Source organism: Dendrobium catenatum, unplaced genomic scaffold, assembly GCF_001605985.2.
Source record: "Dendrobium catenatum unplaced genomic scaffold, ASM160598v2 original_scaffold_144855, whole genome shotgun sequence".
Classification (NCBI taxonomy): domain Eukaryota; kingdom Viridiplantae; phylum Streptophyta; class Magnoliopsida; order Asparagales; family Orchidaceae; genus Dendrobium; species Dendrobium catenatum.
This window is the reverse complement of record NW_021463285.1, coordinates 1177392-1237207: the sequence shown is the minus strand read 5'-3', so window position 1 is coordinate 1237207 and position 59816 is coordinate 1177392. Positions and strand designations below refer to the sequence as shown.

Sequence of the window (59816 nt, the reverse complement as noted above, 5' to 3'; positions counted from 1 at the left end):
ATTGTTTAGGTGGGCCATTAAATAAATAATATAAAAAATTCATTTTTTAAGCCAAGCTAAATATATAATGAGCTATATATATATAATATATTAAATTTAAATTAATTATTAAGCTTAAATTAAGTTCAGATATGGAACATAACTCGTGATTGATGGACCCCATCAACAAACAGATTTAATTACGTAACTGGATAACTTTAGCATGCAGAGGCATATCAGGAACTAACAAAATACAACATTTTGGATTTTTTAAAAATGCATTTGCATGCTCTTAATTCATATTGTATGATCTCTTGTGAGAAAGACTGATGGCTAAACTTAACCTGCTAGCTCATTTTTTTCTCTATCATGTAGAAATTAAAAATAAAAAGTATATTTTTGCCAAAATAATCTAAAAATTTTGATTAAATAATTATGATCACTTCTCAAGAACAATTATTAATTTTCTTTTAAAGCAACTACAACATTGAAAATGCAAAAATTTCTTTTCATTAATTATGTAAGGTATGGGTCCTAAATCCAAAAGTGATTAAAATGAGTATAAGGTTTGGGTTTGCGATGATTTCTAATTGCTTTTTTAAAAATAATTTTTAGAAATAGAAAATTAAAACTTTTGTACTAAAAAAACTGCTTTAAGAAACAGTAAGAAAACTCTGTCCTTACAACGAAACCTAAAAATCCTGAACATGCATTAAGATGAGGCAACTATAGCCTATGTATATATATCTTAAATATAATTAAAACACAATTAGTTTCCCAAACTTTTTTAAAAAATATAAAATAGCCTTAATTATTAAAGTATCAATTTTTTTATGGAATTTTTAAATGCAGACTAAAATAATCTTCCTCTGATGATCATTTAATTTCTATTTAAAATATATAAAGCACTAAAATAGGGATTTTAAATAGTATTGGACCATTTTGTTCTTTTGTAAAAAAATCTGGGAACCATTTAAAGGACTAAATATTTTTCTACCAAAATAATCCAATAATTTTAGCTGCACATTCTAAAATAAATAATAATAATAATAATAATAATAAATAAGATTATTCTCATTTCTTCTCCCAAATAAAAAATACCTCTTCTGCCCCTCACCTCCCTGGTGTGGTCACCTCCCACCTTCAAATAAATACACTCACCTCCATGTCCCCCTCCACTCTCTCCCTCGCCCATCAAGCCAAACCAGAGCATCAAAAACAGGGCAAGACCCAGATGGGTAAAGACGTCGAAGTAATCGAATCCGCACCCAAAACGTCACTGAGTACACCGCGAAAGACTATACCGACCCCCTCCCTCCGCCCTCTTCGCTTCGAAGAACTCGCAAAATGGTCTCTTTTACCGCGCAACCATCGCCGAGTTCGTCGCCACCCTCCTCTTCCTCTACGTCACGATCCTACCGTCATCGGCTACAGCCACCAATCCGATCCCCTCCTGTCACCCAACGCTGACTGCGAAGGCGCCGGAATCCTCGGCATCGCCTGGGCTTTCGGCGGCATGATCTTCATCCTCGTCTACAGCACCGCCGGGATCTCCGGCGGCCATATAAACCCGGCCGGTACCTTCGGCCTTTTCATCGCTCGCAAAGTCTCGCTTTTTAGAGCCCTGCTTTATATGGTGGCGCAGTGTTCTCGGAGCTATATGCGGAGCCGGTTTAGCTAAAGCGTTTCAGAAGGCGTATTATACACAGATATGGCGCGGAGCGAAGAGGTGGCGGATGGGTATTCGAAAGGACGGCTTTGGGGGCGGAGATCATCGGAACTTTTTGTTTTTGTTTATACTGTCTTCTCTCGCCACCGATCCGAAGAGGAGCGCACGAGATTCGCACGTGCCGGTCAGTATTCTACTCTCTCCTCTCTCTCTCCTATTTTTTTAATATTATTATTTATTGTTAAATGCATTTAAAATTTTATATTCATATAAATGAGCAAAAAATTCCAAATATTTGAAATTATAAATAATTAATTGATGATATTTTTGTTTATTAAATAGTTTTAATTGGTGAAAGATATGCATAAAATTAAATTTTAAATATTTTTATATACTATCAAAATTTACTATATATTTTTATATGTTTTGATAAATGATTATCTATATAAAAATTATGAAATTTAAATTCAAAATATTTCATATCATAGATTGTAAAAAACTTTATATTTTTTAGTTTAAAGGTTATATAATATGATAAGTTCAAATTTAAAAATTAAAAGAAATTATTATTCCTTTTCTTTAAAAGTTTATTTAATAATATTAATGCAAAATAATTAATTTAAAATAGATTTTTTTTACTTATAGAGAGAAAACACTTATTGATTAATTTTAACAGACTAGTTAGTACAATTATAACTTGTTTATTAATAAATTATTATTTTGATACAAATATTAATTAGAATAATACAAATAATGCAAAAATATTGACCTTTTGTTTTTTAAAATAATGAAAAAATACTAAAATGACTTTGGCATTTCCGACCTATGCACTATTGAATATATAACAATTTTTTTGTACTTTTCTTCTTTTCTCTCAATTATTCTTTACCTTCTCTTTCCTCAACTTATTTTTTAATATGTAGAAGAAAATTATTTATTTATTAGGAGAGCTTTTAACAAATAAATTATTTAATTAAAATATGTTTAGTCTATTGCAATCACATAATATCTTTATTTATAATTATGATCAACATCTCTTCTATAACAAGTCATGGGAAATTATTATGTGCGGCCACCAGACTGTGATGTAAATTAGGATGCTCTATATCACTCGGTACACAGTGATACACAACACCAATACACAGCAAAAAAGTGACATAACGCATCCTGATTTACCTCCGAATGATGTCCAATGACCGCACAGATTAATTTCTCTAACGTTTCTACATAAAAATATAATTTTGACATTTATTTGATATAATTTGAATCATTCATAACATGTAAATCGGGGCAAATATTTCTTCATAATTCAATTTTTTTATTCAATTATATCTCTTAGCATTCATGCTAGTATGGTTAGAATCATTAAATGTTATTTAGTTTTAATTTATATATATTATTATATATAATATTTATATATTTTGATTAACACATTGAGATTGTGATTAATATGACTTTAAAATTTAATATGCTATATCTGATTTGGGTGATTATATTACAAATAGAGAAAGTTGGAATTAATTTGTGCATAAAAGAATTTCAAATGTTTTAGTCCTAGAAAAAAAAAAAAAAAAGCTAGCATGTTGGGAGGGTATTTTTATAATTAAAAGTGCTATTTCCTAAATTACAATATATATATATATATACATATAGAATCATTTGCACCTTGTGTTAGAAATGTAAATTCAAGATTAATCTTGACGTTTTTGCATTAATTTTCTTTCTTCTTTTGTTTTTTAGGTTTTGGCCCCTTTGCCCATTGGTTTTGCAGTTTTCATGGTTCACTTGGCCACCATTCACGTCACTGGTACAGGTATCAACCCAGCCAGAAGCTTCGGAGCTGCTGTGATCTACAACAAGAGCAAAGCTTGGGATGATCAGGTATCATATTGTGATAGCTCAAATTCTTAACTATCGAGATATTGCCCGCTTTGATCTAAGAACTTCACGGTTTTGTCCTGTTGATATAATGACTGAAATTTCTGTAAGAAACTCTTATATATAATATTTATAATAATATAAACTAATTAGCTCTTAACAAATAAGTGCAGAATCAAAATTAAAAAAAAAAAATCTGATTCTATGTTTTGTTGCAGTGGATTTTCTGGGTGGGGCCATTTGTAGGAGCAGCAGCTGCTGCAATTTACCACCAGTATGTACTGAGAGCTGCAGCAGTTAAGGCTCTTGGATCATTCAGGAGCAATGCATGATCATTAAAGTATCGTTTGTAGGACGGCTTTTTTATTGCTTTTGAAAGCAGCTTTTTAGTATAAAATTTTTTAATTTTCATACTAAAAAGCTGCTTTAAAAAACAGTAAGAAAGCCGTTCCAAACGAAACCTAACACTCTCCTCAGCAGCTTATCTTCTCATTAAATCCAGTTGTGAGGGAAATAAAGAGAAGAAGAATGGTGGAAACTGGGAAATGAACTAAAAAGCCAAAAGCAATGGAAAACCTTAGAACTGTAGATATAAGTAGTGAAAGGGAAGAATCTATGGGGTCTTGCTTTGGTTTATTTCCTATGTGCTTGAGTGTACTTAGATGGTTTGATTGTGTCTATATCTATGTGTTTCTCCTTTACTGTCATCTTTTAAGACATTTTCAGCTTCTATTTTTAAGTGCAATTTGAATTCTGCTGTTTTAATGCAGTTTTTTTTTTTTTTTTTTTTTCTTCATTTTTTTTTTTTTTTTTGTTTCTTCAGTCATTGAAGTGGTGTGTCTCTCTTTAGAATTTATGATGAAACCTGCAATGTTTGTTTGGGATAATTTGCATAACTATATTTGCCACACTTCTATTTTGTTCTAATTTTATTGTTAAGTTTCAAAAAGATTTATAGCTGGATTTTTAACTGCTAGAACTGCTAAGGTGAAAGCTATTTGCAAGCTACAGTTTATTTTTTATTAAGGAAAAAAATATAATACTTACAATAACTTATATAAATAGTTTTATAAATAGCTACACTCATCCCAAATAGTCCTTAAACATATTTTAGTACTAGTCAAGGCCACATGTGTTTCCATGAGAAGGCTTTTTATAGCTTCATTTAGGTTTAGTTTGAGACATTTTTCTTCTTGCTTTATAAAAGAGCTTTCTAATATATTTTGTACTAAAAATTTGCTTTAGAAAGCAGTAAAAAAGTTCTCCCAAATGAAGCCTAAATGTTTTTTTGGAGGAAAATCTCAGTGTATGTCCAATTATAAATTTTACTCAAAGTTTGATCCTCAATAAATTCCAAGGATTTTTATCAACTATGGCTTCGTTTGGGACGACTTTCTTACTGTTTCTTGAAACAACGTTAAAATTTTTATACTAAAAAGCTGCTTTAAGAAGCAATAATAACGCCGTCCCAAATGAAGCCTAAGTTAGTTGGCATCCACATCTAAAAGTTTGAGTGTTGAAGCACTAATATGTAAAATGATTCAATCTCCAGTTCTTGACAATAACTTCAAAACTCTTTTACCAACTCTATTACCTAATACCAACATAAGAGAGCCACTGTATTTTTTTCTTAATGAAACATCTAAACATCAAAGCATAACTTTAATCAAAGGAATTAAATCCTAACATTATAGGAGCAACTCATTAACTTTTTATCAACTAAAGAAAATAACACCTACAAAAAAATTTAAAATTTCATCCACATATGATAATATCACTAACCATCAAAGAATGGAGGAAAGCTGGCAACCACTACGCAGTCATAATTTGTGTTAGAAGCACCAAAAAGCAGTCATTATCTTTACTAAATACTAAAAACGTCAGCAGAAGACAGATGTGGCTATGAGCAGAATAAGATTTATGAATGCTGACAAAGTGATTACAGTGTTAGGTTAAGGATCATGTTGACAATATTAATTTAAAAGAAAGTGCTCAATAATTATAGCCTATGCATCTATTTTAAATACAGGCAGATGAACTCACCCATCCTTATCTTCTCATTTTCTTAAAGCAGCTATTGATTTTGACTATTTAGTGGTTGGCTTTTCCTCACCATGTGCTTACAGTCTAAGCCAAATATGAATTAGGTGTGGAGAACAATCTAGAGAAATAAAGTTGCATGAAATTTATCTATTTTTATTAAGGTTTTGTTTGGGACAGCTTTCTTACTGCTTCTTAAAGCAATTTTTTAGTACTAGAAAGTTATTTTAAAAAACAATAAGAAAGCTGTCCCAAACGAAACCTAAGTCCTGAAGGATCAAATTTTAATGAAAAGAAAAACTAGAAAGATAATATGAAGAATAGCTTAAGATTTTCTTAAGGTTTGATTCATTAACTATTATCCTGACCAAAAATGAGATTAAGTTTATTAATGAGTTAAAAAATCTTATTTATCTATGGTTTGCTCATTATTAAGTTAAATAAGATTTACTTAGCAAGTCTAATTGTAAGAAAATATAAGTGTCATTTTCAAGATAAAATGTTTAATGAGTATTATAGAACTTGAAAGTTGAAACATGCATGTATGCCAAAAAAAACAATTCCTATGAATAGGGAGTGTATAGGAGATCTACATACTTCTTTAATTATTGTTGCTTGACCTTTCCTTAGCTTCTTTAATGCAAGCACATGTGATTGTCTTAACTGGATTGAAATGTCTTATTTGTAAACTCATACATGTCTATGTAGATAATTCATAAGTAACATATAGGTTCTATCAAGGAATTTGATCAGAAGAATCATCCAATTAACCAAGACGGAACTCTGATGTTCTTCTTGATCCATATCAAGAAGGGGAAGACTCCTTTGAAGTAGGTGTAGACTCCTTAGAGAAAAAGAAGGGGAAGAAGATAGACTAGAAAGGGAGGAAATCAGAAATTATCCATTCTGTATCCTTTTGTTACAATAGGAGAGATATTTATAATACTTGGGTAGAGCAAGTTTACAATATAGAACTGGTCTACTTAACACAAACTTAAAATAGAAAACAAGGAAAGTAGTGCTTATTACATATGTATAAACTATTTACTTCGTACTTTGTTTGCAACGAGATATATTGCTAATGTATAACACACTCGTCCATAAGGATCATAAACTCAGAGCCATCATCAGTCCCAAGCTGTGGTCTAACAACCTCTCTCCTCTATATGAAATTGTAGTGTGTAGACTCGCCCTAAGAGAATGGATCTTGGATACAATCACTCTACTCATCTGCAGCAACCATTACTTGAATTTCAACATTTTCCACCCTTCCTGCACCAATCAATACATATGATAAAGATTTTAGTATAACATCCCTACCCACCTAAACAAGAGCTACTGCCTCTAAGTGCTGGAACTATAGTTACACCTTATTGCACTTACATGTGAGACTTAAATCAAAGTTGTTAATAGAACATTAGGAAATTTTTTAAGATATTTTTCATACAAGAATATTAGAATTTACACCAACCCACACTAGAATTTGCCCACAATAATATTATTTCATAACAACAAAGACAATATTTTCTGAGATTTTTATGAGTACAAAGAGGCTTATTTATCAAGCTGACATTTCATATCATATATTTTTTATGTTGCATTTACATTTATACATGATTTTCATAATGTTTATGCACATTTATGACAACAAATTGAAATTAGTAATGATAATTATTAAAAAATTGTTAATAGAAAGAGTTAGGGTTCATTTGTGATAGCTTTCTTATTATTTTTTAAATCAAATTTTTAGTAAAAAAAATTTTTGATCTAAAAATACTTGTAGTAAAAAACTGCTTTAAAAAGAAGTATGAAAGTTGTTCCAAACTAAACCTTAATCAAGAGAATATAATGAGATGATTATGTACTAATTCAAATTCAAAAAGCAACTTGCAAGAGCTTGTGGCTCATGTGAAATTTTTAAGAAATCTGAACCTAAAACTTATTTTCATAACTTGTCTTTTGGCATGTTCATTAGTCATATTTTTCACGTAAAAGATATTTTGCAATATAGATAAATTATAAAACCTCATGACTTGCCGATTAAACCACTTGTAGGAGACCAACATGATCACTTATAGGTGCGCCTCTTTATCAAAATTTTCTATAAGTTGAAGACCTCATTTTAGATGAAGTTACTATAGCTACAGACACTCCACATGGGTTTCTAGTAAGTTGTAATAATCAACAATAGTTTGAAGACACATGGATGACAAAGGAAGACCTAGTGAAGCTTGTGTTTAAGCTCTTGTATAACTACGTTGATTTTAACTCTATAGAACAAAATTCTTTATGGTAAATGTGGTTTGGTAGAGTGGGCGGCACTATCAGACCAAATTAAAGACTAAAGCATTGCATTAAGATTGAAAGTTATCATCATCAGCAACATTAACAAATTTATAGCATTGGGATTTTGATCAAGTTTGGTTGGCCTCTCTTAGAATCGCTCTCCATCCACTTTTGGCTTTGTCAACCCCGTCTAGAATGATTGCCGTGTGATCTTTTCTTCTTGATATATATATATAAATAGACACATACATACATAGGTTGTTAGATATTAGTCCAAGATTTAGGTAGTTTCTTTTTTGAACTTTTCTTTAGTTTTTTGTATGACTTAGATTGCTATTGATGTAGTCATTTATGTCTATATATAGACACTATAGACTGTATTAGGAGTCATGGTTAAGGAATAAAGAATCAGGCTCAGTGATAGGAAATACTTGTAGATTTCAAGTTTTTTCTATCAATAGAGCCAAAATCAGCGAACAAACTCACAAAATCTGAGGGAAAATCTCACCAAATAGTGTTTTATTGCAAGAATCAAACTAATGGAAAGAAGAAATCAAAGCAAGATACAATTGATCCTTAATTCGAGAGGAGAACCAATCTCTAGATGATGAATCTAGAGCCCAAGACACCAAGAAGAAAAATCCAGGAGAACTCAATAATCAAAACATAACCCTAACCCTAATTCTCTCATCCTACTTAAAGCATACAATTAATTAATCAAGTCAAATGACTAAGGAGCTGGAGCCCTTGCCACCCCCTCCTTTCCCTCCCAAGAATTTGAATTTGAAGTTTTGGTGGACCCCACTCCTCTCTCTCTCTCTCTCTCTCTCGTCGCCCCTCCTAGAATAAAACAGGACCGGTCCCCTAGGGGACCGGTTGGACTGGTCCACTAGGGACCAGTATAATACTCAGCCCTCTCCCTCTCTTTCCCCTTCCGTCTCTCTATCCTCCTCTCTCAAGAAGCTCAAGAGGAAGAACTCCTTCCTCTCATTCAAGATCCTTACATAGGTCATGTACTTTTTGGCACATATAATGAATGAACAAATTTTTCATTGCTTGATTACAACTTTAGTGATAGCTGAATTGCTTGATCTAGGAGATAGGAGAGATTTTGGAGAGCTCTAGCTACCTTGCTTGTATTTTATTTCCAACACTCTTCTACCTTTTGTTTATACTCCCTCTAACTAATCCTAGTCAACTCCCACTCTCTCTACAACCCCACAACAACCATAATGTCACTCATAAAGCAAAACTAAAGAGGATCTCTTGGGTTTTACTCTGCTTATAAACCGTAAGCAACCCCAACACCTCAACAAGACCTCTCACCGCTCCCACATAATATTAAAAAACTGAAATTTAAAGAGCACTCAAAGCCAAGTCCTAAACTTTTCTCATATACCAACCACAAGTATCTTTGCCTTCTTCCTCCAATATCCTATCTACCACTACCACATCAGGCAGCCATTTTGTTCTTCCTTGGTATTCCAAAAAGGTAATCAGCCACATTTTTCATAAAACCTGAACTTATTTCATGCTTCAATTATTCCTACAATGAATACATTACAGAGACATGAGAGCTGTATTACTATCTAAGTAAATATGAAGCCTTGGAAACTGAAAAGAACATAATGAATTTCAAAGAAAAATTATTTACAAATAAGTTCAGTTTCACTAATCAACTTGGAAGAACGAAATTTGATCATTGCCTTCACAAACCTTTCACAGGCAACAACTATTTATTCACTTTTCAGCATGGCAGAATTATATGATCGGCACTTCACTTTTGTTCCTCGTCTGGGCAAGCTGTAGTCACACACAAAACTTCATAAGAAAGCCATGAGAAGGTATTCATTTCAAGAAAAAAGATCAAAATAAATTCTTGACTATCCATATGTAGTCAATTTGACCTCTGAATATCACATTTTTTTTTTAATTTAGTTCCTTAACTGCATAAAATTTATCTCAAATAATCCCTAAAGTAGAAATTGAGAAAAATCAGAATGCAAAATTGATTTCAATTTAGTCTTTCAACAATACAATGTTTATCCTAGTTTAATATGTGAAGGAATATTTGGAATTAATTTTGTATAGTTGATGGGTTAAATTAAAGAAATGTGATGCTTTGTAAGACTGCAACTAAATTGGTAAAATACTAATAATTAGTAGACTATTTTGAACTTTGTTCCTATTTTTCTAAACCACTTTGCTCGAAATGATATGCAAAATGAAAATTTTTCAAAAATTCCAACTTAGAAGCAAATGAACAAGCTAATAGTTCCAGTCCATTTGCGACAGCTAATACTAATCTAATAAGTACTATCAATAGCATATTTTCCCCAGAGCTAAAGACGGTTGAAATATGTAAACATGAATAAACAAGCCAAGGACACTCCAAAACTATTATATCATCTATCTTTCCAGTGATTGCAGCAAATTGTAGAGCTACTAAAGGTTTGATGTTTAAGAATCATCATTTGACTGCTTGTATCTCTAGCAGGTAGAGTATTAAAAATATATTTGAATGCCTCAAGTTTATAAAGCAAAGAAAGAATATCATGAAGATTTAAATATAAATTTTATAAATTTACAACAAAACTAGCTGTCCTGTATCAATTTAATTATGATAGAGATATGGAGTAGCACCTATTGAAGATAAGATGGTAAAAAACAAACTTAAGTAGGTTGCAGTGCGGGGGGGGCGGGGGGTGGGGGGAGTGTTTGCAAAATAAAAGTTTGCATTCTTTTGATAAAACTAATATGCAGTCCTCTCCTATTAAGGATAACAAATCAATCTCAGCAACATGGCTTGCCTGCTCCACTACCGCTCTCCCTCTGCTACAGATTCAGAATTGTAAATCTCAACATTTGCTTTATAACTTCCCAACTGATGTGAACTATTAGATGAGTGTGCTGTAGCTATATACAAGTATGAGATGTATCAGGTTGAGTTTGTGGATAAAGGGGCTACTTTATAGTCTCATCCCTTTATCTTTTTGCTCATGCTTTTCATATCTTTGTTACATCTTACGAATTTTGTTTTAGTTTTTTACTGTTTCTAATTTCTTCATGGTATTAGAGCATCTTCTCTACAACACTTGATGGAATCTTCCAACTCTTCCTCAAATCTAGAGATGACTGAAATGGCTTCAAAGGAAGCTGCAGAGATAGATATTCTACCTCAACTAAAATTTCTCACGAAGAACTTGAAAAGTATTTTTCACACCCGACAGAAAATTACTCTACCAAGCATTCTCAAGTGCTTGAAGTATTCAAAGCTAACGGGCTTGAAGGTTACATTGATGGTTTTGTCTCCTGTCCTAGCAAGCATCTCCTCGATTCAGATGGCTGGCCTATAACAAATCCAAGCTACACACAGAGGATGCTTATTGATCAAAATCTCTCTACAGCTCTATATTATGTCATTTCTTCTTCTTTATTACCTTATATCCTTAATCTAGACACTTGTAATAAATATGAGCCACTATTGATAGAAGACTTCAAGCAACAAACAGATCGCAAGTCTACTTCAGGGTATTGCATTTTTATTGGGCCAAACCTCATCTCATGAGCCACAAAGAAGCAACCAATTGTTGCTCATTCCTCCACGGAAGCCGAATATCGTGCATTGTTACTCCTTATCACTGAACTTATTTGATTAAGACGATTGCTTACAGAATTTCATATAGATACTTCAGTTCCATCTCCCATTTATTGTGATAACATTTCAGCAATATTTTTAGCAAACAATCTAATATTTCATGCAAGAACTAAACATAGTGAAATTGATCATCACTTTATTAAGGATTATATGAAGTCCAAAGCAGTTATAGTTCACCATGTGGCTTCTCATGATCAAATTGCTAATATATGCACTAAAGCCCTTTCCAATATCATATTTCATTACCTTAGAGACAAATTAACCATGCAACCTTGGATGATCAATTTGAAGGGAGCTGATAAAGCTAATATGTAGTCCACTCCTATTAATGATAACAAATCACCCTCAGCATAACGGCTTGCCTGCTCCACTACCGCTCTCCCTCTGCTACAGATTCAGAACTGTACATCTCAACCTTTGCATTATAACTTCCCAGTTGCTATGAACCGTTGGATGAGTGTAGTGTAGCTATATAAGTGTGAGATGTATTTGGTTGGGTTTGTGGATGAAGAGGCTACTTTATAGTCTCATCCTTTTATCTTACTGCTCCTGCTTTTCTAATTTGTGTTACAGCTTATGAATTCTATTTTAGCTCTTTACTATTTTTAATTTCTTCACTTTTTAATTTTTATATTATTATTATTAATTGTTTATTAAAATTGCCTCCACTAGAATAAATTTATGGCTCCACCACTAGAGGGTTGGAGATGTATAACTAAGGTAGAAAATGCAACAATAAGATGGGTACATAGCATTAGTGTTGAAGAATTAAAAATAAAAAGAGATAGATTGAATGTGATTAGATGTAGATTGTGCAAAAATATTTGTGGCGAATAGGCTCTGCGCATTATGTAGTACCCAATAAAAATGAATGGAAAATTTAAATTCGTGAAATCACTTGTTACGATAAGGATAATGATGATGATTGTAAGATGTAAATCAGAATATCTCATTGAAAAAGAATACTATACTTGTTAAAAGGAAAATTTTGATTTCTTTATCCGGGTCATTTTTTAATCTAACCAAGCATAATTTGTACTTAATCAAGTCCATTTTTTCACCGACCCCCGTGGGGTGCGGATTTATTGATATAAACAAGATTTGAATAAAAAATCTTGACAACAGCTTTTAAAGATCTTCACCAACTTGCATCCCCAAGTTGGTGCATCCTTACTCAAAAGCATGAATGAAAATTGGTCATTTATAAGAAGAACAATTTCAAAAAACATACCTATTGTAAAAAGGAAAATAATTTTAAGCTATTGTTGAACAATAAAATGAATTTTATTCTCATCAGGCTACAATTTCACTTTCATTTGCACTTTTTCAGTAAGTAGGATTGCAAGATCAAAAACTAAAACACCTTCTTTGTGCATGATAATTAGATGAAGCATATGACCCTTTTTTATAATCACTGTCATGGATGATTCTTGAAAATCACAGGTCAATGGAAAAATAAATTGATCATCTTCCTCGTCTATGTATCTTTTGAAAGTTTTAATAAGTCATGTGTGATGACATCTCACACTGCATCAATTACATCGAACTACAAAAAACTCTACTCTGAATAGTCAAAATATTATCGGGGGAAGAATTTAAGCTCCTCAGTTGTACAATAAAATTAATTTAATATGGACTAAGGAAGAAAGAAAAATGAGAAATGTATATCAAAAAGCGGTAACAAATTAAAAATCCATCTTGAGGAGGAAGAGATAGATGGGAAGAAACCACCATCAACAACAACATCAATAGAAGGGTCTTATGGTAGATCCTCAAGAACATTATCATATCTCTGAAAAGATATTTTTGCAAGCTTGAAGGTCTTCTGATAGGAAATACTTGAGTTCGCAAGTAACCCTAAGGGAAATACTTGAGTTCACAAGCAAACCTAACAGAAATTGGAAAAAAAATGGAAAATCTTGAAATCAGCAGGACGAAGCAGAAATTTCAGAAAAATTGAAAAGAAACACAAGGAAACTTCTTCTATTCAATCCACGAACAAGAAAAACAATACAAGGAAAATTGGGCCCATTAGGGTATCCGCCCCCCTCCCCTTGGTTCTGCCCCCCACTTGGCCTGGGCCGCCTACTGTAGCAGAGAACCGGTCCAAGTTGGCAAACTGTCTAAAATCTTTTTTTTTTCTTTTTGTTATCATTAGGTCTTATGATTGGCTTTTGGCTAGTTGGCTAGGTTGGGTTGATTAATTGAGTTGCACTAAATTTTGACGCAATTTTATTTTCATAATAAGGTTTCTTTTATGAAAATGTAATTTAAGAAACCAAGAACCTAAAGTTGGCACCTGTTTGATAAGTAAACAAAGATAATTTTAGTAGATAATTTACAAGGAGATATATAATTCTTTTATTCCTTCCCCCAAAGCCAAACCAGTGTCAAGAGTTAACCAAAAGCTTCTTAATTCTTATAAATGAGTAACTTTTAGAACCCAAATGAGTAAATGATGCAACACATCAGAGACGACCAATTACAAGCCCCCTAGCAGGACCCTTGCACGCATAATTGATTAACTTGCAAGTCATTGTTGTCATTTTCTACATCTATTGTATTGATTTTCATTTGTTTTATCTATTGTAATTTTCTTTATTGATTTCAAAATCTTTGAATAATTGTAAAATTGAAAAGTGTTATGCATGCAAGGAGGCCTTCCAACTCATCATTGGGACAGCCACATCACCAGAAAATGCCATATATTCTTCATAATCTATGCCAAGTCAAGGGGACAGCCACAAGGGAAGACTTGGTCAAACTTCAAGCCACTTTTTAAGAGATCATGTCAAATGGTCAAGGAACAGACCAATTTTTCAAGAAAGCATGGTTAAATGGTTAAGGGATATGTTCCTAGAGAGCAATAGTCTTCATCACATTCAAGGAACTAACTCTATAATCTCCTCAATGAAGTGGCCCATAGACTCCACTTCCTCAAAGATCAAAACCACCAAGAACCAAGTCCAATGGAAAAACAACTGCCCCTCATTTAGATTTTTTTTGTTTAAAATTGAATTGTATTTATAATGTTGTATTTTCTTTATAGCATTTTAGTTCAGGTTGTGAACATCTCCAGCTTATATAAATAGTCAAGTAAGCAATGAAAGAATTAAGACTTGTTTGTGGTTGTGTTCCACTATGGAATTCACTCCCTTTATTCAAGGTCAGATGCACGGAGGTTTGGTGACCTTCATGCCATAATCATCTATGCATATCTAATTTTATGTATGTTCTTAAAACTTCTCTTTCACCATGAGGTGGTGAAGGGTGACATCTTCCATCTCGAAGTTTGAAGGTCACTCATGGAAGATTTGATGTTTCCATGATTGCGACTCACCCACCATCCACCTTCATGCCCAGAAGAAAATATGGAAAATTAAAAAAAATCTCTAAGACTTTGGTGCTATCTCCTCATAGAGACCTTAGCCTCCTCCCTACACCTCCAAATTCTTCAACACCCCAAGATAAACCCTAGGCATCATTCGCCCATTCTAAATTATCCATAGAAAAGCCCTCATCAACATCTGTCCCTTCCAAATAAATCCCATAACCTTCCACGCCTCTCATCATCTTCACTGCACCTCTTCATAAATCACTCCATCCACTTAACTCTCGCCTCCTTAAAAACCACCTTCCCATAGCCTGCAAAAAGTCAAACCATCTCTGCATTCCTTATCCCATCATCCATACACCGAATAAGATTAGGTGAGCTCATTTCCTTCATCCAAAGTTCACCCATCCTTACCACCATGTAAGGGATGGAAATCCACTAAAACTCCCACCGTACAACTCTCTCTACCAGTAAACATTAGGTAGGTGCATCAAAAAGTAAATTTTATGTGTAAAAACGGAGAATATAGGGGGTGGCGGGGGGTTTGCAAAATAAAATTTTACATTCTTTTGATAAAGCTAATATGCAGTCCTCTCCTATTAATGATAACAAATCAATCTCAGCAACATGGCTTGCCAGCTCCACTACCGCTCTCCTTCTGCTACAGATTCAGAATTGTAAATCTCAGCATTTGCTTTATAACTTCCCAATTGATGTGAACTATTAGATGAGTGTGCTGTAGCTATATACAAGTATGAGATGTATCAGGTTGGGTTTGTGGACAAAGGGGCTACTTTATAGTCTCATCCCTTTATCTTTTTGCTCCTGCTTTTCTTATCTCTGTTACATCTTACGAATTTTGTTTTAGTATTTTAAAGTTTCTAATTTCTTCATGGTATTAGAGCATCTTCTCTACAACACTTGATGGAATCTTCCAACTCTTCCTCCTCAAATCTAGAGATGACTGAAATGGCTTCAAAGGAAGCTGCAGAGATAGATATTCTACCTCAACTAAAATTTCTCACGAAGAACTTGAGAAGTATTTTTCACACCCCGCTAACGACAGAAAGTTACTCTACCGAGCATTCTCAAGTGCTTAAAGTATTCAAAGCTAACGGGCTTGAAGGTTACATTGATGGTTCTATCTCCTGTCCTAGCAAGCATCTCCTCGATTCATATGGCTGGCCTATACCAAATCCAAGCTACACACAATCTTTATATTATGTCATTTCTTCTTCTTTATTACCTTATATCCTTAACCTAGACACTTGTAATAAATATGGGCCACTCACTACAGGAAAATCACTTATTACCGACGGAATTTTCCGGCGGCTTTCCGGCGGTCAAATTTCCGGCGGCTTAACAGATCGCAAGTCTACTTCAGGGTATTGCATTTTTATTGGGCCAAACCTCATCTCATGGGCCACAAAGAAGCAACCAACTATTGTTCGTTCCTCCACAGAAGCCGAATATCGTGCTTTGTTACTCCTTATCACTGAACTTATTTGATTAAGACGATTGCTTATAGAATTTCATATAGAGACTTTAGCTCCATCTCTCATTTATTGTGATAACATTTCAGCAATATTTTTAGCAAACAATATAATATTTCATACAAGAGCTAAACATATTGAAATTGATCATCACTTTATTAAGAAGTATATTAAGTCCAAAGCAGTTATAGTTCACCATGTGGCTTCTCATGATCAAATTGCTAATATATGCACTAAATCCCTTTCCAATATCATATTTCATTACCTTAGAGACAAATTGACCATACAACCTTGGATGATCAATTTGAAGGGGGCTGATAAAGCTAAATATGTAATCCACTCCTATTAATAATAACAAATTACTCTCAGCATAACGGCTTGCCTGCTCCACTACTGCTCTCCCTTTGCTACAGATTCAGAACTGTACATCTCAACCTTTGCTTTATAACTTCCTAGTTGCTATGAACCGTTGGATGAGTGTATTGTAGCTATATATAAGTAGTGTGAGATGTATTTGGTTGGGTTTGTGGATGAAGAGGCTACTTTATAGTCTCATCCTTTTATCTTACTGCTCCTGCTTTTCTAATATGTGTTATAGCTTATGAATTCTGTTTTAGCTTTTTACTATTTTTAATTTCTTCACTTTTTAATTTTTATATTATTATTATTAATTGTTTATTAAAATTGAAACATAGTTAATGACTTTTATTCTTTCATTTATATATAAATAGATTGAGTTTAAAAAATTATAATCAAAATTTATTAAAATAAATTAAAAATTTTTAATTTATTTTAAAATCAATACACTATAAGTTGATTTTTTTTCCCAGTTAAAACTATAGTAAAAATTGTATACAAAATAGAATTGGAAATTAATAAATCAATGCTAATTTAGTCACTTATATTAAGAAAAAAAAAAGAATTGTATTGATATTTGATAATAAAGTAATCATTCAATTCTTTTAGAATATGAAAAAAAAAAACATTATAAATTATAAGTTTTTTATCATCTTATGTTTTATCTTTTTTGAAATAATAAGTTTAATGAAAAATTTAAAAATTCTTCAATCTCAAGTCCAAATAAAAAAAATTAAGATAATATTTAAAAAAACTTAATTTGTGCCTCCACTAGAATAAATTTATGGCTCCACCACTAGAGGGTTGGAGATGTATAACAAAGGTAGAAAATGCACCAATAAGATGGGAACATAGCAGTAGTGTTGAAGAATTAAAAAAAAAAGAGAGATAGATTGAATGTGATTAAATGTAGATTGTGCAAAAATATTTGTGGGGAATAGGCTCTGCACATTATGCAGTAACCAATAAAAATGAATGGAAATTTTAAATTCATGAAATCACTTGTTACGATAAGGATAATGATGATGATTGTAAGATGTAAATCAGAATATCTCATTGAAAAGAAATACTATACTTGTTAAAAGGAAAATTTTGATTTCTTTATCCCGGTCATTTTTTAATCTAACCAAGCATAATTTGTACTTAATCAAGTCCATTTTTTCACCGACATGTGGGGTGCGGATTTATCGATATAAACAAGATTTGAATAAAAAATCTTGACAACAGCTTTTAAAAATCTTCACCAACTTGCATCCCCAAGGTGGTGCATCCTTACTCAAAAGCATGAATGAAAATTGGTCACTTATAAGAAGAACAATTTCAACAAACATACCTATTGTAAAAAGGAAAATAATTTTAAGTTATTTTTGAACAGTAAAATGAATTTTATTCTCATCAGGCTACATTTTCAATTTCATTTGCACTTTTTCAGTAAGTAGGATTGCAGTATCAACATCTAAAACACCTTCTTTGTACATGATAATTAGATGAAGCATATGACCCTTTTTTATAATCACTGTCCTGGATGATTCTTGACAATCACAGGTCAATGGCAAATAAATTGATCATCTTCCTCTTCTATGTATCTTTTGAATGTTTTAATAAGTGTTGTGTGATGACATCGCACACTGCATCAATTACACTGAACTACAAAAAACTCTACTCTGAATAGTCAAAATATTACTGGGGGGAGAATTTAAGCTCCTCAGTTGTACGAGAAAATTAGTTTAATATGGAATAAGGAAGAAAGAAAAATGAGGAATCTATATCAAAAAGCGGTAACAAATGAAAAATACATCTTGAAGAGGAAGAGATAGATGGGAAGAAACCACCATCAACAACAAGATCAATAGAAGGGTCTTACGGTAGATCCTCAAGAACATTATCATATCTCTGAAAAGATATTTTTGCAAGCTTGAAGGTCTTCATATACAATGCTAGACTGATCTATTTTAACTAAAGTATAGGATAGCAAACTATCTATCAAAAACTTTTTTTTTTTCCTTTTGTTTATCATTGGGTCTTATGATTGGATTTTGGCTAGTTGGCTAGGTTGGGTTGATTGATTGAGTTGCACTAAATTTTGATGCAATTTTATTTTCATAATAAGGTTTCTTTTATGGAAGTGTAATTTAAGAAACCAAGAACCTAAACTTGGCACCTCTTTGATAAGTAAACAAAGATAATTTACAAGGAGATATATAAATTCTTTCATTCCTTCCCCCAAAGCCAAATCAGTGTCAAGAGTTAACCAAAAGCTTCTTATAGATGAGTAACTTTTAGAACCCAAATGAGTAAATGATGCAACACATCAGAGACCAATTACAAGCCCCCTAGCAGGACCCTTGCACGTATAATTGATTAACTTGCAAGTCATTGTTGTCGTTTTCTACATCTTTTGTATTGATTTTCATTTGTTTTATCTATTGTAATTTTCTTTATTGATTTCAAAATCTTTGCATAATTGTATAATTGAAAAGTGTTATGCATGCAAGGAGGCCTTCCAACTCATCATTGGGACAGCCACATCACCAGAAAATGCCATATATTCTCCATAATCTATGCCAAGTCAAGGGGACAGCCACAAGGGAAGACTTGGTCAAACTTCAATCCACTTTTTAAGAGATCATGTCAAATGGTCAAGGAACAGACCAATTTTTCAAGAAAGCATGGTTAAATGGTTAAGGGATATGTTCCTAGAGAGCAATAGTCTTCCTCACATTCAAGGAACTAACTCTATAATCTCCTCAATGAAGTGGCCCATAGACTCCACTTCCTCAAAGATCAAAACCACCAAGAACCAAGTCCAATGGAAAAACAACTGCCCCTCATTTAGATTTTTTTTGTTTAAAATTTAATTGTATTTATAATGTTGTATTTTCTTTATAGCATTTTAGTTCAGGTTGTGAACATCTCCAGCTTATATAAATAGTCAAGTAAGCAATGAAAGAATTAAGACTTGTTTGTGGTTGTGTTCCACTATGGAATTCACTCCCTTTATTCAAGGTCAGATGCACGGAGGTTTGGTGACCTTCATGCCATAATCATCTATGCATATCTAATTTTATGTATGTTCTTAAAACTTCTCTTTCACCATGAGGTGGTGAAGGGTGACATCTTCCATCTCGAAGTTTGAAGGTCACTCATGGAAGATTTGATGTTTCCATGATTGCAACTCACCCACCATCCACCTTCATGCCCAGAAGAAAATATGGAAAATTAAAAAAAATCTCTAAGACTTTGGTGCTATCTCCTCATAGAGACCTTAGCCTCCTCCCTACACCTCCAAATTCTTCAACACCCCAAGATAAACCCTAGGCATCATTCGCCCATTCTAAATTATCCATAGAAAAGCCCTCATCAACATCTGTCCCTTCCAAATAAATCCCATAACCTTCCACGCCTCTCATCATCTTCACTGCACCTCTTCATAAATCACTCCATCCACTTAACTCTCGCCTCCTTAAAAAACCACCTTCCCATAGCCTGCACAAAGTCAAACCATCTCTGCATTCCTTATCCCATCATCCATACACCGAATAAGATTAGGTGAGCTCATTTCCTTCATCCAAAGTTCACCCATCCTACCACCATGTAAGGGATGGAAATCCACTAAAACTCCCACCGTACAACTCTCTCTACCAGTAAACATTAGGTAGGTGCATCAAAAAGTAAATTTTATGTGTAAAAACGGAGAATATAGAGAGAAAGAAAAAGAAGAGAGAGCATTTGGTAGAGAAATTCACTCATTCTCCATCACATTCTCTCACATCCATACTCTCCCTCTCTTCATAGTACTCATTAAGTAACAATCCCAACTTTTTATCCCCGAACAATCAACATCAAACTTCATCCTTTCTAATTTTTCACATCGGGTTCTAGCACGAAGGATCATTTGAAGATCAAAACAATTCCAATGTTCAAATTTTGATTTAAAAGCACACACCGAAATCTAGAACTTAGAGTACACTCAGAAAAAATGTTCGGGAAGAAACCAGAGTGAGCAATTGAAGGGACAGTTAGCTATACCTGTGCAAAAAAAGCAGCAACAGCAGCAGCAGGAGAGGAGGACCAGTCTGATGATCTTCGAAAAAGGATCAACGGCATCCTTTCTCTGTTCCAATGATGAAGGCATCGGAGAAGAGGAGGAGATCAGAGCTTCTCGGATCACGCAGCGGTCGTCGGAGGCGCATACTGAAGTAGCAGCTTTGCTTTGCCTTAATTGTTTCAGATTCCATTCGAACTTCGAGACGTAAGCGCAGCTGTAATAGTTCCTGATCTTTTGAGACGGCCATAGATGCATCTCTCCCTTCCACGGTTCTACTCTAATTTAGCCCCTTTGAGATTTCGAACAGGCGACGAGGGTTTTATTCCGTCAGTTTTGTAGCTATACGACAGGTGTCCGGAGTTTGCATATTGTTCTGTATTGTTAGGTATTAGTGGATTTTGTTAGATAAAAATGAAAAATAATATTTTGTGAAGGGCAATACCGAGTAATACCGAACAATACCGAGCAGTATCAAGCAATACCGAGTTCTTTTAGGCATTACTCAGTATTGTTCGATATTGATCTTCACATAGTGTATTTCTAGTTATTGCCAAGCAATACCGAGTAATACCTAGCAATACCGAGCAATACGCGAAAATAGTAATCCCGGATTCGGTCCGAGTCGGGTCGTCGGGCCGCGCAGACAAGAGTAAGAGCACGTGGCGACATATTATTGACTACATGACATAGAGTTATATCAGGTAACTTGACAGAATAAAAATTCCTTTTTCTTCACAAAGGAAAATAGATGGGGTTGGGAGCTTATCCTATTATATTATTATAAATTTGCTTTAAAAGAAATTACACCTTGGGGCTAATAGGATTTAGTAAATATGAAATTTTAATTTGGGTTAAATTTGAAAATTATTTGTTATGATATGTATTAAATTAAGGTATATTATTTGCCTACCATTTCAAAATTTAATTAACCATTTCAATACTTAAAAATAATCCCCCGACTATTCATATATGATCAATATTGTCTTCAATTTAGTGTATGTTTTGGACGATTGCATTATTTTATAAATGTGATTGTGAAGCTTATGTGAAGAAAATTGTTCGGGATGAGGAGCAAACCACCACAATGAAAGAAATAAGAAAATAGAAAATCAACGGAAAGTAAAGGACACCACGATTTAACATGGAGAAGCTCAAAATCGGGAAAAAAACTGAGCCACACTATACCAAAAAATTCACTAAAAAATTGGGAGAAATGAGTACAGATCTCTCTTCTCTCTCACTCTCTCCGTGCTTCTCTTCTCTCGTACACCGTTCTCACAGTTTTCACACACTAAACCATAGTTTAAAATTCCGCAATTTGGTATTAATATGTTTTCCGTTTGTGAAGCGATAAGTAAGGCTCGAGGCGTTTTGAGGCGTAAGCCTCAAAATGCAATGATCCTGTGAAGTGAAAATAAATGTTAAAAGTAAATTTTATATAATACCAAAATAATATGTTAAAGAATGACATGTCAGTTTTTTATTAAACTATGAAGTAACAAATTGACATGCATATAAAAAAAAATTACATATGATGTATTTTGAAAAATGATAAATTGTGCCGTCTTCTTCTTCATGGACCTCTTCATAACGGCTTGTACCAACTTCGACGATCCACCGAAGTCACTCCAACGGCATTCTACGCCAGCAGGAATCAAGAAAAGCTTTGGCATAGCCGTTTAGGACACCCACATCATAGGCTACTTAAAGATTTAGTCCATTTAATTCCGACATTACAAAAATTTCAAATGATTTTTCCTGCACTGCTTGTACCGTGGCTAAATGTCACAAAATTTCCTTTAATAAAAGTGTTTCGGTTTCTTCTGCCGCATTTGATTTAATACACTCTGATGTTTGGGGTCCCGCACCCGTTTACTCCTCTGAAGGCTTTCGTTATTATGTGATTTTTATCGACGATTTTACACGGTTTTCTTGGATGTATCTTATGAAAAACAAACAGGAAACCTTCTCAAAATTTAAACTATTCCAGCAATATGTACAAACTCAGTTCCATACCACACCAAAAGCCTTTAGATCCGACGGCGGAGGCGAGTTTACAAGCCATGAGTTCTCGGCATTCCTCCTACAACATGGCATACAAAGGCAACTCAGCTGTCCTCACACGCCTGAACAGAACGGGATCGCCGAGCGAAAACATCGTCATCTACTGGATCTCGCTCGCACATTACTACATGCGGCACATCTACCTGCTACTCTGTGGGCCGAGGCGATCGCCACGGCCAATTATCTGGTAAACCGCTTACCCTCGTCGTCCATCGAAAATCAAATCCCATTTCATCGTCTACACGGTCATCCCCCGAATTACACACATCTTCGAACCTTCGGTTGTCACTTCGTCCCTATGCAGCTACCAAACTTTCGCCGCGATCCCACGAATGCATATTCATCGGGTATTCCCCCTTTCACAAGGGATATAAGTGCCTGGATATCTCCTCGAACAGAACTTATATCTCCCGCCACGTCACATTCAATGAAACCATCTTCCCCTACCAAAATCTCAAACCTGTGCACAATCCAAATCTCTTACCATCACTGCACCGCACTCCACCCTCTCTGCTTATTCCGCCGTCTCTCATAGCTCCACCAACGTCAATGCCAACGTCTAGCACCACTAAACTACCTCAATCCACCAACTCTTCCGTTCAATCTCCTTCACATAACACTGGGGCCAATTCGACCATTCCCGCGATCTCAATCCTTCCCACTCAAACCAACGCCAATTTACCTTCACATCCCATGCAAACAAGACTCAAATCTGGAATTACTAAACCAAAACAAATCCTATCACTTATAGCCACCACACCTCCTACTTCAACCCCAAACACCTATGCTCAAGCAGTCAAGCACTCACACTGGCGTCAAGCTATGTCCGATGAATTTCACGCTCTCCAGAAACAATCAACATGGACACTCGTTCCCCCTCCGGCCAACACACCCATTCTTGGGTGCAAATGGACATTTAAGACCAAACTGCTTCCCAATGGAACCGTCGACAAATTTAAAGCTCGCCTTGTAGCTCAAGGCTACGACCAACAATACGGTATTAACTACCAAGAGACGTTCAGCCCTGTCGCCAAAATGACCACAATCCGCATCCTCCTCACCTTAGCTATCAATCGGAATTGGCAAATCATTCAACTCGACATCTCAAATGCATTCCTCCACGGTGACCTGACCGAGAACATCTATATGCGACAGCCACCGGGCTTTATCAATGCCGCATCACCTTCCTACGTCTGCAAATTGCATAAATCTCTCTACGGTCTCAAGCAAGCTCCGCGACAATGGTTTGAAAAACTAACCTCCTTTCTTCAGACACAAGGCTTCAGGTTTACTCGCTCCGATCCGTCTCTATTATCTTATCGACTTAATCATACACAAATTTTCTTCTTAATCTATGTAGACGACATTTTAATTACAGGGAACAACTCCGCTGCCATCACCGCTCTACTAGCCAAACTACACTCTCAGTTTTCTCTCAAACAATCAAATCAGCTATCTTTGTTTCTTGGCATCAAGATCTCTCAGCAACCCAACGGTCTCTTCCTTTCACAGCAACATTATGCCGAGAGACTACTAAAGGATGCCGGACTAGCTGAATGCAAACCTGCTGTCACACCATTATCTCCCAAATCAAAACACAACGTCTCAACTAGCCAGCCATTTCATGACCCGACTCTATACCGCAGACTCGCTGGCTCACTCCAATATCTCTCCATCACCAGGCCGGACATCGCCTTTGCTACAAATCAGGTCTGCCAACACATGCATCAACCGACCACTCAAGATTTTCAAGATCTAAAACGCCTACTCAGATATGTCAAAGGTACCATTTCATTCGGACTTCCGCTCCAAACCGGCGATCTCATCTTGCGGACCTACACCGACGCCGACTGGGCGTCCGACTCATCCGACCGGAAATCCATTTCCGGTTTCTGCTCCTTTTTGGGACCAAACCTCATATCTTGGTCCGTGAAGAAACAAGTAACAGTAGCAAAATCCTCCACCGAGGCCGAATATAGAGCACTCTCGGCCGCCACCTCCGATGTCATCTGGTTACGTCGCCTCGTCGAAGAGTTAGACATTCCGCAGCACTCACCTACCACGATCCACTGCGACAGCACATCGGCGATTGCTCTGGCCCGGAACCCAGTTTTCCATGCTCGGACCAAACATATTGAAATAGACTACCAATTCATCCGTCAACACATCAAGAACGGAGCTATCTCCCTCACTCACATACCGTCCGAAGATCAAATTGCAGATATCCTAACCAAATCCTTCTCTGCTGTTCGCTTTCACAACCTTCGTCGCAAATTAACCATTCGAACACAGAATGATTAATTTGAGGGGAGATGTAAACGAACAATCTCATACTTACAGTTTATTACATGTTTACCATTGTAATTCTTATATAAAGATCTCTGTACACGCTACTTTGAATTAAATAAAAATACTTTATCTTCTTCTACCTCTGCTCTGTCTTCTTTCCCTGCACGTCTTCTCTCGTTTCCATTTCTGTCATGGTATCATGAGCCAAACCATGGGAGATCAAGAATCTGCAAACTCCCATCCTCCCTCCTCCACCACCATCTCCGGGAACAACAGCAACAACACCGAGATCCACATTCCACAACAACTCAAGTTTCTCATCTCCAACATCAAGAACCTCGTTCCCAACGCTCTCACCACGGAGAACTACGCAATCTGGCGCATTCAACTTCTCCAACAGTTCACGGCGAACGGCTACGCCGGACACCTAACCGGCTCCGTTTCTTGCCCATCCGACGTCTCTTCTCCAGAATACCAACGCTGGCATCTAGCCGACAACAATCTCCTCTCCGCTCTCTTTTCCACAATTTCTCCACCGATCCTGCCCTACGTCATTTCTTGCACCACTGCTCAAGATGTGTGGCTTGTTCTGGAAAAACGGCTTCAACCAACTTGCCGATCGCGCGTAATCCAGCTCAAGAACGAGCTACATCACGTTCAGATGCAAAATCTGACCATGCAACAATATCTCAATCACGTCAAATCCATCGTCGATAACATAGCGGCATCCGGCTCTCACGTTGATGCGGAGGACATCATTATCCACATTCTCAACGGCCTCCCGTCAACCTACAACTCGTTCAAAGCCGCCATCCGCACTTACCCACTACCAATGAATCTTGACAATCTCTATTCTCTTCTATGCAGCGAAGAGATCAATGTTAATCAAGAACTATCCAAAGAAAACTCAGCCTTCTCCAGCGCTACAGCTCTTCACGCCATGTCTTCAATCCAGTCCCGCAACCGGCCCCCACGCAGATTTAACAAGAACCGCCCAACAACAGTGGGAAATGGTCCGAACCACAACAACGTCACTTCTAATACGCCAAATCCAGCTTCTCCGAACACAGCCCGTCCCATTTGTCAGATTTGCAACAAAGTGGGTCATATAGCGTTGAACTGCTGGCACCGTTCGAACCCAAGATTTGCTCCGACCAATCCAAGAACCATCTCCGCTCTTCTTGCTCAACCGAATCAGAGTCCCTCTCAAGACTGGATCGTCGATTCGGGTGCTTCCAACCACCTCACTCCAGATCTGAGCAATTTCCAATATCAGACACCTTACCATGGTCAAGAGAGTGTCTCTATCGCAAATGGGTCGCAACTTCCGGTTGCTCATTCCGGACAAGGGCTTCTTCCTCTACCCGAAACTCCTCGTAAGCTATATTTACGTAATCTTCTTCACGTTCCACATCTTTCTCACAATCTTTTATCAGTTTCCAAATTAACTACTGATAACCCGGTTTCTGTGAGTTTTAATGCTAACGGATTTAAAATTAAGGATCGCAAGGACCGCCGTCTTCTTCTTCGTGGACCTCTTCATAACGGCTTGTACCAACTTCGACGATCCACCGAAGTCACACCAACGGCATTCTACGCAAGCAGGAATCAAGAAAAGCTTTGGCATAGCCGTTTAGGACATCCACATCATAGGCTACTTAAAGATTTAGTCCATTTAATTCCTGACATTACAAAAATTTCAAATGATTTTTCCTGCACTGCTTGTACCGTGGCTAAATGTCACAAAATTTCCTTTAATAAAAGTGTTTCGGTTTCTTCTGCCGCATTTGATCTAATACACTCTGATGTATGGGGTCCTGCACCCGTTTACTCCTCTGAAGGTTTTCGTTATTATGTGATTTTTATCGACGATTTTACACGGTTTTCTTGGATGTATCTTATGAATAATATACCAAAAAAATTTTATTTAATAAATAAATAAATATATAACTATTAAGATATCGCCTTGCTTGCTGTCTTGACCGTAATGGGATCTGATAATATTCTAATTTAAATTAAATTATAATGTAATTTATGACTATGACCAATCAATCGAATTTTTTATTACATAAATTTCAAAATAAAATTGAAGTATGCAAATAAAATTATCAATAAATAGCTTATCATCTCCATTATATTCAATCTTTTCTTTTCATACAAAATCATCTTGACTCAAATACACTTAAATGCTATTATCAATAAATTAGAGCCATATTGGCAAAGATTTTGAAATCAAATATTGACTTACATCAAATTTATGATCATACTTAAATTTATTTTTTTAATAATAAGCAAAATTTTCACAATCGCATGACTTAACCAAATTTTAAGAAAAGTGAAATTCTCAATCACTTAGCAAATCATAAATCATTGGATATTAACCATTTTTTTAAAAATGAGGATTTACATATATTGCACTCAAAGATCTATCATTTACATATTTGATACATTGGCTATCTTGTTTTCACAATGTAGCACTCCTTTAATTTCAGTTAATAGCCAAGTCGAAACCCTCAACTGATGTCGTTAGATTCTAAAGAGATGGGGAAGTCACAATGAAAGCTCACTCGGCCGAGCAAATGGGATTGGTGGTGGCATGCATGTAACAAGGAAACCAGCAAGTGATGACAAAGTCTCACTAGATAGAAGAAGTAGCATTATGGCCTACAGATCAACAAGAGAGTTGTGATGGGAATACACGAATAAATAGCCCTATGCGGTGTGAATGGCGACAAGACCAACAAGAAAGTTATGATGAGGGATGGATGGACCAACTAAGAAGTTGGAGAAATTATTCCGCGCGGAGTCCGAACAGGAAGAACTGTTTGGACATGTGATTGTACACACTAAATATAAACTTGTTTACAGTATGTATCAACTTTTTATACATACTATTTGTACATATATAGTATCCGAATAATTCTTCCCGTCCGCAATCTGCACGAAATAATTTCTCAAGAAGTTGAGAGGAGATTCACCTCACTAACAACATGTGAAGGAGGATTGATGGCATGGCAACAAGGATTGAAATGAAGTTTTTTTTTTTTTTAATGTTTTAAATATAAATAATAAAATTTAGAAGCTAAATATATATAAACAATATAACTTTTGAGTGCTAGATATGTATTGTAAATCCCCCAAACAACAAAACCCTAACTGGAATCCTTTGGCCTTCCTTCCTTTTGATACGTCAAGGCGCCATTAAATGGCAGCTGCGCAAGCCGAGCATTGGCTCGCCGCCTCGCTCGCAAATAGAAGACAGCCACAACGACTACAATAACAACGATGAGGACGAAAAGGAGGAGCTTTTCCCCGTTCGCCCTAACTTTTAAAGGCGCTGCGCAGTCTGCGGAACCTCGCACTACGCCCTGCGGCGCCGGCGCAACCTGGGCGGCGGGCGGCGTGGAGTAAAGGTTGAAGAACTGATATGCTGAAGGCGGAAAAGCCATTGGATTCTCTGAGAAGAGGCCGTGAAGGAATCTAGGCTGAGCAGCATGGATTTGGATGGTCGGAAGAAAGAATATGAAGAAGAGAAGCTTCGCCGAGGCCATTTGGGCTTACTGCTGTGATGTGATGCTTTGGGTTTGGTGGGAGGGATTTATAGAAGGAGATGCCTGTGGCTTCTCCGTTGAAGTATTGAAGAAATGGAAGCCATTATGTAAGTAGACCCAATAGCCACATGACTGTGTGGGGATTTTGCTTCTTAAACCAGCAACGGAAAATCAAACAAAGAAATTATCTGGTGTAAAGTAATTAAGTTTAATATGAATTAAACAAAAAGATATTTATTTCATAATTGATATATTTATCCAATTATAAAAAATAATTAGCAAAAAAGTTTTTCAAATGATGTAAAAAATTGTAATAAATTAGAACTAATGACAACTATTTGAAAAATAAAATATAGAAATAATTGAAAAAATATCTGGCAAAATATTATAATACAAATATGTGTCATGATAGTTTAAAAATTATTTGATTTACTTTAAGATTTGTGCAACATGATTTTCATAATAAGTTTAATAATTTTCATTCTATCCTTATTATTATTAGATATCCTCACATAAGTCTTCATAATCTATATAATTTAATTATAAAATTTATTTTTGTTATTATGATAATTTTAGAAAAATAATTAAATTATAAAAATTAGAAATATGGTAAATTTAAATTAAAAAAAAATTCTGTACAGTATTTCTTTCTCCTCCATTTGATAAACTTGGAATTATTACAACAGCAGAAACGCATGAAGGACCTACGTTGATGCGTGCACGTTAATTAAAGCACGTCACGCTCTACTTTGTGCTTCTATATGTGTAGCTTTATATTTAACTCTTCACGGGGAAGCGGCACTTTTTTTGCAAGAGTGGGCAAGTTTTTTTAGTAATTAAATAATAATAATATCAAAAAAATAATATTTTAAAAAGTATAACTAGTAAGGTAATATTACTAAATTTGTTAGAGGAAACTATAAGTAAGATAATAATATGAAAGTTTTGAACTTTTATGTCAATTAGAGCTCTATAGCCCCCGCTCTACTTTAGCCAATTAGGCCACTCTTCGCCGGGCTGGGTCCGTGATAATGGAGCTGCTACGTGACGCCAGATTACTGGTGTCCGGATGTAGAGCTACATCAGGACACCGGACCCAATAAAAATTCCTTGGGGGGGGGATTCAGGCTTTTTCCATTTCAAGTCCTCAATCCACCTTCTAAGATCACGCAATGCTTCAATTGTAGAGAGAGAAAGACTAATGATGTAAAATATTGATAGACATAGAGAGGAATGACTTTCCATTGTGGAAGGAATGATGAAAAGAAATTTTGACGCAGAGTTGCTCGGAGGAATTAGTACGAGATATCTCCTCTAAAGGATTTGACTAAAGCTAAAATTGAAAGCCTAAAGGGGATTAAAGATGCTTGTTTTAGTGGCTTAAAAGAGCAACAAGTTTGCCAATGAGTAAACATGCTCTAATTTTTGTAATTTTTTATTTTAAAGTTATTTATTAATCGAGAGAAGCCACAAACATTTTTTTGACACATGAAAAGTATCAATAGTTCGTTTGCACCTTTACTCCTATCTCGCGACTCACGAGTCACGACCTCGAGTATGGCTTTTGTTTTCCCTTTCGCTCCTCTCTCGCCCCAAATGAAGATCGCCCATGGCAAATGTTTATGTTTTATAAGCTCTAAAAGCCATGTTATTTGTATTCTTAATTTTGATCTTGCAGCTCCGCTTGGCTCCAGTAATGAAAAGGCAAATTGAACTTTTGTAATATATTCTAACATTCCAAATGAGACAACAAATATAACTTTCTTCCTCATTCTCATTTAAGTTTCATGTCCTGCGTTCACATAGTTGGTCTATTTGTAAGGTCGGGTGTCTTCCATAAAAAAAAATTGAATCCAAAATGTTATGATTTAACCAAATAGATTAAAATTTTAATCTATCCATCTAATTATTTAATCACTATTTTCATCATGTTTATACTTTTATTAGTACAAGTTTTGAAGGCTGTAGAGTAAATGAATATTAATATAATAATATTGAATAAGTCATACAAAATAATTAAATAATCTAGAAAAAGGTCTTTCATCAAGCTTTAGATGAGCTACTTGTTCAATAAGAACAAATAATTAATTATATACAAAAATATAGATGAACAAACATCCCAATGCTCATACTCATTTATCAATAATTTTTAAATAGCTAAATAAAAAAAATTGTATAAATAATTACTAAATTATTCATCAAATATTTGCTCACAACACTTCCAATCAATACAAAGGAAATGATACCCAAAGAAAGCAAAAGGTAAATGTATAGTATAGCAATGGCTAAAAACAATAGAAGAATGAACATTATAAATTGTCACAATAAACATATTATTTTTAAATATAAGACTTTATTTTATGTTACTAATAATCTACAATTGTTGATAAAGGCTAAGGAGTATATGATAAAGTGTTAATATATGTCTTAAGCTATATATTAGTAGTTTTATTTTGAGCTCAAGTAATCAAATTTGAATTAAATATGTTTTATTGAGTGTTTTAATTAGTATATAATGAGATATTATGTAAACACTAATCACCCTAATTTCAAGCTTGACTATTACTTATATTTAATTGTCTTAGTATTTATATATAATTACATAAATATTTTCTATTTTCATAGGCTCTCTTAGTGGGTGATGTAAAAATCAAAGACTCATTTTCTTCTTGATATTTCACCAAAAAAAAAAAAGTCAAGATATCTTGATTAAAATTCAATGATGATGGACTTTCATTGCACATGAATTTGTTTAATTTTTAATATAACATATAGTAGTGTTGCGGGCTAGAATATACGCGGTGATAGAGTTAGAATTCTACGTCTCAACGTTGTACGGATATCCAACACACAAACAAAGAACACAAGATTTTTTACGTAAAAAATCCTAAAAAAGAGAAAAATCATGGGGTCATGCCCAATCGAAATGATTCCTCTAGTATTTGAATATATTACAAGTGACTGATTCATCCTCAAAATTGAGAATTATCAAATTACAATAATCAACCGTGGGGTTGAAATCTAGTGACAAACAGAGGTCCGATGACGTTTGGTGATTAAATGGAAATTCGATGTTAGTTGGAGGCCGGGTGGAAGTCCGGCGTCAGTCGGTGGCCATGCAAAAGTCTGGCGTCAGTTGGTGGTTGGGAGGAAATCCGGTGGCCTGGTGGAAGTCTAGTGGTGGTCGAGAAGGAGTCTAGTGACAAAAGAACTCTAGTTTTTCTCTATTTTTTCTCTTCCTTGCTTGAGTCCCCTTCCATGTGGAATGAATGATCTTTTTATAGTTTTCTAAGAGTGACATGATAATTAAAGATGAGGGAGATCAAATATGAGGTGAGAGTGGTTTGGATGAACAATCGATGTTGATCCCCTTACTTGTGCATTGTTTAATGGGCATTTGAATGTTTTAATGATATCATAATTTGATGATCTTGGGCTCGTTGGATTCGTCTCGTTGTGCCGCTCGATTCAAATCTAAGAATGTCTTGTTTGGAAATCATTTGGTCATCCAACTTTTGGTTTGATGAATAATGATAAAATGTACATTGAGTGTGTTATATTAAGAACTAACTTAGTATTAAATAAAATATTTTAGGTCCAAAACATTCCTTAAGAACTACCTTAGTTTTAAATAATTTAATCATAAATAATAGTATGTAGATTGAGTGTATCATATTAAACAATATGTCAATCAAGACTTAGGCCCTCAACTTATTAGATTAAATTCATATAATCTTAAAAAAAGAAAAAAACTTAGATTAAAATATTATAATTAATATTTTAGTTATAATGAATATCAAAATTATTCAATTTTTATTTAAAATTATTATAAATTTTAATTTACTATTCATATACTATATTTATTTAAAAATACATAATAATTAAATTCTAGTAACAATTTTTTTGAAATATATTTTAACATAAATTGAACATATTTAAAATTCATTAAATTCATATTTTTTATGAATAAATTTTTCATCTATGAAGCCTATCACATTTTTTTAATTTTTTTTTTCACACTTCTTTTACTAAAACATAAACATTCCCTCCCTCTCTCTCTCTTGCCCCTTCACTCGTCGCAACGAAAAATTATTAGGTGTGAAATGCGCACCGTCCACACAAGTACTGGGTACCTAGCGGTATCCAGCGGTACGGAGTGGGATACCGCTAGGTACCCAATGCTTGTGCGGAAATTATCTAATTAATTAGTTAATTTTTTTCAAAATAACTAATTATTTAAGTAATTCTTCTACTAATAATTTAATTTTTTTTCTACTAATAATTTAATTAATTTTTAATGTATTATTTAATTAGGTTTTATTATTAATTATCTCATTAATCATTTAAATATTCTCTTACTAATTATTTATTTAATATTAAATTGTTAATTATATAAGAATTATTTCTATTTCAAATTATATTAATTAAATCATTTATTTGAAGATTTAATTACTATTTATTTAATTAATACTGTTGCTTTTCCTCGTCGCCGTTTTCGTTCGTGCTTCGCGTAAAGGTTGTAGGCTTCGAGTGAAGTAGTGTGTTCGACGACGTTGGATCGGAAGTCACGACGGGAGCTCGCTCGCTGCGAAGGTAACCATCTTTATCCCTTTTGCGCGCTTCTTCGCTCAAATCCGTTTGGCCGGATTTAGCATAAATCCTGTTGCCAAACAGCCCCTTGTAGCTCTTCCACCCGCCGGCTTACCCACCCGCCGGCGTTCGTCTGTAAGAGGAAGCGGAGACAGCCGGCCGCCATTGTTATCCTCTTGTAAAGGTGTGCAACAGCATCACTTCGTGGTCCCACCCTTTCACTCTGTGTGTTGCACTGTTTTTTAGTAGGGGGATTTAGGATGCGCTAATTAGCAACCAAGGGGAGCAAACACAGCACACAAAATACTTAGCAAAGGCGAGGGTACATGATAATGACAAGGCAGTATTTCATTTTTATCATTTATAATCCATCAATCAAACCCTAACCCTTCTATATGTAATAAGAGGGAAGGGCTATACATTTATAACCTTGCAGGACCTGACATAGCAAGCTTATTAGAATAAGATATTTTATATCATTGTAAAATCATAATATGTATATTGACATAAATATAAGATACCAATAATGAAAACCTTAACTAATACCTACTAATTTAGGTATTTTGTTTTGTATCAATTCTTGTATACCCAAAAGAATTCTTCTCTTGACGAGTTTGGTAGAGGCTTTTGAGGTGGATAAGGTGATATAGTAATTGTAGTTGTCTTAAAAATTCCTGTATCAAGTGGCAAGATTGGGCAGCGCTATAGGGCATCTCCAACTGAAGAACTCATTTTCCACTCCAAAATGCAGTAAAATTCCAAAATGTAGTAATTTATTTTCAACCGAACTCCATTTCTTAACACCAAGAAAAGAATATTTTGTATAGATTCTTTCTCATTTTTTTAAAATTTATTTCTTAACACAAAAAATTGGCATCGATGATCAGCGCGGAATCACCAAATTTTGGCATGCAATTTAGCTTTTGAATGAAACGAATGGCGAACGACATACCACCATATGCAGTTTAGTTGGAGATGATCTTAGCCAATAATAGGGGGAAGTGCTTGTCAAGTTGTTCATTTGCAAACCATGAATCCATAATTGAAGCTAGTGGTGTGGGCATCCTATGTAACACAAATTCGATAATCTTAAGATGCAGTGAAGTTGGATGATCATCATCCAGCATGGTGAAGTATGTTGAAGATCTTGTAACTCATAAATAATCATGAAGGTGATCTAGGCCGAGGAAGGCTTTGGCCAAGGGTTTGCATCTATGAATCCATATGCAACACAAGTTGTTCTTCCTAATCGTCCTCATCATTAATGATGGGATTATCATCATAGATGGCTTCATATATCTCAAGTGACTTGGCTTGGGAAAGGCCATGCAATAATATTGTGATCTAATGCTTTTTGGAGATAACAGTAATAGCATAAACTTCTTCATGAATCTACTTGCATATTAATACTAACGTGCTAAATAGGTTTAGTGAACATAGTAAGTTGGGGGATAATGATATTCATATTTATGGTGAGTGAAGAAGCATTTTAATATAAAAAGGTTTGAAGGGATTGATCTAAGTGAACAAAGAATGCAAGGTGGACATGCATGCTGGGAAATGCTTGATGTAGGTTTGTAGGGTTTTAAAAAGTTGGCATTATTGCATTTTTATACAAAGAGGCCTTTTTTTTGGTAGTGCTTCTAATGGTAAGGATATAGATATAAATCATGTGATAGAGTTTGAAAGAGATGATGGTGAGGATGTTGATTATGTAGTTGATCAAAAGTTACTATTTTCTTAAATGTTGATGAGTTGGACAGTGAAGGCTCTGATCCTTAGATGAGTATATTAATTAGTAGATAAATAAGTTTGGACATAAACATAGATATAGAGCATGTACTTGATGACATAAGTGATGGAACCGATTATGGATGACAATCTACGAGGGATGAGAAGAGCTAAAAAATTTTTTTAAGTGGGAATCCATATTAAGTCACTAATGATAAGGTTGGCCAATTTTTTGCAAATACGCATCATATAGAAGAGGTCTTTTTTTTTTTTTTTTTGAAAATACATAGGAAAGTTCTTTTGAAGATGTTGTTTGCCTGATGAAATTACAATGAATAAGATAAAAAATGACACCAAAAGGTTTATCCAAAAATTTTCCTCTTAAGGATGTATTTGGTGGATTAATGTATAATTTTTTAAGGATGATGTTATCTTCAAAATAAATAAGCTCAATAATACGCATAGTTGCATAAGGATCTCAACTAACAAGGTGGTTACATATAAATGGATTGTTGTAGAATTCGAAGAGTAGTCGTATGCTGATCCTAAATGAAGCATGACTTAGTGAGGCATGAATATCAGAAGAAATATTACATTAAAGTCATTGTCCTAAACTTATGGTGGGCTAAAGCAAAGATGAAGATTTAGATTAAGGGAAATTATAAGGAGTATTTCAAGTTATTGCCAAAATATGCAAATATCCTTTTAGAATTCTCACAATAGAGTCAGACACTAGTTATATATGATACCAATCTCTCAAATTAGTTATGAAATTCTAGAATTTTATAGATGTTTTGATACATTGAAAGAAAATGTTTGGTTTGTTGTAGGCCGTTGCTTTGCATTGATGAATTTCTTTTAAAGCTTCTTATGGAGTATATTTACTAGCTACAATCGGTGTTGATGACAACAATTATTCATGCCTTTTAGCTAATAATTGAGATTGAAAATCAGGCAAGCTGGAGGTGTGTGTTGAACTCGGCAGTGGTTTATGATGGATCGAATCCATTTCTAGCAATTATATATGACAAGAAAAAGCCTTGAAAACTATCATTTAATTAAAGTCTGTATAATTCTTATTAGTTTTTCTATTGACATTATGTTGACCTATGCATAATGTTATGCCAAAAGTCTTGATGAGGCCATTGTAGAATGTTTCCCATGTGCCAAGTAGAGATGTTGTTGTAGGCGTGCCATTCGATAACTTCAAGAAGGTCTTCCTTGGACCGGAATTGTGGAAGAGCTTCTAGATTGCTGTGAAGGCTTTCATGGCCTTCATCCTTTACAAAGAAATGGGTTGCCTCGATGCTAAAAAGGCATGATGGCTGACACCCCACTACAAAAGAAAATAATGTTGTTTTGACATTGTTTTGATGTGCTTGTGAAAGCAAATCATGTTAGAAATAATATAGTGGAATATTTACTAATTGGAGTAAACATGATTGAAAAGGTTAGAGTAGCTCCAGTGGAGGATAAGATTAGAGAGAGTCATCTTAGATGGTATGGTCACATAAAATGGAGGCCTTCCGATGACCCGGTTAGGAAATGTAGATGTATTAGATTTGACTTATGTTAAGAAGGGTAGAGGTAGACCGAAAAAGACTTGGTTAAAAAATATTAGAAATGACCTTTCTTTATAGATTTAAATGAGAATTTAACTTTTAATAGAGCACAATGGAGAAAAAGGATTCATATAGCCAACCCCACATAGTGGGATAAAGGCTTGATGTTGTTGTTGTTGTAGTAGACATGATTGAGAGAAATACATACTTACCTTCCCGGAGAATTTGAGGTTGAAGATAATTGGGAGGTTCAACCAATGAAAAACAAGGAAATTAAGATGGTGGAAATATTGACTCTCGTAATAATGCGAAGTGTTGGCTAGAATAAGAATTATTCCAAGAGAATGAGAGTGATTACCCCTAGTCAAGAAGAATTTCAATTTATTGCTATGGTTTACAAATTTGTCGTGAACTTATTAGGGCAGAGGCAAGGCTGTGAGTGTAGAGTTTACGATATTAGTGAAATTCCTTGTAAACAAGCTTTTGTTATGGCATTACATACAATAGGGATGACTCAGAATGGTCTTGTCCTAGTTACTTCAAGATAAATGTTTACATGAAGGCTTAGGATTTTAATTTTACATGCAACACTGATGTAAGAAACATGACCCACGAAGCAGGTGAGAAGATAATTGCACCTAAGTTTAGGAGGGAGTTGAGAAGTATTAGGAAAAGTAGGAAGGAGGGCAAAGAGACCTTAGCTGGCGAGGGAATTACCACAAGTCAAATTTAGGCCATAGTAAGAAGGCATGCACCCTTCTTGTTGGAATCAACAAGAAGATGAAGTACAAGGTACAGCAAAAAAAGAGAAAAAAAAAGAGAGAAGTTTTGTATTCTTCATCATTATGTTGAATGAATATTGATTTATTTTGTGTATGCAAGAAGCAGAAGTAGTGTAATGTATAAATGAATAAGGATCACAAGGACTGGAATGATCACCCTCCTCATAGTGGGAGGAAAGTATGAATTTAGATTAGTTTTTGAGGTGAAGTGGTTGTGTTTTGAACAAGAAGCTTTGTGTAAGCTTAGAGGCAGTTTAGCTTCTATTTTCTAAGATTATTGTGAATTATTGTGCATTGAAGTTTGCTAGAACTTGTTTGAATAAGATGCTTTTTATATTGTAAGGTTCACTAAACCGGGTTTCTTGATGTTGTATAGTTTAGCACGCCTACTGAATGACAAAAAAAAAAAAGTATAATGTCCTCATACAAATTCTAACAGTGAAGCTTCCTCTGAAGCACATGTTACAGAAAAAAAACTTTAATTGAGCTATATTTTCTTGAATTACTACTGCATTCCTCTGAAGCGTATGCAATTCTTGGGTTATATTAGCTGGGTTGTTCTTCAACTAATCAATTCCAGCTTTCCTCCAAATTTTAACGGTGCTTCTGGATTCTTTGACTTGTTCTTTGTGAGTTGAATTTGTGTAGAACAGTAGAAGTTGAAGTTGGGTTGATGGCATTAGGTGCACGCCACAGTTGGACTACACACAGATTGATTGCACATGAATACAGCTTGTCTCGATTTACAAATGATTCCGATATGTTTACTACTGCACATTAGCTGCACTTGCAAAGCTTGTTCTTGAACCTGAAAGCTGAAGGTGAAGAAAAGCTAAATTTGTTGCTTTGGTTTTTCGCGGGAAGACTCTGAGAATAGAATTAGAGTCCTATGTGAAGTATTGATGGCTCTGTGGCTTTGAAATAAATAAGGAGATGAAATTGTGATTTTATAGACCAATATGATATTTTTTGTAGTAGAAATATACAATGTTTGACTAATGGTCACGTTTTTTATCACATGAGCCTACTTGGTGGCTAATTTTATTAGATGCTAGGCGGTTGTTATAATGACAGCTAAGTTGGAGGACCTAATTTACATGAAAGTGCTAGATATGTAGATGCAAGGCTTAACGTTATCAGGGCATTAATTACCTTAAAGAAAATAAACAATTAGTTTTTGCAATGGAAAGAAAAACATGTACTGATAAAATTGGAGATAGAATTAATGTGAAGGAAATTTGAAGCAAAGGTGTAGAACAATGTGGTAGGCAGAAGTTGTGCAAAAAAATTACATAAACTATAATTAACATTTGATACAATGGAAAGCAAAACATGAACTGTTCTCAAATTGTTGGGATAAGATGATGATGGTGAATGAGGTCTGGTTTTAAAATGCATACCTATTGGCTATGAGCATTTAGTTTCCTAACTGCTTAAAGAAGCTCTTGTAAAATGTTGATAATGTATGATTGTGATTTTGTTTCTCCAAATGGTTATTTAGTTTTACTCTCGAAGGTTCTTTCCATTTGAGAAGGCAAGTCGTGTTGAAGAATTTATCTCCATCTTTCTCACAAAATTTATTTTCTTTTTTGTGATTCATGCTGTGAAACTGTGCTTTTTGCTGAACTGTAACATCCTTATTTTTTCTTACTTTCAATGCAGATCTCTTCTTGTTTTATTTAAATTCCTAGTAACTCATGTGAAGTATGATTTAAAGGCTACGTTTTATTGGTTCGGCTGGCTTGATTTAAATGTTTGTTTTGTTACTGATATATGTGACTAGCTGAGAACTAGTTCTCTATTAGTTAGCCATCTAATCTCAATGATTACTAAATGGACTTTAATATCATGGCTGTAGGCTTCTACGAGGATGTTATCTGCTGGAATTGTTTCTTTCTACCATCCAGGTCTTTCCCATTAGTATCTTATAAATTTTTTTTTAAGATCTTTCCAGGTGATAAGTTTGTCTTCTAGGTTCTCTCTTGCTCTGCAGACATGAACCGCCTGTCTCCACTTGGCCATCTACCAAGATCCATCATCAAATAAGTTTGAGAATGGTCTGCATTCAAATCATTCACTTCTTGCATTACTAAGAACTTAGGCTTTGTTTGAGACAGCTTTTTTGGTGCTTCTTAAAGCAGCTTTCTAGTAAAAAAGGAAAATTTTTGTACTAAAAAGTTACTTTGAGAAGCAATAACAAAGCCGTTCCAAACTAAGCCTTAATTTATCATTTATTTTTATGAGCTTAGTTTTTATTGTAACAAACTCTTAAATTATATTATTTTTCTGCAGCATTCTTGCTTTTTCCCTTCACAGGTTTTTGAGGGATCATTTCAGCCTTCCTTTCATTATTATAGGCACATAAAGTGTGAAACAGCAAGACGAAATGGCTATCATGGTTTTTCATCTGATGATGGGTTTGACCAAAAACCATTTTGGTTGACAATGGTTCATGATATTGCACAGTAAATATCAACTTAATTTAAACTAGATAAGATACCTCGCTATTATCGTGCTTGTTTATTTATTTACAGAGCCTTCTAACTGCTTTTTCCCTGAATTTCTGCAGGAGTTTAAGATCTCTAGCTCTTTTTTTGCTCGAGCAGCCTAGTCAATTGAAGTACATTGAGTGGCCTCCTCTTGAAAGCACGGTTTGTATTCCTAGCTACTAGAAATAGCAGAAACTCTTGCATTTTGTAAAACTATTGATGGTATTATAGACTTCTTCTCTTTTGAAAAGTCAGATAATATATTTTTTATAACTACCACTAATATTTGATTATAAAAAGTTGCTCCTCACCGTATAAATTTCTGAAAAAATAGTAAAAAAGTTGTGGCTAAACATAACAGTGGCAGTTATCTGGAAAACAAAATTGTGAAAATTTAGCTCCCAGCTGGTCTTAGAATTAATCGCAGAAGGGGCCAAGTGATCCCTTTCTCTTATAGATCATCATGGCCCCAGTAAAGAGAGAAGAGTGGTTAAGGCCTCGTTTGGGACGGCTTTTTTATTGCTTGTTAAAACAGTTTTTCAATACAAAAGTTAAAATTTTTGTACTAAAAAATTGCTTTAAGAATAAGTAAGAAAGTCATCCCAAACGAAGCCTAAGAGTTGGGGATTTTTTTCTTTCAAGTCTCTATTACTTCCTCTTGCTAATTTTGGATTTTCCTGGCTAAACTAGAATTTTTCCTCTTACATTTCTAAAATTGTTTGTTGTTTTCACAAAGTGATTTTTTTTTTGGGACATTTAGGCCAATTAAGGCAAACTCACACACACAACGCATACACATAGACTCGAACCTTGGACCTCTTAGTTGGAAGCCTAAGCTCTCAACCAATAGGCCAAGGAGAGTTGTGTGTCACAAAGTGATTTTCATTTAGCTTCCTGCAATCCAATCATTTTGGTTAATATTTCTACAGGCGAAGACGGCTACCCTCACCCTTATTCTTGTAGCTCTGCTCATTGTTTCATTGGCTTCTGTTGACTCATTTCTCTGTTACATATTGGCCCTCCTCGTCAGAAAAACTGCATGACGACAGGTATTCTACGTTACAATCAACAAATCAGTCTCTGTGTGCGTAGAAGTTTATCTTAGAAAACTAAAGCCCCGTCTCCTTTGATCTGGAATTTTTTATATTAATCTTCTTACTTTCTGGTTTGGTTTGGGATAGCTCTGTTACTATGATTTTAAAACCGTATCTATAATTTATATTTGGCCATTGTTTTGTCACAGTTTTCAAGAAATTTTTAGACATGAAGCTGCTTTCTATAATAACTTTTAAAAAAGTTAGTTTCTCCTTTACAGTTTTATAATTATCTTTATAAAAAATTACAACAATTTCAAACACACCCTTAGTTTTACAATTATCTTTATAAGGTTTCGTTTGGGACGGCCTTCTTCTTTCTTTTTAAAACAACTTTCTAACATAATTTTTTTTTTTGAATTTGAAAATTTTATATTAGAACTCCGTTTCAAAAAGCAGTACGAAAGCTGTCCCAAATGAAGCCTAAGAAAGATATAAATAGCTGTAGACCTTTAGTTTATGATCTGAATAGCAGAATCTGTAGTCTGCTTTGCAGTAGCTGCATTAGCATTTTATACTTCCAACCAACATTTTGATAAAAAGCTTTTGGAAGCTTTAGCATATACTGTATGGCCTTATTTTATAAATAACATATGCTTCTATTATTGACTTTGTTATGGCTTTGGGCATTAATGGACAAGAAACTTTTGAATTCTTGCATCTCTATGAAGACATATTGACACAAGGTTTTCATAACCGGACCGGACTGGCCGGTTCGACCGGTTCAACTGCGAACCGGTCCGGCGGGCGGTCCGGAGAGAGTGAGCAACCGTGTGTTTTAATAACCGGGTAAAAACCGATTGAAATCCCGGTTGAACCGCTGAACCGGGGGGTTCTGAAATAATTGGCTGGTCCATTAAAGCTCTAATTTGAGCCCTTGATTTGCGATCTAACGGCTGGGTATCGGTAATTCGGTATTAGTGTATTACTTATTCGCTCGTCTGGTTTGCCCTACCATACGCAAACGGTGGAACGAGACTCGGAGCCTCGGACGATCCCGACGGAGGTTCCGCGAACGAGACTTCTTCTTGACTTCTTCTCCCTCGTCTGACCTCCCAGCCGCCGGCGAACATGTTGGGGAAGAAGTTACTTCGCTTTTGGCCTCCTACTCGACCCGTCGAGCTCAGCCTCGCTGGTTCTTAAATTTTTTTTGGGTAATTTTTTATGCATTTAAGCTTGCATTTATTCTCCAAATCGTCTCAATATGCTTGCATTTCTTCTCCATTTCTGCTTGGTATGATTTGTTCAGTTTCTGTGGCATTATGGTAACCCTAATGTTAGTGTTAATGGGCATTAAAATGTTTATTTTATATGAAAATAGAATATTGAATGAATGAATTACAGGAAAATTTAATTTTTATTTTATTTTTTAAATAATATTATTATTTATTACGTCATCCGGTTTGACCCCGGTTTGACCGGTCGAATCGTGAACCTCTCATTCTTCTGGTTCGTTGTCCAATCCGGTTCTGAAAACACTGAATTGAGAGCAATATATCTGAGTACTGTATATAATAAGGGGATTTCCATCCATATTAGTTTATATTTATATATAATTTTATTTTAGATAAATTAATTTTAATGATGTTTTTTATGTTATTTAAAAATTAGAATGTTATATAAATAAATTAAATATTTAGATGTCAAATATTTAAATAGTTAAAATTATTGATATGTATTTAAATCTCTAATATTCTTAATGTATTTGAGGGGATGTTTGGTTTCAAATAGCATGTGTGTGGTAAAAAAATACTAGGGTTCTCATTTCTTTTTAGTTTGATTTAAAATAAACAAATACGTAGTATTTGTGTTAGTGATTTTTAATACAATATTTTCTATTTTTTAAAGAATTTTTAATTCATCTAAATCATATGAATTTCAAATTAGAAAAAAGCTTATAACTCATGACTTTGAGATGATTTTTTGTCACTATTTTTTTTATTATTTTTTAAAATTTTTGTGCTAAAATATTGCTTTAAAGTTTAAACATCCGTAAAAAAAATTATCCCTAAAGAAACCTTCATCTTTCCCATCGGCAATTACAAGTAACTACCATTGTTGCTGGTATTGGCCTATACTCGCCTTTGCAAACCTTGCTACTGGCAAGAGTTAGAAAAATGATTTTATGCGGTCACGGAAGGGTCCAAAGGCGAATCAAAATATGCCATATCATTTTATACAGAGCTGTATATAATAAAAAAAATGCCTTGACGCATTCTTATTCACCTCCGAATGCTGTTTGGTGATAACATATAATAATTTCACCAAGAGTTGAGTCTATTTCAATATATTGAAAATATAACATGATAGATAAAAAAAATACAATTCATTTTATTTTTTTATCAAATTGAATAATAGCCTATTTTAATTATTTTATATTATTAAATATCATTATTTAAAGATAATGATCAAAATAGTCCAGTGACACTTTACAAATGATTAAAATTATTTTTGATAAATTATATTTTAATCATTTAATTTTTTAAATAAAGACTTAAATAATCTCACTCAAGGATGAATTTTATCTCTATTTAAATAGTGAAGGGATTACATTGTTATTTTTATATAATTGAATATTATTTTGAACATTTAGAAAAAAATGTGGGATCAATTATATTTCTTTTTTTTTTAATTTATTAAAAAACATTTAATTAATAAGTTTAGATTAAAATATTATATAAATAAAAATAAATTTTATCTTATAATTTAATGCTTCATTTTTTGTATTTACTTGAATTTTGTCAGGCTTGAGGCCACGGCCTGCAACCAGACACCCGAAACTCTTTAATAAGCCCACTATCCTCCGTCGTCTCCACCAGCAGTCCGAGCGAAAGGGCAATGTCATCTCGAGCTATACTCCTCGCCTTCCTGCTCTCCGCCCTCCTCTTACACGGCTTCGCCACTTCCGCTACCAAAGGCACCGCCGACGACGCTGATGAGGACATCAGCTTCCTCTTAGAGGGCGACGACGAGGACGCCGCCCGCGGATTCCCTAGCCACGACCATGCCTTGCAGGGCGAGGACGACCACGACGACTTCGACGAAGACGAGCAAGATCAAGGCGACTTTTCCGACTTGGATGAAGGATCTTACGAGGCGCCCCCGGCGTTAGATGAGAAGGATGTGGTTGTGCTCACGGAGGGTAACTTCAGTGAATTCATAGAGAAGAACAGGCATGTCATGGTGGAATTCTATGCGCCGTGGTGCGGGCATTGTCGGGCCCTAGCGCCCGAGTACGCTGCGGCGGCGACGGCGCTTAAAGCGGAGGACGTTGTGCTTGCCAAGATTGACGCCACGGAGGAGAACGAGCTCGCGCAGAAGTACGATGTGCAGGGATTCCCTACCGTTTACTTCTTCGTCGATGGAGATCACAAGCCCTACCCGGGGCAGAGAGCCAAGTAAGTTGACTGTTGACTCCTTAGATCCGCTACTTGATCTGCTTTGATCTCAACCGATCTGCTTTGCTTTGCTCTCTTGCAACCGTATCTTTTTATTATGAGGACTTCGTTTTAAGTATGGTGCATTAATTTGAAATTTGAGGCTGGAAAAATAGCATTTTAAGGATCTGTTAAGATGTACTATCAAGTGCGTGGCACCTTTTGCTTGTATTACCGGATTGTGGGCTCCGAAAAATTCCATTTTTGGGTGTATGATCCCGGGGGAATTTTCAGAAGGCAGATTGGATTTGTAGATAAGACACTACCCAGAGATTTCGCCCTCATTTGGCGAGGACTTTTTGATCTGAGTTCTGGTTTCCTATAGGCGCAAGCCCCTATAGTTAATTACCCCTCCCAATAATAGGAGAGAACTTTCGATTAAGGCTAGTCGTTTATGAGGACTTCGTTTTAATTATGGTGCATTAATTTGAAATTTGAGGCTGGAAAAATAGCATTTTAAGGATCTGTTAAGATGTACTATCAAGTGCGTGGCACCTTTTGCTTGTATTACCGGATTAATTGAATTCAGCACATCGTCAGTTTTTAGTATGCTAATGAAATAGTCTAGGGGGAGGAATGTTGAATTTTTTTTTAATGGTTTATTTCCTGCTTGCTTCTAGATAAGCAAGTTTGATGCCCTGAATGTTGAAAAAAAAAAAGACTTTTAGACAAAGAAGAAGAAGAATGGAGAACGGTGATCCATGCCAAATGAGAGAACTTGTTTTTGCTTTCTGATTTGCTAGGCTTATTTGAAGACTGTTTTTGATTTAAGGTAGATTTGCCTGCTTTGATTTGTATTTAATGGCGTTGATCAGTATTTGTTTCTATATCATTTCAAATGTATCTTTTTATGCCAGCAACTTTTGCATGAAGTGTGGAAATTCCTTTGCTTTTGTGCTATGTGAAAGGAAAAATATTTTCTTCGTAATTTTTGAAATTTAAAATGTATTGAAGTTAAAGCATTTGAGCCTTACAGATGATCTAAGTTCAGCTCCCAAAAATAAATGCTCATGCTTCTTTTTACCTGATACACATTCAAATGCTTAAGTTTTGATGCAAGTCTTTGTTTAATTGGAAGCTATGTGATAGATACTTTGTACTTTAAACTTGGATATTACCTTTCTTACTGTGTTGTCAGTATCTTGATATTTTTTGTCAGCCTCAACTCAGCTGAGTTTGTTATTAGAATGACATATTGGTGCCTTCAGTGAATATATTGCTATTATAGTTTGGTGAAACTTGCATTGCAGGGATGCTATTGTTACCTGGATTAAGAAGAGGATTGGGCCTGCTGTTCAGAATATAACAACAACTGAGGAGGCTGAGAAAATACTTGCTTCTGAAACTAAACTCGTCTTGGGCTTTTTTGACTCTTTAGTGGTAATTTCTTGTTCATTTCCTAGTTTAGCAAATCTCAGGAGGCATCTTCATAGTTTGCAGTGATACCCCAATCAAAATTATTGGCTTGAATGCTTTGATTTTGAGTCATTCTAACCTGTTATATTCCTGACCTTCCTTAATTTCTTCAAATCAATCATATCTGTAATTTAGTTTGTTAGTGTATATCCCAATCAAAATTATTGGCTTGAATGCTTTGATTTTGAGTCATTCTAACCTGTTATTTTCCTGAAATTCCTTAATTTCTTCAATTGATCAAATCAATCATATCTGTAATTTAGTTTGATAATGTTTGCATTTTGAGATGCTACAAAAGTAGAGCGAACTTCATTTTTGTGCTTGAGAGATCTCTTAAACGTTCATAGGATTTAAATGGCTGCACAACCTTTAGAACACCATTCGTTTTTACAATATTATCCAAAGTTAGTGTCCTATCAATCATGCAAGATTGAGCTTATGTGTTCAATTACACCTATAGCTTCATATAATATGAAGTTTTTAAGAAAAAGAGTGTTAAAAAAAGGTTGATGGCGCGATGATGCTCATGTAAAATATTTGGGATAAAGATAATTAACTGGAGGTTGAGTTTATTAAAATGATAATTATGAAAGGAGTTGCCTACATGAGATGAATCATGTTTAACATTATTTGCAGGCCATTTTTATGTGTATATTTCTATATCTATACCATTTTGTGTGGTTTGCAACTCCCATTCCCAAGTCTCCGATAACAGCTGCCCAATCGTGACATTAAGCACATACCTGATTGTGGGATTGTTATCATATTTCCTAATTGCAACTTTTTTGTCATCTAGGCACAATGTCGGGCACAACCACAAATATTTTTGTTAGAGGTCATAAAATTGGTGTTATAAATAAGTAAACTGTTTATTTTTAGTTTAAGTCTATCATATGAGATTCCAAATCATCATTGGTATACATGCATGTATGGTACTGTAGTGCAATATATTGGTTGTTTTCCAACTGTTAACTTATTTAATTTGATTTTGTTTTTGCTAATTAACTTAACACTGTACTTTTTTTGAATAAAATCAGGGTGCTGATAGTTTGGAGTTAGCTGCTGCATCCAAACTTGAAGATGATGTGAACTTCTATCAGACTGTCAGTCCTGATGTTGCAGCACTTTTCCACATTGACCCCAAAGCCAAGCGACCATCTTTAGTTTTGCTGAAGAAGGAAGCTGAAAAGTTGACTTATTTTGGTATGCTGAGTTATTGATTGCTCTTCAGCTGTAACTATATTTTTTAATGATGCTTGGCAAAAGTTATGCTGATGCTGTTGAGTTACACAGATGGCCAGTTCACTAAATCGGCCATAGGTGATTTCATATTTGCCAATAAGCTTCCTCTGGTGACCACTTTTACTAGAGAAACTGCTCCTCTTATCTTTGAGAGTCAAATTAAAAAGCAGGCAAGTTATATTATTTTGCTGCGGTGTTTGCCTTCTTTAATGTTTTCAACCTTACTCTTTATTCTTTAAACAAATATTGATATTACTCATTGTTATTTTTTATTAGCTTTTGCTCTTTGCACAATCAAAAGATTCTGAGAAGATTTTATCGGTCTTCCAAGAAGCTGCAAAATTGTTTAAGGGAAAGGTATTTATTAAATGGTATCATTACAAATTTTTGAACTTGAATAACTTTTGTGACACATTATATTCAACAGCTCTAAAAACTCCTGCAGAAAGTTCTCAATGGTTTGCTTGAATTCAATTTATGTGTTTCCGACAGCTTATCTTTGTGCACGTGGAGATGGATAATGAGGATGTAGGCAAACCAGTTTCAGATTACTTTGGAGTGACTGGAGATGGCCCAAAAGTAACTTTCAATCTCAATACTATGTCCAACTTGATCCTTATTCTCAAGATTTATATGTTGGCTTGATAAGCATTTTAACTTAATCTTTCTTTTGCAGTTGTTGGCTTACTCAGGAAATGAGGATGGTAGAAAGTATATACTTGATGGAGAAGTTACGCATGAAAATATTAAGGTATGACATGGATGATCCTGTCTTGTCCCTTCACGTTTTCTATACGCTTGCAGCTCCCCCTTAATAACATATCTCTACAACTTATAATGCTTACTTGAATGACGTTTTAGCATTGTAATATCATATTTTAACCTGTTAAAATGTGATTAGTTTTTATTCTCGTAACTAATTTTCTAATTGCCATTTTGCTTTAGTGGAATGCTGCCTATATCTGATTTCTTGCCATTATATGTGTCGCATACTTTCAAGGAGCCAAATGGAATGGAAAAGTTCAAGATTGTCGACCTCTACTAAAATCCAAAAAAAAAAAAAAAAATCATCATCGAATAAGAAAATACCTGCTCAAATCCCTGCACAAATCCTATGTATACAGCTGCCTGCTACAGTTCCCATCCACTGCAAACGACGCCGGGTTGTCACATCCCCGTGTGCGTAAATCTGCTTTGCTCTCTCGCTCTTGGTCTCGCTGATTAAGCGAGAATACGAACGAAGTCTTGGGTTATGTTCTCCTGCTCTAGCTCTCTCTCCTGTTTCTCCTTCTCAACCGAGCTCCTGTTGCTCCTCAAATCCAGGATCCCCTCTGCCTCACGCTCTCAGCGATCAAACCTCACCCCTCTGCTAACTGCACGACTTCAATACTCCTACCTCATGACCTGCACCAAACATAAATATCAAAAGTAATTTACATAAATATATATTTATCCTGTACTCATTTTTTTTTTAATTTTTGTTGTCATTCTCGAAAATATTATTTCGACAATGTTCTAACAATTAGTTGGTCTATCGTTTAGTTATGTCATAAGAAGAAATGAGTTTAAACTCGCTTTTCAATGTCATTTTCATTTTATTTTGAGTTATTTGTTCTTATGGCTTAACTGGGCAGCCCTATCCATTTGACACCTCTGTCTTGAAGTTATAAACTAATGGTTAATGTCATAGTTAATATTTAGGAGTTGAGATGAATGATTTGAAGATATCAAATATTTGGAATATTGTAAACTATGATGATGATCTCATCATACAGACCCATAGTTTCATCACATGCTTATCTATGGGTGCTAACATATTACTTCCTTTCAACATCGAACTATGTTTTTTCTTTTTATCAAGATATGTTTATGTTAGGAAATACTTGAAGATCTCAAGCGAAATTTAATGATCTTGACAAAAACAGCGAGAACTCTCCACAAATCCAATGAAAAATCAGATAAAAACAGGAATTTTATTGCAAGAACACAAATTAACGGAAGAAAATAGCAAGATACAATTGATCCTCTATTCAAGAGGAGGATCTTTCTCTCTCAAATCTCTAGACACCGCTAGAGCCCAATGAAACTAAGAGATATCAAATTTCAGCCAAATTCAAGATGCCCTAACCCTAGAAAAACCAATTATTTAATGCATACAATAAAAAATGAAATCTCTAAACAGTCCCTATATTCAAATTTCTCTCCTAACTCCCTCAAAAATCCTGCCCAAAAAGCTCTCCTGGATACTGCGGCTTGAACTGCTTGAGCGGGAGGCGGAGAATGTCCGCCTCTGTTCCCGTGGGTCGGTCCTGTATGAACCGGCTGGACCGGTCTAACAGTTTCTATCTTTGACGTTGATGTTTGCAACAAAATGTTATGATCATATCCTTGAATTGACGACCTAACGGGGATGTCTCTGTTATGTGAACATACTCTGCTATCATGATTCTAAGGCTTTGTTTGGGACGGCTTTTTTATTATTTTTGAAAACGGAGTTTTAGAACAAAAATTAAAAAATTTGTACTACAACTCCGTTTTAAAAAGCAATAAAAAACCGTCCCAAATGAAGCCTAATATTTTATATTCCTGGTTTTGTTTATTTGATTAATTTATCATGAGGTTTCTCAAAAATTAATAGAAATTTAAGATAGAAACCACCTAATTAGGACACATTCATTATGTTCAACTGTCATTATTTATCTTGATTACACATTTTTAACAGCATTTTTCCATCTTTTTAGGCTTTTGGAGAAGATTACTTAGAGGATAAGCTCAAGCCATTCTACAAATCGGACCAGATACCTCAAACTGTATGTGGAAGCAATTATTTTCCTCTAACCCATCCTCTTGTCTTAAACCCCTTGAATCTATTCCATTTAAATTTTTTGGCTTCTTACGCAGAATGATGGCGATGTGAAAATAGTGGTAGGAAATAATTTCGATGAAATAGTTCTGGATGAGTCAAAGGATGTTCTTCTCGAGGTGAATTAAGGCTTTGTTTGGAACTGTTTTTTTATTGCTTCTTAAAACAACTTTGTAGTACAAAAATTAAATTTTTTGTACCAAAAAGTTATTTTAAGAATCAATAAAAAAGTCGTCTCAAATGAAACCTAAGTTGATCTTTTACAGCGAGAGCCTTAGTCTTCAATTGTTTATGCAATGATAGAACCTTATAATGAACATTGAACCAGATCTATGCACCATGGTGTGGCCATTGCCAAGCTTTAGAACCAACGTACAACAAACTTGCCAAGCATCTACGTGGTATCGAGTCTCTTGTTATAGCAAAAATGGATGGGACCACAAATGAGCACCCTCGGGCCAAGGTCTGGTTTTATTTCTTTTACTTATTTTTTAAATTTTTATTAACTTTTGCTTTTATTTTACAACATTCATGTTGACTGGTACACTGATATTCCTAACTTTTCCTATCGTGGGCGTTAACTTGTTTAGCTGGTAAAGATATGAAAAGTCAATATCAAAGTTTTTGAATTGAATTCTACCTAATACAAATACACAAACTCTAATCTAGTAGCATTGGTAATGACTTTGATGTTTACTAGATGTTGACAGTTTTGTAACAATCCCTTTTTCTTTTGCCTAGCTAGTACTTGGATCAATTCTAACCACATTTATTTTTATTTTAATGAAATTTTGCATAAAAATAATTTATTTTGATAATTGAGTTCTGAAACACCAACTTGTTGTAGACAGGATATAATTTCAAAATATTTATAATAACTTCAATGATTTTTACCAGCTAAAATTAGCTGACGCCCACAATAAAAATGATTTCATTCTATGATTTTGGCTCTGGTACCCACGTTGCTTAGTTTGGCTGAAGGGTGAGTACTGTTGGGAACCCCCAACCCATCCTCGATTCTCCTCGATTAGTAGTGCCTTTTAAGTGGGGTCCAATCAAGTGCGGGTCAGGAGATTTCTGGGGTGGGTGCCTCTTCTAGGTCAGTCGAGGATTAGTCACGGCGCCAAGCATCCTTTCGGTGGTGGTAGCGGGTGGATACCCCGTTCCCATAGATTCTAAATTGAATTATTTTGTCTGCATGTTTCAGTCTGATGGTTTCCCAACCCTTCTCTTCTTCCCAGCTGGAAACAAGAGCTTTGATCCGGTAAATGAATTTACACACATCATACTTTATACCCCTCACAAAACTTTCTATTATTTAGAGAAACAATCCTAGTTTCTTAAACTTCTTCATATTTCTTTTGGGGATTTGGCAGATCACTGTGGACACAGAACGCACAGTTGTAGCATTTTATAAATTCTTGAAGAAAAATGCTTCAATTCCTTTTAAGCTCCAGAAACCAGCTGCAGCAACGAAAACAGAGGCTGTTTCTGAGCCTAAGCAAGAGGGCCAAGCCAAGACCGACCTGAAAGATGAGTTATAGTTCTATTATAGTCTATTTATGAGCATTCCTATAAACTTATTTCATGTTAGGAAGATGATTAAAGTTCTTGAAAGAGTATTATGCATTTGGCTTTATCAGCGTAGGATTTTACTTCTAATTTTTGTAGTGCTGTGTCAGAGAGAGTAAAAGAGGGAAAAACATTGACAGTAGACTGAATTGCAGAGGAATCACTCAATAAAGCTCATCTTATCATTTTCTTTCTTTGTAGCCATTAAAGAACTATAGAGTTTGTTAATCAGTCGAGTCGAGCTCCGATAACCTTTGATTTGAGCTTTATATTTTATTTGGGATAGTTTTCTTACTGCTTTCTAAAACATTTTTATAGTAAATAACTATTTTAGAAAACAATAAGAAAGCTGTCTCAAACAAAAACCTTAATTTGTGTAATTAATTAAATGAGCTCAATTCTATATAAGTGATATAATTTATTATTATTTTTAGTAATTTAATTTTTAAGTATATTTTATATTAATATTTTTTTTAAATGAGGATGAGCTGGCTCTGCAATGCAGCTTGCACCATTAAAAGGAACAGTGCTATCAGGTACACAGGTAAAGTTTCCTATGTATGAATAGGTAAGTGCTGTTCCATGCAGAGTAAAGGCTCTCTTGATGATTTGTTTTGTATTTTTTTATATTAAAATGATTTTTAGGTCTTCACAAAATGTTTTATACATTTTAAGGAGATTTATGATATATATATTTTCTATTATCACAGTGTGTTTTTATCATAAATTAGGGTTCATTATATTTATTTTTGTAAATAATACCATATTTTTGTTAGAGCTATAAAAATAGAGTTACGGTAGGGTTCGAGTTTAACCCAGAACTGATATGGCATTATTCGGGTCAATCATAACTTAGAACCATTTTTGAAAATGGATATTTGTTTCAAATCCGAACTTGACCTGTTTTGGGTTCAGGTCAACACGACCCGACCCTTATATCTTAAACCTCATTTCTATAACTCACGCTCTTATTAAGCCAAACCCCGTAACTTCCGTGGTCCGGTCCGCCGGCAGCAGCAGCGGGCAGGCAATGACGCGACATAAGCAGATGGGCCGACACGACAGTGGGTAAGTAGTGCAGAAGACTTGGGCAAGCAATGTGACTCGATGCGATGCTATGCGACACATGCATTCGGGGCAAGCACTTTTTTTGTGTCATTCCCAAGTCAACCTAAACCCAACCCGATTTTTAAAATGGGTTGATTTTTTGAACCCGAACCCGACCCATTTTGGGTCCGGTTTGATTGAAACTCGAAATTTTTATGTCTGGTTCGAGTCGGATTTTCGGGTCGTGTTAAATGCTGACACTCGTAATTTTTGTGTTGTATGATATTTTCTAAAATTATGTTTATCAGTTTTTAGTGAATTTATCGATTATATTATGATATTTAAGAATAATGAAGAAATGCATCATTAAATATATAATATACATAATATTATTAAAACAAAATTGGTTCCTAATATTTTGATCATAACTTTACCTGTTGAATTATGAGCATTTGAATTTATTTTGAGATGAGTGATTATATCTATATTATATTAAGAGAGTGAGTGTCGTTGAGGATGCAAGGCAACCCGAATAAGTACTTATGCTCAAAGGCATGAACATGCAAGGCAAGCCACTAAAATATTTAATATAGACCTCATTGAAATTGATAGACAATAGACAATATAGTGCCAACTGAGCCTATACACCTATTTAGATTGATAATGTTTAAATTGGAGTATCTGACTTACTGTTCAGTTCATTTTAACAGATTAACTAATAATCAAAACAATCATATATAAATGTCCACATCTTTGTTGATGTTTCCTTATTATTTACAGTGAAAGGGTCAATCTTTTATGTTTATAAGAACTTGGAATCTATGATTGCGCTTTTGAAGACATCTTAATCATCAACAGAGAAGCTTTGTTCTCCCTTTTTGTTAGCCATAAATTCATGAACATACTAATTGGAATAAAATAACATATAATTATGGATGTTGCGTCCTGGAATATTCGCGGCGGTAGAGAAATATTTAGTTTAACGTCTTAGCATTGTACGAAGATCCAGTACACAAGCAGATAAGTGAGAGGGTATATTACATAAGCCAATGGTTTTTTTGATTTGATCAATTAATTTTTTTAGAAATAGTTGAATTAGGTTTTATAGATTCGTTCTTTGTTTTTTCTTCTCGAATACATGAAAGAGATATGAGAATCAGGAAGTTGGGAGAATACTGATATTTATGAAGCTCGGATTAAGTAAACAATTTCATAGTTTGGATTGAGTTGAATAAAGTTACTGGCCTAGAATCAACTCAAAACTCGCTAGAAGGCCTTAAATTTAGGATTGGATCATTTCAATTCACTAAGGATTTAGCCTTTCTCGCTTTTGAATACCAAGTGATCGAACTAATCAGCAAAAACACGAACTCGTCCTCACTGTTCAGCTAAAGATCTCAACCACAAGATGACAGACTACTTGCCCGAAGGGGCTCTCATCATCGAAGCTCTCACAATTGTCTCATCAAAAAAAAAATATCATAGGAAACTTGTCCTTGAAAAGCCTTTTCGACTACGGTTCTTACCGATCAGATAATTCTCAATAAATATTCACTCGCTATACAACTAGTTATGCTAAATCTTTAGCATAAACTCAACATCACCTAATACTTTTGATTAAAGCTCTACCAACTACTTTTATTCTCTATCAAATCCCTATTTTCTCTCTCTTCTTTAATCTCTCTCTCTCTCTCTCTTCTTTAGTGTTCTAATTATTTCTACAATAAAATCTTGATGTCATCACACTAACAATTTTAAATAAATTATGCAAATATAGTATTAAGAAAATAGATTAGTTGAGAATTTCACATTTATACGTATAAATAGATGTGGAATGTTAGGCCATGGGTTGTTCTCAACTCCATATTGTCACCGACATCAATGTATATGCTTGATGCAATTTATCAAAAAACTCCAAATTGTTTTCCAAATTGCTAAATTTGTAGGAAACTTTTCTCAAAATTAATTAGTTGATTGGGGTCTATTAATAGGAATAATTTTGGTATATTTATATTGTCATTTGATATTTATCTATAATGACAGTAAGGATTGTGTGGTTGCAAGCATTTAAATTTTTGTGTGTATTTTAAATGTCATGTAAATTAAAATTATGTTATTTGAAATATTCGTATTTTTATTGGTAAAATGAATAATAATTTTTATTTTTAATTAATATTTAAAGACATAGTACTTGGGCCATGCGAATCAGACTCTGAGCTTAGCAGGTGACAATTGATAGAGTCAATGATGATGACAAATCCAAAGATTTGTTAGAGGTAGGGCTCTTAAAATAGGGTCACGGGCGCGGGTTCGGGTTCAATCAGGAGCTGATCTGACACTATTCGAGTCAACCGAATCCGTCTTGCTTCAGCTTCGGGTCAACCCGACCTGACCTGAAACTCGGGCAAGATGGAATTAGCATCAACTTAATAATAAAATGAAGATATGTGTATGGCTGCACTTTGGGAATGACTATGATTATGACTAAAGTTAGTTGCATCAGGTGTAGGAGTGTCAATAAATAATTTGACACATCAACCTAACTTTGAAAATTCGAGTTCGAGTTGTCCCATTTAATAAATGAGTTAGATTCATGTCGTGCATTTCGGCTTGTTTATTAAACTATTCAGGTTCGAGTTTGACCCGTCAATCCTATTTTAACTCTAAAATGATCGAGTTAATATTTTTATTTTTTGATCAATATTCTAAAATATACGACTAATAATCTAATTAATTTTTGTAATCTATAAATTCATTTACTAATGAAATTTTCTTAGTAGAAATATGTGATTTGAACAAAAGAATATATATATTTATATATTTAGACCTTTTTCTGTTCACTTTCCTTCTTAAATGACAAATCTGATGACTCGCCGTCGGGAGATAAGGACATATTTGTAAAACAAATATATATTTAGAAATAATGTTTTTTCTATGTAAATAAAAAAAAATCAAAACACTATAAAAAAACAAATTAATTTGCATTTGTTATTTCGGATCATCACCACTTGTTGTTTAATTAATTATTTATTTATTTACAACAACGCCCAAAAAAACGTGGTGAGAGCGTCGAGACTCGCGATCAAGAAAGTCGCCTAAGAACCCGAGGAGTTAGAAAGGAGGGCGAATCCTGACCGTCGAATGATCGCAACCAACCGCTGTGATCTATTTACAATTACGCTTTCTGTTATTTTATTATAATAACTAATTGATTACGTGAGGAAGAGCAGAAGAGGCAATGGAGACCTTTCAAGAGGGTGGAGGAATGGAGTAGGAAGCATTCATCATGGAGAGAGAAAGAATGGTAAGAGATAGAGAGAGAAAGGATGGTAAGAGATAGAGAGAGAAACAGGTTAGAGATAGAGAAAGAGGGACATTTTGACGCTGCTGTGGCTGTCGTGGCGAGCATAGGATATGAGCACGGAGGACGACATGCTCTGAATCACCTGTGTCGTTTTGCTCCCCTTAACCGCGTTTCATAAAGTTTTTCTCCCTCGTTCTTCGGCTTCTCTCTCTCTCTCTCCTTTTACCCTGTTCTCTCGCCATTCTTTGCGCGCGTGCTCTGTTCTGATAGGAAAAAAAAGTAAAGGGGGGAGGGGAGCAGAGGAGCCGGCCTTAAGAGTGGAAGCTTGACTGTTGGGGAGAGGTGTTTGGAGGTAAGAAGCAAGGGAGGATGAGGAGAAGGGGGAAAAGATAGAGGGAAAGCGACGGAGAGGGGAATACAAGAAGGAAAGAGAAGTGAGGTGGAGAAGGAAAGGAAAGGTTGTTGCAACGTATTCCAAGTTGAGATTTTGAAGCCGCTTTGCAACGAAATATGTTAAAATTAGGCGAACAAAGTTGTTAATTTCGCCTTTCTTTGTTCTTCTCTTTTTGTTTGGGATAGGCGAGGATGGCAGCGGCGGAGGAGATGTTGGTGTCGAACAAGGACGGAGAAGAGGAACCCAGCATTGACACCGACAAACTTAGCTACGAGATATTCTCCATTCTCGAGAGCAAGTTTCTATTTGGGTACGACGATGGGCACCGGCTTTGTGTTCCGAAATCGCCGCCGGCGGCCTCTGTCGTTTCCGATGGCAATGGAGCGATCAAGACCCAGAGAGGAAAGGTTTGCATCCTCAGCATAGACGGCGGCGGTGGGGTGGGAATGCGCGGCATTATCCCTGGGAAAGTTCTATCATACCTTGAGAAAGCTCTTCAATCAAAATCCGGCGACTCGGATGCCAGGATCTCCGACTACTTCGATCTCGCTGCCGGTACTGGAGTTGGGGGTTTCTTCACCGCTATGCTATTCGCTACTCGCGACAGCTCTCGCCCATCCTTCCGCGCCGAGGATACCTGGCGCTTCCTTGCGGATAAAGGCAGGCGCTTTTACCGCAAGCCTTCGTCTTCTTCCTCCGTTGCATCCTCTACTCCGGCGCTCTTCCGTTGCGTCTTCCAGGGCGGTCGTGGCAGAGGAATGGCCGAAATGACGAGAGCAATGGAGATGGCTATGAAGGATACGTTTGGCGAGTCGCTTACTCTCCGCGACACGGTGAAGCCAGTGCTCATCCCCTGCTACGATCTCCAGAGCTCGGCACCCCTCGTATTCTCCCGCGCCGATGCGTTGGAGAGCGAGAGCTACGATTTCCGCCTCTGGGAAGTTTGCCGGGCGACGTGGGCGGAGCCAGGCCGTTTTGAGCCGATAGAGATGCTGTCGGTGGACCGCTCCACCGTTTGCATAGGCGTCGACGGAGGCCTGGCAATGAGCAATCCCACCGCTGCGGCCATAACCCACGTCCTCCACAACAAGCAGGAGTTCCCCTTCGTACGGGGAGTCGAGGATCTCATGGTCCTCTCCCTCGGCTGCGGCGCGGCCGCCGCAGCTTCTGTGCCTGAAGCTGCCGGTGGTCGCCTAGAGCATCAGAAGCTACGGCAGTGGGGTGCGAAGGAGTGGGCGCGTCCAATAGCTCGCATATCTTCCGACGGCGCGGCCGACCTCGTCGACCATGCGGTTTCCTTGGCCTTCGGCCAGTGCCGGAACGCCAACTACATGCGTATTCAGGTACACCATTGCCCCCTTCTCTCCCTTTCTCCGCTAACCTGCACCGCTCTGGTTGCTAGTGCAAGAAACGACGATAGTCTTTCGTCGTTTCTGCTGTCAATGGTGATCTGTTTCTATGTGCTCGGCTCTTTCCGTGGTTAAAAATGCAATCTTTTCTCTTAATTTATAGCATTGGATGAAATTTTATTATAAGTAACTGGGGTAGGGGGGTGACTGGTGTGGGGGAGAGGAACAGTATCTTTTATCAAACTCTTGGAGCTTATATTATTATAAGTATCATTTTTTCTCCTGAGAAACATAATCAATCACTCTTGGAGCTTATGGGACCAAAAATTTATCAAACTCTATATCCCATCTCCTAAATTCCATTCATTTCATCTTTTGATTCTTTGGTAGAAGTGAGCAAAATTCTGTCTTTTAATTTGTTTGATTTACAAAAATGGTTCTCTCTTGTTGTGATTGAGCTCCGGTGGTCATGAATGCAGGCAAATAGTCCAAGCTCAGGGAGATGTGAAGCTGATGTCGACTGTGATCCAAGCTCTGCAAATGTGAAAGTTCTGCTAAACGTTGCAGAGGAGATGCTGAAGCAGAAAAATGTCGAATCTGTTCTATTTGGAGGAAGAAGAATCAGCGAACAGACAAATATGGAGAAATTGGATTGGATAGCAGGTGAGCTAGTGCTCGAGCACCAGAGGAGGAGCTGCCGTATTGCTCCCACTGTCGCCTTCAAGCAAGCGTCTCCAAAGCTCAAAACTGGGAATTTTCCCAAGTAAGCCTTCTCCCCCATTATCGTTCCTGTGTTACTTGCTGGATCCTGCTGCTTTTTTTTCATGGCAGGCTATCACTCTCATTCTTAATGTTATGAAAAGAATATGCTGTCAAATATTCGTGATAAAAGTTGATCTCTTTCGGACAAAGGAAATCCATTTCTGCTGTGATTTCTTCTTCATCTTTGTCTCCATCATCTATGTATTTAATAGAGGCCCCAATTCTGAAGGTCTTCCGAGGATCTTTTTTTGTGTTTCTGTTCATCTTTATCTTTATTTTTGTAATTTTATCATTTCTGTTTTTCTTTGTATGAATTGTAAACATCTTAGTGTAACTCTCTGAACTTTCCTCTTTTTTTGTAATTGTTCTTTTCTTTCTGTATATTGATCAATCTTTAGACATTTAGCACAGTGTTCATCTCTGTTCCAACTTTCGGGGCACATTAGTATGCATTACTACAGTAGTAAAAGATCTACAGTTGCTTTCTTTTTTGGTGAAAATTTGTTCTATTATTTTGTATTTGTCACTACTTATTACTTCTCTCTGCCAAGTGAACGAGAACAATTAAGAAAATCACAATAAAATATAGTATCTTGAATACTAAAGTAATACAGTATTAATAGATATTGAATATGTGATTACTCTGATATGGTAAAACTTTCTAGAAATTTGAGATGGCATAGAAGATATCATCTTCAGTTTAAAAATGCTAGTGAACAGGATTAATTATTCTATGTGGATGCCGAACGTCGTCGGGAGACTAACAAGAATGTGCCATGTCATCCTTTGCTCGGTACCGCGTCTTAGTACTGCTCGGTACCACTCGGTACCGTGGCTCGATACCGCTGGCATGACGCATTCTGATTGGTCTCCAGACGGCGTTCTGCGTCCGGCCTCCGCACATAATAATTTCTCAGTGAACAGAGATGTAGTTGAAGCTTTGTTGCATGGTGAATGCCAGTGCCATAAATGGAACTCGAACTCAATCAATTTAAGAAGGTTTTGTTTAGAACAACTTTCTTATTGTTTTTTAAAGTAGTTTTTTAGTATAAAAAATCTTTGAATTAGAAATTTTTGATCTAAGAAGTTGCTTTAGAAAGTATTAAGAAAGCTACCCCAAATGAGATGTAAAAAGAGTAGTGTTAATCGGCCTTTAAGAGTTTCTAGTTAGAGCCACGTCAAAAAAATGTATAGATTAGAACTTTGAACTGAGGTGTTAGGTTTCGTTTGGGATGGTGGTTTTAAAAGTAGCTTTTTAGTACAATTAAAAAGCTGTTTTAAGAAGCAGTAAGAAACTCTAAACCCAAACAAAGCAATAAGAAGGTTGTTGATGAAGATCATCATCAGGGAGAAGAAAGGCACCGACTAGAGCTTGCGACTGAGAGGTGCAGAGGCTAGTGAAGAGAGCATGAGAGAGCAGGAAGATATCAAAGCAAAAAATCAAAATTGTGCTATGATACAATGTTAGAAGGCATAAAAGCCTACATTTTTACTAGATTGTTATTCTAATTGTACAAATAAATATGTTTCTATATG

At 35.3% G+C, this 59816-nt stretch overlaps 5 protein-coding genes across 7 annotated transcripts; 4 read left to right on the top strand and 1 right to left on the bottom strand.

Annotated features, from left to right (window-relative positions):
• The first annotated feature begins 1198 nt into the window (after positions 1-1198).
• Positions 1199-4303, top strand: LOC110113214 (aquaporin PIP2-7). The gene is given in 10 exon segments (XM_028692195.1): positions 1199-1258; positions 1261-1301; positions 1303-1336; positions 1338-1392; positions 1395-1627; positions 1629-1704; positions 1707-1789; positions 1791-1832; positions 3389-3529; positions 3745-4303. Coding segments are annotated over 10 exon segments (864 nt in total). The 5' UTR covers positions 1199-1213; the 3' UTR covers positions 3859-4303.
• Positions 4304-9357: 5054 nt separating this feature from the next.
• LOC110113183 lies at positions 9358-21075 on the bottom strand. The gene is made up of 2 exons (XM_020845642.2): positions 20724-21075; positions 9358-9655 (listed from the first exon to the last, which is right to left on the bottom strand). The coding sequence occupies exons 1-2, from the start codon at positions 20995-20997 to the stop codon at positions 9630-9632; spliced, it is 300 nt and encodes a 99-aa protein (XP_020701301.1). The 5' UTR covers positions 20998-21075; the 3' UTR covers positions 9358-9629.
• Positions 21076-33111: 12036 nt separating this feature from the next.
• Positions 33112-41042, top strand: LOC110113241. Of its 2 annotated transcripts, none has more exons than XM_020845724.2 (6): positions 33112-33239; positions 39170-39218; positions 39286-39368; positions 39628-39776; positions 39881-39962; positions 40730-41042. In XM_020845724.2, exons 2-6 carry the CDS (start codon positions 39182-39184, stop codon positions 40841-40843), a joined length of 465 nt encoding a protein of 154 aa, XP_020701383.1. In that variant the 5' UTR covers positions 33112-33239; positions 39170-39181; the 3' UTR covers positions 40844-41042. The 2 variants fall into 2 exon arrangements, with proteins under 2 accessions (XP_020701383.1, XP_020701380.1); XM_020845721.2 differs by having other exon boundaries at positions 39604-39776; positions 40730-41029.
• Positions 41043-43641: 2599 nt separating this feature from the next.
• On the top strand, positions 43642-51618 carry LOC110113238 (protein disulfide isomerase-like 1-4). The gene is made up of 12 exons (XM_028692196.1): positions 43642-44292; positions 45582-45711; positions 46785-46950; positions 47041-47159; positions 47266-47346; positions 47482-47568; positions 47666-47740; positions 49731-49799; positions 49891-49971; positions 50181-50315; positions 51060-51116; positions 51229-51618. The coding sequence occupies exons 1-12, from the start codon at positions 43733-43735 to the stop codon at positions 51394-51396; spliced, it is 1728 nt and encodes a 575-aa protein (XP_028548029.1). The 5' UTR covers positions 43642-43732; the 3' UTR covers positions 51397-51618.
• Positions 51619-55390: 3772 nt separating this feature from the next.
• LOC110113240 (patatin-like protein 6) lies at positions 55391-58681 on the top strand. 2 transcript variants are annotated; one of them, XM_028692198.1, is made up of 3 exons: positions 55391-56233; positions 56355-57512; positions 57998-58681. In XM_028692198.1, exons 2-3 carry the CDS (start codon positions 56361-56363, stop codon positions 58283-58285), a joined length of 1440 nt encoding a protein of 479 aa, XP_028548031.1. In that variant the 5' UTR covers positions 55391-56233; positions 56355-56360; the 3' UTR covers positions 58286-58681. The 2 variants fall into 2 exon arrangements, with proteins under 2 accessions (XP_028548031.1, XP_028548030.1); XM_028692197.1 differs by having other exon boundaries at positions 55400-57512.
• The last annotated feature ends 1135 nt before the right edge of the window (positions 58682-59816 follow it).

Coding starts and splice junctions, on each gene's coding strand:
- LOC110113240 (XM_028692198.1), top strand. CDS start 56,361: ATGGCAGCGGCGGAGGAGATGTTGGTGTCGAACAAGGACGGAGAAGAG. Junction 57,513..57,997: donor CCAACTACATGCGTATTCAG/GTACACCATTGC, acceptor TCATGAATGCAG/GCAAATAGTCCAAGCTCAGG.
- LOC110113183 (XM_020845642.2), bottom strand. CDS start 20,997: ATGCATCTATGGCCGTCTCAAAAGATCAGGAACTATTACAGCTGCGCT. Junction 9,656..20,723: donor TTGCTGCTTTTTTTGCACAG/GTATAGCTAACT, acceptor GTGTGACTACAG/CTTGCCCAGACGAGGAACAA.
- LOC110113241 (XM_020845721.2), top strand. CDS start 39,182: ATGTTATCTGCTGGAATTGTTTCTTTCTACCATCCAG. Junction 39,369..39,603: donor ATCAAATAAGTTTGAGAATG/GTCTGCATTCAA, acceptor ATTTTTCTGCAG/CATTCTTGCTTTTTCCCTTC. Junction 39,963..40,729: donor GGCCTCCTCTTGAAAGCACG/GTTTGTATTCCT, acceptor ATATTTCTACAG/GCGAAGACGGCTACCCTCAC.
- LOC110113238 (XM_028692196.1), top strand. CDS start 43,733: ATGTCATCTCGAGCTATACTCCTCGCCTTCCTGCTCTCCGCCCTCCTC. Junction 47,160..47,265: donor AGAGTCAAATTAAAAAGCAG/GCAAGTTATATT, acceptor ATTTTTTATTAG/CTTTTGCTCTTTGCACAATC. Junction 50,316..51,059: donor ATGAGCACCCTCGGGCCAAG/GTCTGGTTTTAT, acceptor TGCATGTTTCAG/TCTGATGGTTTCCCAACCCT.